Below are 72089 nucleotides of genomic sequence, written 5' to 3' on the forward strand. Positions count from 1 at the left end.
ATACCAAGGTCCACGGTAGGATTACGAGAGGTGACGAACGCGTGGGCAGTTTAAGCAACGCGGGGTGGGGCGAATCTCGGTCATCTCATTAACGTTCCTCGGCCGATGGGATTGCAGTGACAGCCGACGATAACGTCTAAGAACCAATGACGAAGTCAGAAAAATAGGCCACACCCTTTGTTTGTTAAGCTGTCGCCAATTATTTGGGAGGTTGGTCGACCACACATGCTGTTTTTCGATCTGTCTCAGTCAGTTAATAGACGGGCAAAAAAAAAAAGACATAATTCTTAGGATAGGAAAGCGTTTATTCGAGAGAACACATGGCTTCCACAAGGCGACTTCAGCTAAACAAAGACACGAATGGAGTCGATTCGATGCGGTGGTTAACACAGTAGTGACGAGGAAAGGTGAGCATCGTACCACAGGAGATTTATCACTGAGCATGTGTACCAGAGCCACGAACACTCTCTGAGCAAAAAGATGTCCTTTAAAGTTCGTCTATAATCTCGTGTATATACACGGGAATGTATTATAGGGTGCCTACACCTATGAAGTATTTGAGTCACGAAATAGTTAAAAGATAAGCGGTACTGAACACATTGCCGTTTTTATCGGGGTTGGTTCCGTAAGATGCGAGTATAGAAGTAAAAACTAGCGTTGCTTTGGCTGGGTACATAACGCGGCGCAAGACAACGCAAGTCACGTAGAGGCGATCAGAACACGCGGATTGTCGTGTGAAATAAATAAAGCAATGTTTGCAAGCAGAAAAACTCCAACTTGTATGTGCATTGAACTTTAGCGGAATAATTAAACCATTTCGGTTGATTCTATAAGCCGAGTGAATTGCAACATAGTATATATCGAAAGCTCATAGCAACTACCAACCAATTCCTGCCTACATCTTCTGTTGCAAGTGACAAGGCTATTTTAACCGAAGAACCACACTAAGCGTACGACTGAGCTTTATAGACAGCCTTCCTGTTTGCATGGCGTATTGAAACACACCCGGATCGACTTGTCAAATAGGAGAGAGGAGAGTAACTCAGTGAAGAAGACTCCCGGTGGTGAGTAGGCCAGCCATTTTAAGCGCTGGCCTCTCGACGGAGCTTATTGTTATATTGTCTCATTAATGACATAAGATGATGATCCCAAATACAGCCATGTTTCTATTATAAGCGACGTCGGCATGTTTTTAAAGAAGAACTATTCGGAAAACCCACTTTATTCGGAGATCGAGTGCTGAAGAAAGGCTTCGATGCGTACTTAAAGTAGACAATTTGTTTTCTTCGTGTTCGAGCTGCTAGTCACTTGGGAGTGACCACTGATGACGAAGTGTTCGTGACGAATAGATTTCAGATGATGTTTGAGGTCAGTGACGAAAGACGACGCGGAATTACAGATATATAAAAAAAAATCTATTTCAACAGAGGTTCATGCGCCCCATTGATACTTCAAGCTCTTCTAAGTTAGCTCAGATTTGAGGACTCAAACAAACGAAAGGTCGAAACAATAACTACCGCTAACAGTTTTCACACAAGTTAGAAAACAACTCGCTTTCACTAATAATTAACAGCTGAATTTTCGCTTAAACAGGTAAGCAACATCACTATCGTACACCATGCGTGTGATATTTCTAGCGGCACGTTGAGATGGAGTATGAAAGATGATGCTGATCACAAATTACACAAGCGACTCATAAATGCACTAATCCCATTGGTTGCGCCTCGCCGTGACAACGGTGTTTGTGGCTCTAAGGTCACTGATAGGGTAAGAACACGCCGGATTCGAGTTTCCTCGAACGACCACTCGCAGCAAAAGCACGGCGAGAGGTAACCAGCGCTTTCGCCGAGGGCCGGGCGTTCAAACACGCCGTTCTTACCTTGCCACTAACGATCTGTAAAAGAATACCTTCTGCCTAACGCAATACCACGCTCTTTCGTCTAAGCGAACAAGTCTTTACGTGGAGAAAGCGCACGCGTGCATTTAGTACACTGAACCGTGACACAGAGTTTGTATCATGGCAACATTTAGCAGAGCTGGTCAAATGGCTACATTGTGCTTCTTCAAATGTCACCAGCAAAAACACACATATACACGCACACACTGCAACAAGATACACGAACACATTCACCATACCGCTGCCTCTTTGAAGGGATGTGAAGCCTGTGACTTAAGCTGACAGGTTTCCAGAACGTGACACATGAACAAACCCGCTATGGAAACTTTAGAATAACGTTCCCAAGACGCAGGTAGTTTACAAACTGCGTCAAGTTATGTGTACGTCGAACATCCAGGTCGAGTATGCAAGACAAAAACATTTGTTTCTTTCACAGAGTATAAAAACGTGCGTGCTTTGTTCAGCTATATTCATGCTTGGATTATGCGAAGTGTCACGGGAGCTTGCACCCCACGGCCGACGCATTTCTACGAGGTGAGCATTGTACGTACTGGAGCTCCGCGTTGGGAGCGTAGAAGTATCAAAAAGGGTTCTTGCCGCTTAGATAATGGTTCCTCTAACGTTTCATGGTGAAGTTAAGGATTTTCAACGATGCCAACATTCCCCAACATTCGTAACAGACTGCACGAAACCCTCACACGGTTCCCGTGGGACCGCAGTTTAAAGGCAGGTGAGCCGACGTGTCCATGTCTACTTCAATGCTGCTATCGCAAAACGGTGGAGGCGAAACTTTCTTTCGAAACCAAAACCAAAGCATGATTTTTCTTTTATGCGGGCTTTAGTTAGATTTTAAATACAGAAACTGCTGATGACAACTTCGGCAGTGATTGGCGATGTGGTTACAAAAACGCTAATATCTAAAACGCTTCACATCTGAATGACACGATAGAGCACACCAAATTACAATTACAACCTCTCTTGCTTTTTTGCTTTTATACATATGTATATATACACCCACAAATTAATTATGGTTTGTGACCAGACTGACGTTGTTTAGATCAACACCATTATGCGTATTCTAAGTCCGACACGGTACACATTCGTTTTCTTCATTACGCGCTTGCGAGAGCTTGTTCAGCGAATTCTTTTTCGGTTATTGTTGCCTCTCCCGTGGAAGTGGTTTCAGGCACTGTGCCCTGCAAAATAAGAAACAAAGAAGTAAACCAGAGTGAGTTTAATTATATTGTCAGTACCTGTACAATATTTTTCTTTTTTCTTTTTTGACATATGATGTTACACGAGCCTTGCAAGCCCCTCAAACTCAAACAAATATTAAGAAATATTTTAATAAGTGCTTGTGGAAGGCAGTTTAAAGTCAAACTTCTGAACCGATGTCGAATGTTAATGTGATGATCGGGTCAGGCGTTTACGCATCTTTTCGTTTGTCTAAAAGCACTAATGGCTTTTAAACAAGGCCCAATGCAGTGCTTAAAAGAGCGCGTATCTGCATTTTTCGTTTCATGACTGGCGCACAGTCACATTGTCTCAATCTGGCGCATTGTAAAATGATGTGCAAATTTTGGGGGCAAAATTATTACACGGTCTCAGCATTTATATTTTTTGCACCTCATAAGGCGGATTCAACGTGGACATTATGGTACTTAGGATTCGCCATTTCATATTTCTCTGTATTTCGGTTATGCCACTGTATTTATAAGCTCTCTATTAGGTTCCCTGCTTAGTAGATCTATCGATCGATCAATTGCTTGATTGACTGACTTGTTGATTGTTGAATAAATAAACAAAACATGCTGGTCCCTTCAGGCGCCTTTTTGTTATCGCACTTGAACTTTCAAAAAGCACAGATTATAGGCAGCAAATACGAACCTTTGCTGCAGATGAGCGGACACAGCATTTATAGATGAATTCGATGAGGCCAACGAGGATTCCGAGTGCCACTCCGCCGCCCAGGATGAAGAACACACCGATGAAGTTGTCCAGCGGCATGACGGTCTCGTCTTTCTGTCGAATCAATCAAGAGATAACATTTGAACTTCTTTGTACCGGACACCAGGTTTGTTACTTCGTTGCTGTTGTTTTTTAGTGCATACTGGCTCTTCAATATCTACGGCAGCACACACGGCTCGTTTCCTTCTCTTTGTGCCCTAGCCGTAACTCGGTTGTTTAGCATCGCGACTGATGGTGCTACGGTCCATGAAGCGATTCTTCGACTAGTGCGCTGTACAGCGTCTACATTGAGGGAGATCCCAAGCGGGAAACGAGCGATGTTCCAGGAGTCCACGTGTCATGTTGTCGGGTTTTCAAAATTCCGGTGATTGATCGTAAAAACTCCGGAAAAAAAAAAAAGTACTAGGAAATTTGAGTGCCGCTTTCGTCACCCACGTCCCAACTCCTGCCTGGCGAAGATGTGCCATGACCAGTAAAGCCGAAGAGTGAGCTGCAAAGCTGAAGAGCGACCTGGAAAGCTGAAGAGCGACCTGCTGCAGAACAGACGTCTGTCACCTTCTCCTCCGCTCCTGTGCCATGGCCAGGATTGCGGCTGGCAATCACGTGACACTTCCGTGTCGTCATGAGGTGAGGGACCACATTTCAGCACGCTATAAACAGCAGTGGGAAACGCATACCAAGCGCCATAATAATGATGTGCTAAAGCACACTCCGATGTCCGACCTCTCGGCAAGTACTGCTTTATCGCCTAAAATCAAAGGGACGTGACAAGCACCGTCCAAAAAAGGATCTCTTCATTTGTCAAAACACGAACGATTAATGATTTGGCGTTTGTTGCAGTTGATACTGGTTGAAATCTGCTGTCTTCAGTTACAAACCTCTCATTTAACTAACTTTACTACAATATTGACATTAATTTCCGTCTTATATTTTATTCAATGATATGCATATCCTGCAGCCTTTATTAGTAGTCCGTGTCGTACCGCGCTCACTGTAATGCATTTGCTTTCTTATGCTAATATTGGTTCAGATTCCCGCGAAACTCCCATGTGAGCTTTAGAACACTTTTGACTAATCTGATCGTATCAAAATGGTTTAAACGGCATTTACGGCACCGTATTGATAACATCGATAATGTTTTTCAGTGCAATACGCCTCGCAAGTGGGCTCATTTTCGTCTTCTGCGCATGAAAAAGGAAGTAGCGGTGACGTCAGAACGCCGAGCCCTGATTGGCTGATCGCGACCCCATATCTTAGCGTCGTCTGCTCCTTTGCAACGTCGTCTGCTCGCAACATCGTCTACGTCTGTCTTACCTTTCCTGCGACTTTGGGAAGTGCAGGTCTTTACGAGCGAGCTCGACTTCGCCTATCAGAGAGGGCAGACGAAATAACTCGAACGGTACGTTGTTTTTGTCTAACAACTAGCAGACGCGCATCAAGGGGGAAAGTCAAAGGACTCACTGGCGAGGTGTCCCGAGGCGCCGAGGTTTGTTTGCTAACAACCGAGAGTGAGCGTGTTAGTGTCCGCAAGCACCCTCCCAAACCCTTTTTTCCTCCTTTCGTGTGCGGCGAGACTCCTCCCTCTTTAACGGCGTCGGCGGGTTGGCACACCTAACGTCGTCTGCTTTACGTCTGCTAGTCAAAGCGATGGCTGCTTTACCTTTCCTGCGTCTGTCGGAGATTCACCGCTTTTTCACCGGTGAGAGTCACCATCGTTTCGGGAAACAAGGAGATAACAAGAGGAAGAAATTGACCTTTTCATCTAAAATTGAGGTCAGCGATCAAAGTATAATGCGGGAAGGGCTCACAAGGGTCGCGCGGGCGTATTCTATTCAGCACGCCAGCCGGCCGTGGGCAGACGGTCGCCGAGTTGCGGAGTGCCTGCTGGGCCTAACTGCCGTACTCGCTTGGTCATGTTCGGTGTAATCGTGGCCGTTAGAGCTTTTCCCGGGTGTTTGTGGATCCAGCGTTCTTGTTCGTCGTGGTCTGTTTGAAGTACTTTTTACTTTTTTCCTGCTGCTTGATGTCGGGAGGCGTGAGAAGCGCACGTAGAAAAATAAACGTCCGGGGGTCGTCGCGACCGCGACGTTGTCGGCCATGCTGATTTGATCGTAATAAGTGGGTAAGAAAGCTTCGGAGCTGTCGTAGGATTTTGTCGTAAACTGCGCAAAACTTACGAAAATTTCGTTTCGTGATTACGAATTTCTTCTTAAGTTTTGTCTTACGCACATTTTTGGCGTAAGATTGTTTCGTGAATCTGGCCTCTGCACTTTCAAAAGTCGCAGGAAAGGTGCCACAGACGCAGATGACGTTGCGAGCAGATGACGTTGCGAGCAGATGACGTTGCGAGCAGATGACGTTGCAAAGGAGCAGACGACGCTCAGATAGGGTGTCGCGATCAGCCAATCAGGGCTCCGCGTTCTGACGTCACCGCTACCCCCCTCCGCAAGAAGCAGACGAACTTGCCCTCCGCATTACTTGCGCTTTTGAGACACGTTTCGCCATTGTGACAAGTGAGAAGTCGTGCGATAGCGTCAGCGCACATAAAACCAAACGTAGACAGTTAAAAGAAATGACACGACACTGAATAGTTGTTGGCAGTTTAAGAAACGCAGGATGTACAAAGTCCCAAGCATCTCAATATCACTACGCAGCCAATCATAGTGCGGCATTAGCCGATAAAAAATATCAAAGAACCAATCACGAAGCAGGAAGCGTGAACAGGGCACCCTCTGAATTTTTTAAGTTGTCAGTGGCTGTCGCGAGCACGGCCTCTAAGCACCGCCATCTTGCTTCGGGCGTGCGTAGATCATCGGATAGTGAGGCCCACTGATCTCTATGACAATTGCTGGATCGCGTTTGCCCGCTCCGCGATTGCGGTCACTGGCGGCCATCTTTAGGTAGAGTTATATCACCTCTAGCCAATGTAAGCTGCTGCAGCCGCTATCATCCATCCATGGCAGATAGCGTTTTGGCAGGTGGGTTGGCAGGCTGCGGTCAAAATAGTGTGGGTGATATTACGTGCTTGATTAAAATTATTCGACGAAACATGTTTTTGAAACCCGGCGTGAACAGTAGTCCGGTTTCTGAGGACCTGGTAAAAGTTTCACGAAATCGAAGCACCGGGAGAAAAGCAGCACAGCACGTATCGAAAGTCGCATCGAAAGGAGCATCGAAAGCAGACGACGGTAGGGAGTCTGCTTTTGATGCGAGCTGCGCTGCTTTCCGCCGGTGCTGCGCTTTCGTAGAACTTTTTCCGGGTCCTCAAAGATGAGGCTACTGTTCACGCCGGGTTTCAAGAATCTGCTTCGTCGAACAACTTCAATCAAGCACGAAATGTCACCCACGGTACAGTGTACTAGATCTACGGCTATTTTTATGGCAGCCTGCCGCCATTGCGCTGTCCGCCATATTACTATGATGGCTAGAGATGATATAACTCTACCTAAAGATGGCCGCCAGTGACCGCATTCCGGTCCATAGGAGGAGCTGGTCAAACGCGATCCAGCAAATAGACATAGAGATCAGTGGTGAGGCCTTTCAATACTTGCCCACTGTTGCCAGACTGGCCCCTCCCTGCCCCCCGCCCCCCCCCCCCCCCCCCCACAAAAAAAAAAAGAAAGAAAAAGCAACGACAGCAAACATAATAATAATTTCTACTTATGGTGTCTAGACTAGTTTTTCGAAGCGTGGCTGCTTGTATTACATGTATTTACTCTCGAAGCCTGCTTCGCGTGATCGACACTCACTTTTCTCTCGGGATACTGGCAGTAGGACTTCTGCGTCCACCATTTCTTCTTGAGCTTGTCCAGCTCGCCGGTCTCGGACAAATGGGCGATCGCTTCATCCAGGTGTTTTCTGCAATGATGGTGGATTCACGGGTAAACTTCGACGCTTAGACAATGACAATAATCGCCTTCCGCCGGGCTACCATCTTCGCTTACTAGACTGTGAAACGCGTCCTGCGCATGCGCAGGAGTTGTCTTCTGCAAAATATTTACCAGAAGCTGCTCCTTCCACAACAAGCCTGCACAATAGAAACTCCGCCATTCAAGATGGCGGCTACCATCTTTGTCCGCGGTGCTGCGCAACACGTTTTGAGCATGCACAGTGCCTTTCTTTCGTGAAATATCAGACACCAGACCTGCATTCACAAACCAGTGACTCAGCAATTTTCAGCCCGGTATAAACGCTGAGAAATACAGATTTCCAATGCTTATCGCCTAGACAAAAAAAAAAAAAAACACAAAAAACAATCCTGTCATTGGGTTGTGGACTCATGCTTCGAACCTGCTTGAGGCGTGTGCGCAGACAATTTTGTCCCCATGTCCGCGGAGAAACTCTGCGGACATGGCGACATGTCCGCGGAGTTATGATTCTATACAAGTAGAGTGACTCTACAGGTGAACGGAGTAGGCAGCGCCCTCGGCTCACCTGAGTGAAGATCCCTTCGGAACGGCAACGGCAAAGCTCCTGACCCCGAAGGTGTCTCCGAGCTGCATCGTGTCGCAGGGTCGCTGCGTGTTGACGAACGCCACCGCGTTGGCTTCCATGAAGAACACGTAGTTTCCCTTGGAAGAACGGACAGCATCGACGCCCTCGGCGTTCGAGTTCTTGAAGACGTCGGGCTTGCTGTTCATCACTTCCCACATCCGTCTGTGGGCGGTTGAGTTCAGGTTGGGATTCTGAAAGAGTACCACCGATCGTCGTCGTCGTCGTGGTCGAGTGATCACTATCTCATTCTAATTTCAATAGCTTCGTTCGGCACCGTATGTTATAGATAGGATTCCGTGTTTTCGGTGTTTATTTTTTGTGATAGTCGGACGGTGTCTTTCGGAGTTAATTTTTTGGCCGAAAGAAAAAAGTTAATTTTTGTTTGATTCCCAATTTAACAAAACTTAAAGTTAAATTTCGCAATGTTCCCGATTAAAATAAATAAATGAATAAAAACACCCGTCCAGATAAAAAAAAAGTTAAACGCGCTTGTATCCAATAATATTTCTTTAGCTAGATTTGGTGTTGGTTCCATTGCCATTGGCAATACTAATTTGTCCCATGACAAAAGTTTCACACGACTGCTGCTTCGATAGACGTTGATACCCTAAAAAATTAGAAGCAATAAGCTCCTGCCTGTAGTCGCTGGGAAGCTCTATTCATCTTGTGCTATTCCACCAACCTACCCCTCGGCCGCACGAGGTGGAGCGGTAAAGGATGTAATAGAAGTTTCAACTGCCCCTCTTCCCCATTTTATGCAATTTCTACAGTCCATAGCTTTCCCTGCCAAAAAGCCGAACCTTCGCTTCTTCTTAAAGCACAAATGGTATGACCCAAAACGGTGGCTCTTGTCGTGACCCTAAAGTAGAATGACCTCTTCTCCTGAATGAACCTTGACGAGATAAGCGGTCAGATCCCTTTTGTCAATGCTTTGAGATTTGAAAGGCAACTGTGGTGGCATTTTCCCAGTAGCATTGACCCTTACCGGCGAGTGTTTTCCTTAGTGTTTCGTGTTTATCCGAAAGCACGTAACCCTAGTTACAGACAAAGAGACAGACATGACAGGGAGACCCGAGGAGCCCGCTTCGTATGGTCGTTTGGGCATCACTGCAACATTACAAACATAATGTGCACGCTCTCCCGTGCTTCCAGTTATTGGCTCGTCATCCTCATCTTCGTGTCCTTGACGCAATTTCTAAATCTGCAGCTGTCCGTGCTCCAAATTAGTGAATTCTAGTCGCCGCGAGAACGGAGCACTTTATTATCGTTCTGCAGCCAGTTAGGTTGCTCCTAATTCGTCAATTTCCCCGCTAAATCTAGCGGGAAAATGACGTCACATGACTTTGTGTCACGTCACCCACGAACCCATTCAGTTTCTCCGCTAGATTTAGGGGAAAAATTGAAGCCACATGACCTTAACACCAATTCAGTTTCCCCGCCAAATTTAGCGGGGAAAACGATGTCACATGAATTCGTGTCTCGTCACCCATGAATAAACTCCGTTTCTCCGCTAGATTTAGCGGGAAAAGTGACGTCACGTGACCTCAACACCAATCTGAATTGTACAGAGGAGGAGGAGGGGCATACCCTCCCCTCTTCCTTAAGAAAAGTGCTCCGATTCGGCATTACAGAGTATTGCAAACGCCTTTCATTTTTTTTTTGTAAACCAGTGACAATAACTTAGTGTAAATGAAAAAAATAAAAAAAATAAAAGCAATTTCTAGTGCATGGCAGAGGGCACATTTACGAGTCCTTTCGTAAAGTCCTCTACAGCTGAAAAGCGTCAGAATGTGAGAATCAGCAGTTATTGCTTCACCAGCGGTTATTCGTTGTTCCATTCGGTTCGTGTTACAATCTAATTGGGAGCACGCTCCCAGATAACGAGATGATTTGGGGGTTGTGGTCCGCCCTCGGTGAGTGCGATTCAAGTGTCTGACAGCTTAAGAACGACACGGCCGTATTATGGTCACGCTTCTCGCTTCGTGATTTCATGTTCAGAGTACTGATGGGCTGATGCCAGAGTATTTTTGGTTGCGGGTCAGTGATGCCAAGCTCAGGTCTCGCCGCAACCTGGGTTCCTTAAGCTCCCAGGAACTGTATTCAAAGTTGCATCGTCAAAGTTGAACGTAAGTCATCGAGATTAAACTCACCCCGGGTCATATATTGCACCAGCCAAGACCGACCGGGTCCCTTAACCACGTTCAATTAACCTGAGACTGGGGTAGAGAGGAAACATCAAAACGTAGAAGAGACGGAAAATAGACAAGACGACGTCTCAAACTCAACTAACTCGTTTATTTAGTCCACCTCATTACACAGTCTCACTCCCAAGGTCATTCCCACTAACACAGAAGGACGAAATCTATACAGATGACCTTGAGATTAAGACTATATAAGGAGGATGCCTAAACAAACAAGTTAGCTGAGTTTGAGACTTCGTCCTGTCTATTTTCTGTCTCCTCTACGTTTTGTTGTTTCCTCTCTACCACAGTCTCAGGTTAATTCAACATGGTTAATAATCACCAGCTCGCCTGCACCCTTACGGTATTTTTTCGGGTCCCTTCCATTTTTTTTTTCAGACAGATAAGGACATTTTTAACGAACCAACAGCTAAACTGACCTCAAAGTACTTCTTGGCCATCGACTGCCTGCTGAAGCCGTAGTCCACCTGGCTCTGGAGGGGCAGGTCCTCGACACTGCGGATGGGGCGAATCCTCGACTCTTTGGACAGAAACGGAACCATGCTTGCGGTGTACGCAGAAAACACGAAGACGATGAACAGCCACCAGATATTCCCGATGACCCTCCCTGATATTGACCTGGAAAGAGTCGGAAAAATAGGGTACCTCCGTCGGTAAGAGCCAGTCGACCTCAGCACCTCGTATGGTCTATTGCACCTTAGTTTTCGTTTGCTCTTTAAGTATTTGTTTTTTATTCTGCCCACCAATATCACGACAGATGCCAGCAATAAATATCAGAGGAATCTAAATAAACTTGTCAAGCTTAGTTAAAGGCTGGTGGGTTTTTTTTTTATTTTTTGTTTTTATTACTATACGAATGACAATTAACTACCTAAATAAAAATTATCTGTTTTCAATAAAGCGGAACTTGAAGCAAAAGTTGCGATGTGCCAGGCGCCAAGGGTAGCTCAAAAAGGTAAGACTTTCAAAATTCTTACTCTCCTCTTAAAATTAGAACTTGCTTTTCTTTTTGTCGCCTGGCGCTGAACTGAATCGGTAGTTTGTAGTATCTAAATTGTTTGTATTTATAATTATATAATGACGCTAATACCACAGAATGTTGCCTGACTGTAATGACACACGCTGCATTTCAAGTAATAGTAATACTTATATACACAAACTATACTTTGAAGGGCCCTTCAATTCAATAAAGGAAAAATCCAGGCGAGATAGGCAAGAATATACCAATTAAACGTTTTGAAGGGCGCGTAAAGTATACTGAACTCAATCTTGTTGTTCAAAATGATTTCAGCATTGTTTTGATTAACTCAAGAATTTAGATGTCCCGTATTTATTTTGATGATACATTTTTAAGCAGCGAGTCTGCGCGCTACTTGTTTTGTAATACGATGGAGAGCATGAAGTTTCACGACACATTATCCACCTCCCAGTGGCATGGAGGCTTTTCCAAGCCGTCTGAACAACTCGGTTTCCTTAGAAGCATTTGGTATTTGTTTGTTTCTACTTCTTAAAACTAGCGTCTTCGCTAGTGCTTTGCACCTCTGACTGTAGGCCTTACAGAGTGGTATTGCCATCGTGCTATGAATAACACGTATTTCTTTAAGAGCCGAGCCCAACAACGCTTCAAGATATGACGTTACAACATCGCACCTGTTGGAGCACGCTGCCGGTGAGCTCTAGCAGCCAAGAAGTTTCTACTGAACAGGTCACTATAGTTAGATTCTTCCGATATATCTTTCGAAGTTTTACAGTACCTAACCAAAATCACGGCTTAATTTTTTATAATCGTTTTAGTACTTTGTATTGTTCGTTTACAAAATATGTTTCGAGCTAAACATGCAGCGAGTAAACAAATTTCAGAGTGAAGATCATTTCTAGGTAAATTAAGTGTGTGACATTAGAAACCACAATCCACTAAAAGCGGCTCGCCCAGGCCGTGTTTTGAGCAGAAGCTTAGGGAACTTATACAGTTTTTGAAAATCTTAAGAAACACATACCCACGAAATAGTAGGACTTACCTCGCGTAGTACGAGTCAATGTAGTGAGGCGTGAAGGCTTCCAGGGAGTAACAGAGGCTCTTGTAGATGGTACCGCAGGCGCTGTGTTCCATACCCGGTTTCGTAGAAGACACTCGCGTGGTGAAGAAACTCACGAAGAACATGATGACGAAGACCAATCCGAAACTCGAAACGAAAAAAATCCACAGCTCCAGGGAGAACGGCGCCAAGAAGGTGAACATTCCACGTCCTGGCAGATCGCTTGGTTTCAGCATCAGCGCGGCGATCCCGGTCGTCATGAAGGGTTGGCTGAAGTCCACTGCCTCCTTCCGCTCGGCGTTTATTACCGTGGCGGCTACTCCCATGTCCACCTCCTGAGAGACAACGTTATTTAAATTCGTTAGTTCTTAGGGAAGAAGCGAGGGTTGAAGCGTGCTGACGAAGATTAGGCCGGATACTTTACTATAGACCAGGGGTGGACAGGCTTACCCGGCCCAAGAGCCGTAAACAAAACCACGAAACTTCCAAGTGCCGCGAGGGGGAAAGGGGGCAAACTTTTGTCCAAAGCAGTAAACGAAACTCCAACATATTTCAATATCCGAGTCAAAAGCAGTTCAACAGTACGTAAGGTAGCAGTAGCGCAAGCCTACTAAACGGCAATCTGTCTTTCGATTTAAAGCGCGTTCCATTTCTGTTTTTAAGGAACTGCTCGTTTGACCAGGAGGGAGGGGGGGGCGGGGGGGGGGGGGGGGGGGGGGGGAGCCGCGAGCCGCACTTTGACACGCGAAGAGCCGCATGCGGCTCGCGAGTCGCAGCTTGGCCACCCCTGCTACAGACCAAAGCGCGGTACGGACGCCAACGCTGCTGCGGGGGCGATACTGTCGGCAAGGCACATGCAAAGGCGCTTCACTTCACGCGAACCTCGTTTGTGCGCTCGCGCGGCAAAACGAACTTTTGACTGCATAGTTACAGAATGGTGTCCCCTAGCATACGAAAATCGCAAAACAGTCGCCCTGTCTGGGTGGACGGAGATACTAAAAAAAAAAGGGGGGGGGGGGGAGGCCAGCAGGAAAGATTGCGCCTTCTCCAACGACGGAAGTCAGCCGCGTATGAAGCCTTTCTGTTCAGGCGCTGTGTCCAGTATTTATAACCGTTTTGTCACGTTTAGGTCTTTGAACTATAGGGCGCCCTATGGTTTGAAGACCGGTGGCTTCGCTGCGTTTCCATAGGAGTTAAGCCTTTTTCTTTTTTTACTTTTGCCTCAGGTAAGCTCGCTCTTTGCGAATTTCATAGAAAAAATGCACCACCTGTGGCCAACGCTGTACAAACTCGGTACGCGTTAGGTTAAGAAAACGAAATTTTGCGGTCAATTTAAAGAACCTGACCGCTCCTTGAATCACCCAGAAATTCGCATGACCATGTAGATAAAGATGGCGGTGATCAGTAGGTGCTTATGGGAATTGTCTACGCATTGTCCGATAATTGTTAGGCCGCGTTAGCGGGCGTTCCGGTTTCGACACACTCGACGGAGACTGGGCATTTTGACTTGCCTTTCGAAGCACCTCGCCGATCAGACCCGTCCACCCTCCCCGAACCTTGTGGTCCCTGCGGCCGTAGACGGTCTCTTCAGCCGCCCTCAACTCGTACTTGATGCCCAGCTCCCTCGCGAGAGCATCGATGAGGTCCTTGCAGTAGCCGTCGTAACGGTCGTTGCCCGTGCGATCTTGGGCGTCCGGAGACTCTTTTACCATGAGGTACGGTTTCTCCTGCCGCGAGAAAAGAAGATAAAAAAAAACAAAAAAACAAAAAAACAGCACCAGAATTTATCCACAGTCCGCTAGTCTAGAAGCGGAATAAATTTTTAAAAAATCCTGTAGATATTGTAGCCATGGACAACTTAATAGTTGCAGAGCGTGGCAAGTTCCGAGAACCTAACCATCGCCCTCCAACCAATAGGGTTACGGCATCAGCGGATAAGAACGCGGACGAAACAATCACGAAGCAGAAAGAGCGATCTTAGTAAGCGACGCTCTGAGTTTTTTGAGTTGTCAGTTACTATAAGTTTAGTGTTGTTTAGCTCTTTTTTTAGAGATATCAAAACGTCATTTCTTGTCAACATTTTGATTGTCATTAAAGGCAATCAAAATACAGATATATAGTGCGAACCAAAATGAGGCCGTTGCGCCTCTTATATTACTGGATATAGCCGCGAGTCGGGCCTTTTATGTCCTCCAGAGTAAAAAATAAAAAAATAAAAAAAACGCACCGTGTTTACAAATTTACTTAATATCGCCACCCGTAGACAGACGCGGAGATATTATTGAAGCATTCAAAATCGATAGGGTCCATATGTTTTCTTTACAGCGATAACCTAGGCGACGGGCTCACAAACGCCCAAAAATTGCGATTGCTTTTTTTGTGTGTGTGTTTTATTAAGAAAATAGGTGATGCACGCTCGCAATTTTGAGATTTCTAAGGACGTTTAGAGCTCCTAGACTGAATTATCGCCATAAAGGGACAAATTAAAAAAAAAAAAACCTTGTTACGGCCCCTTATTCCTCGTCACTTATTCCTCGTCAACGCTTCACCATATTTTATATTTTTTTCTTTTGTCTAGAAGCAAAAACCTTAAAGCCGACAACGTTCTTGTTCACAATCTCCCGTTGCCCTTTCCTTTCTAAAACGTCCGCGGCAATTGGAAGCTAGGCTAACGTACAACCTCTTTACATTCAAATAGTTTTTTTAACCTGCCTGATAGGCTTGGAACATAGGAATCAAAACGAGCAAGGACCTCACAATTAAAACGAATGGGTTCGCTGCATGAAGTCGTGGGAAATCAGGCCTTTCGAATGAAACCGACGTACCAGGACGCTTTGGATCACGTACGTCTTGTCTTTGTCTAAGACGCCAGTGTCGTTGACTTCAACTCTCGCAGGCTTGATGACGGGTTCGAACCCCTTCGTGTCGGACCACTCAGCTATCTGCAAACAAAAATACGCAAATTACTCGATGCCTACGGAGAATACACAAAGATCGTTCAAATGGCACGAAGGTCCACTAACTCTTACCTTGATAGCTTCATTGTTCACATTCAGTTGGACGACGTGGACGTTGTAGTCTATCCTGCAGCCGTCCGACGTGAACCTTATGGAACCAGTAAGGCCTTGAAAACTTCTCTGCAATAAGATGTAGAAGCGCAGAAGCGTTTGCAGCACGGTCTATTGCACACATTAATTGGTATTGTGTAGGTTGTAGAGAAGGCGACGGGAGCCAGGGAAGCTGATCGCAATTAGTCTCCGTTTCACACTAAGCAGACGCTACGGTCCGATGGAAGAATCAAGCAGCACTAAAAGTGCATTTTTATGATGCTCGTCGTACTTTTGCTTTTGATCTCGCCGGCAAAACAAGTCGCTCACAGTAGATGAGCCATGATTCTACACTTTTCTTTGTGCGCGATCGGTTTAGACTGCGACAGCCAATGCACGAAGGCGACGAGGGCGCCACGATGGTGCACCGGCTGCGGTGGTACTTAGTGAAACAGACCGATCGCTATACATTCATTCGGTTTTAGTAATCGGATAATAAGCAATAGCGTCATTGCCGATGCATACGCACTGAACACCTGCAGCAAAAAGAACCGCAATCGTAAAGTCATAATCGTAATGTGCAATTTTTTTTTTTTTGCTTCTTTGGTTAATGAAACATAATCAAGATCAAACCGAAAAGTCAGTCGTACCATCCGAGCCGTACCGTCCGAAGAGCTTTTCGCATTTGGCTTAGAGACCTCGCGTCTTTAGCAGAAGAAGCGAATTGTGCTGCGTAATCTGATTCTAAACGTTCATCTTTTGAAGCTTTTCCCAGTGGCTGCGGTTTAATAGATTACAATTAATCCCAAACAAAACAAAGTGCGTGTTTTTTATGTGTTTTTTTTAAACAAACATAGTGTTTTGCAGACACGCTTAATATTATTGTCGAAAGCGAAATATTAGAACGAGTACCGGGGCAAACTATTTCTTGCCGTTTGGTTTAATGAAGAGTTGACATGGGGATAGGCATGTCACAATATCAATTGTCACAATTGGAAACTGAATTATCATGAATTCTGTGCTGTATTTCTAAAATATCTAGCCTGGTTCCTAGGTGGCTCGTTGAAGCACTGAACTACTCTTAATTTCTTTTAAAGATGTGTTATGGAATTTTTATTTGGGGTACAACTACAGTATCAAATTACAGCAAATTAACTACACAAAAAAAAATTCGACGATTACTTGAAAAATATAGAGGGCACATATAAGAGGACTGCGCAGTCAGTCACTTTTCATTAAATATAATATTTTACTATCAAATCAACAATAATATATTAAATTACTACAATTATGTTTAACTTATATGTTACTGCAGGCGAAACCAAAACATCGTCATATAATTAAACACGAGGAAGATACATAGAAAGGGGGGCGGACAACGGGCAGCAATGGAAGTAATTGTTGTCCGTTCCCCTTTCTATGTATCGTCCTCATGTTTAATTACTGTTACCAACACGCTCGTTTTGTACTTAAATCGTCATATACGTTGCGTCATCTTGCACGAAAGACGTCCTATACCCGGACTAATTGCGAGAAACAACGTTCAGAATATCAAATAAATTAATTCATAACACACCTCATACAATCTAAACACAATCATTTACAATATTTCTGAGCGCTACTGGTGAGCAGCGATATGAACTTTCAACAAAATGCGATCCACATTGTATTGTAAAAAAAAAAAATAACGTTCGAACATTCTGTTTTTGAAGCAGTTATGAATTTTGCGTTATCTGTTTACCTTCATAGGTTCAATAATTCCTGCATCTTGCGCACCTTGAATTATTTTGTATTCTTGTTTTTTTTTTTTTTTTATGCTATCGGGAAGATACCGATCACTTTGTTCAAGTTCGTAACTTTCAGCTGAATGCATTTTTATTTGTCCATCTGTGTACCTAAGTTTTACTGGCCTCTCTGCCGAGCTCTGTCCAAAATAATCTGAACGAAATTAAAGAAAACGTCAAGGATACGCACCAACACAGGGATTACAAACAAGCCCCCATTCTCCCACGCCGGCTGTGGGCACTACCCGCACGCACAAACTGAAGGTTGAAGGCATTTCCATCGAATGACAATTTCGTGATCGACGAATCGGGTCGCGTTTTTCGCTATAGTGATTCACAGGTTAAAACAATTGAAAAAAAAGCAGGACGATGAAAATCTTAAGCATCTTTTCATTGATCTTCAGCCCATGAACTTGCGGCATCACCCAATAACAACCCCGAGGAACAAATTTCAGGGCAAATCGTGTAAATATAGTAAGCCACGTTCTGGGTCCTTTGACCATTAGTGACAGTTGGAGCGTCGCGCGTTGAACGCGTCGCGTCATCAGTGGCGTGCACTGATTGGTCAATCGCTCCAATGTCATTCGATTGAGATTACATTCGATGGCCCGCCTGACGGAGGTCTTAGTCATCTACACGTCTCCCGAAAGTTAGAACTCGTCCTATGGACCCTTCTGGAAGCCACTCTTCCCGGACTTTGTAATCTTCATCGACCGATAATTGTTTCTTTGCTCACACGAGGGGGAGGGGGTTACGTTAGCCTCACATGGGCGCTGGGTGTCTCCACAGCAGACGAGAACTTTAGCCATAGTAGTACTGCTAAACTGGAGTCTTTGACGTGCTCCACGCTGCGCTGATACGAGACCTCACGCCGGTATGATACTCATCCGCATCGAAACGGGCAAGCGTGGGGATTGAACCTAGGATCTCTGGATTCTGCAGCGCGAGCTTTCGCTCCACGTGCTCTGAACTTGCGGTGCCTTAAACAAATTGGCCCCTTGATCTTTCTCGTCGACTGATGATACAAGCAGAACGAAATTGCATGACCACACGTCCACCTCAGTCTCTTTGGGCCGTACCTCCCGTAAGTTCCTGGTGATGATCTCGCCGAGCTCTTGGGGCACCGAGGGCCGATCGCCGCAGGTCGTCATACTCGGCGAGTCCGCTTGGAGCAGCTGGTCTCCTTCTTCGAGCAGCTCAGCCTCGGCTTCGAGCCTGGGACGTGGCTGGGGACCCGCGCGCCTCTCGTCCTCTTCCTGGTCTTCGAAGATGTACGAGTAGCGGTGGGGCACGAGGCTTCGCAACTTGAGCTCCTTGTAGGTGTTCACAATGAGGGTGGCTGCGTCGTGGATGAGGGCTTCTTCCACCTTTTGGAACAAAAAAAAAGACATGTTTAGAAAAACAGTAAAACAGTATAGACCGACACGCTGTTTGCAAACAAGCCCGCATTTGCCCAACCAGGTGTGGGCACTGCGTATGCGCAGAAACCGAGTTCGCGCAAAATGAAGCGTCTGCGCATCTGCAGTGCCGTCGACAGCGCCACCGCAGCTGCGTGACGTCAGGGCCGCGTTTTGGTCTATAGAAGGTTGCTGTTCACAACCACCAATCCAGATTTTAAACATTGGTTGCTCATACATGGGACACCGAGTTTTGCACAGTGTTATGTGCGCATAAAACTCTACCACAAACTAATATCTCAAGATAGAGAGAGAGAGATTGAGAGAGAAAAAATCTGTTGCACAAGTGCTCTTGCTCATCCTGGCATCCTGGCAGATCTCTTCGAAACTAGGGGTGTTTTATTTGTGTGTCTAGTAGATTGTGCTCTTCGGGATACCGGTCATGGCATTGGAATCACCTAATTTGTTGTAGCTCGGACAGGCCGTCGGCTCCTTGAACGTTTACATTTTCATGAAGGAGTGTTTGATATTCATCAATGTCACCCTCAAGCAACTCCTCACACAACCAGTTTTGGATTCCACGTTTTACAGCTGTAGCTGCTTAATGCCCCTTCCCGGCAAAAGAAAAGAACAAAAAAAAAAAGATTATGTACGAACACAGGATCCCCCTTTAAAGCAGAGCCACTGCTCTCCCTCTCCCCGTCTTTCCTCACACGTACACGCCAACTGCGGCAAGGCTCTCTCGCAACCTCTCTCTTTCCCCCCTGCATGCTGCCGCTGTTCCGAACAACCCACGTGAACACGAGAACGCTCTCCGCCGCCGTCCCCATTGTTCCAGCTACATCCACGTGCCTTCCGGCGACGCGCTCCCTCCCTCTCTCCCTCCTCCTCCTCCCCCCCCTCCGGTAGCCGGCCTCGCGAAATACCCACGTGACCGCGCTGTGCAGACACGCTCCCTCGCCTCCCCACTGCCGCCGCCCAGGTTCCGTTCTCGTGTGCTCTCCGCGCTTCTACAGAACAGCTCGCGTATGTACTTGTGCTTCTTTTATCGCAGGCGCGTTCATAAGCCCCCTTGTTCTAAAAAAGCGTTTAAAAAATCACGTCTTTGTATCTTTTTGTAACAGATACAACATTTCGCACAATCCAACCCCAAAAGCACGCATCTCCTCACACATACCTCCTTCATCAAATCCACTAAAGGCCCATACGCACATTCGCGTTTGAGCGCGGTGCGTTCCGTAGCGGCAAGCGGACGCGTTGCGTTGCGACGACCGCTTGCGCCAAACTTGTACGCACAGTTGCGTTGACGCGCAGTCAACCGCAGTCAAGAGCCAATAAGAACGCGCTATCGTCGCTAGTGGCTCACCAATAGTAAGCGAAATCCAAGGCAACATGGCGGCGCACGGCGACAGCGTCGAAGTGTTCGATCTTGGGACAATCTCGCCGGCTTCCCCGACGTTTTGTTAAGCTTGAACCATCGCAGCCTTGGAAAATACTGTCCCTACCGCACCCCAAAACGAAAAAGCAAGCAGTGCGACCGGCGAACCGGATACGTCTCGCCGAGTCGGCCGGGTGGGGCGAGCGAACACGTCACCCTCTCTCCTCTTTCGGCTTCTCTGATTGGTCGAACGCACCCGAACGCACCGCAACGCTTCGGAAAGTTGAGCGAGTCTCTACTCGCTTGCGTCGCGCTACCGAGCGTTGCGGGAAGGCGCGCGTCGCTCCGCAAGCGACCGCGCCTGGCCGCAAGGACTCCGCAACGCACTCAAACGCGTTCAAACGCCAATGTGCGTATGGACCTTAAAGCAAACAACGGATTGCAAACACTGTACAGCACACTGACTGAAGGCAAATGTACTTCAACGTGCCTTTCCACGACGCAACCGCTACCGTTGTCAATCGCAGCACATTTCGAGTTGTCGTTTGCAACTTTTTTTGCTCCCTCCCTCTCTTTCACTCAACCTCTGTTTTTTTTTTTTTTTTTTTTTTTTCTTTTAGTACGAAGCAGTTTGTTCTTTTCTGTATCTAGCAGCGCTGCTGCTGTAATCTGGTACCGCCATTGAATGCGCGCCTCCATTTTGCCACCCTCGTCAGCGTGCACCGAGCCTTGTTGTCGAGAGTGCGACCGCTACAGGTTTCTGCCAACACTGACATCCCTCTCGGCCCCCGCCGTCCATCTGACTGATGGAGCGGATGATGTAGTCCCGCTGGTTCTTCCGACTGCTGACGTCACGCATATTCCTCCCCGAGGGAGCTCCCCCGTGTGAATACCGCTTTACGGCCAGATATAAATAAACCACCAATCAGTCAATCAGTCCATCGGTGCCTGTTCCGTCATATATATATATATATATATATATATATATATATATATATATATATATATATATATATATATATATATATATATATATATATGTTCTTTTTTTCTATTCTTGAGTTTGAGTTCAATTGAAGTGCTGAGGTACAGAAACATGGAGGATTTCGGGAGAGATGTAAACCTCCGGTAAAAAACGAATCGCTTATGGACTTCTCTTTTTTTTTTTTTTTTTCTTGCCGATTAGAGGTATAATTTCTTTTCGAATTGTTTTGACTCGGCAGTCAATATTTGTATTAAAAATCATTCAATAAGCTCGGCTTTGTGAAGTTCACTTTATTTCAAATAAAACGCTCGAACTTTATATAAAGTTAAAGCAAACAAAATTTTGAACACGTGTTTCATTTCCCCTGGTTTGATCTTATTTGAAGCAGCGAATCAGAATGCGCCGTTGGCCACTTAAAAAGCATACTCACGGTGATTTTTTTCTCCCTGGGTTCTTGCGACGGATCCAGTGACGACTGCTGTGACAAGTCCTCTCCGACAAGACGCAGTCCAGTAATGTTGACGGCGACGAACTCGGGTACCTTCTCGTAGGTTAATTCGTTCACAACCTGAAGAGAAAGGAAACTTGATGTTTGTATATTGTATAATCAAAGAGCACCTAATGTTGTTGATGTTTATGAATATATTTGGAAGATGATGGTTTTATGAATGTTCTGCTGATATTTCCAGTCTGCATTGAATGATACGCAGAAAAAATAATACCCTAACTACATATTTCTCTCTTGAACTTTGAAGGAATGCACAAACTTCGCTTTGTTTCTTTTTGAAACCTGCAAGCAACAGACTGACTCTCATATGTAAAGATCGCTGATTTTGCGAATCAGCAGGATTTTGCGAATCAGCACTCAGATTCTTCTCCTTTTATTTTTGTTTGGGTGTGCCCAGCTCCTATATTTTCAAAAGCATCGCATAAAAGGAAAGTTGTGAAGGTGACAATTTTTTTTCTATTGAATCAAGCAACAGTACTTTACAATTGAAAGTAATGGTAATAATTGTTCTCGCTTGCTTGTTTTGATGCCTGTAGTTATTGTCCAAGTTCTTCATTCAGACAATGCCGTAGCGTTTGTCTATTCCTAGACACACCTAGGCTACAGACACGCAGCATCAATTCACCTAACGCAATTGAAACAAGCATAATGACATTTAAACAACGAAGACATATCCCTTTCACCCTATCGTATAACTGCGCCTAGTACAACGTAACTGAATCACGCTTCACCTCACTCTACAGTATCAAAAGCCTCTGAAGGCATACTCTCTGTCGATGCAGCGGAACACCAACCATTGGTTTTACCTTAATTACTTCGAACAATGAGAATAAATATCAGTACAATTATCTAAGGGAAAATGTTTTTCGGGTGGCGAGTGGTTTGCAGATCACTAAAATGCAAAAGGTTCCGATGAGAGTTTTCGATGAATCAACAAAACAAAGACTGAATGCTTATGATTTACCCTACTATAATAGCCAGCCCCTGAGACCAACTACACCAACCCACTCTTCCCAGATAACAAGACCGTATCGTGCCGAAGTTTCTACGTCATCTCCGAAAGGACGGCGCAGGGCACAAATTGAACACGAGTTCCACACCAGCGTACGGATGGAACTCGAGTGCAATAAGTGAAAACACAAGTCCCCGTCGAACGCTGTCGTAGCTCTCGTGTCCAACCATATAGCCTCCTATATACTGAGAAGGCCCGGCAGATTGCCACGAGAAGCGGCCGCCGAAATGGAAAAGGTGGAGCGGCAGACAACGGATGAAAGGAGAGCCACGTGACTGGCGCCCCGCTGTGGCGAGACACCGAAACACACTTCTCCCGAGCGAACAAGTGTGTTTCGGGTCTTCGCCGCTGCAAAGGCTGTGCACTGACGTCCAGGTTCCCCGAGAAATGGCTCTGATGTCCTGTGCTACCAGATCCTCGCGCTCCAAATCTGCGGCCGGGCGCTCTATGGCTCCGTCGTGGAACTGTCCGACTTACGCCCCGCACGTAAAATATCGAGCACTACCGTCTCCTTATCTGTGATAGCTTAAAGGAGCGATGCAACAATTTTTGCACTTTACGCAAATACCGCTTAAAACGGATCCCCAACGTTAATGACCTATGAAACACGCGTTCGTTTTTTACCCCACGCAATAGAAGTCACAGAAAAAAATTAAAGAAAAACGAACAGCGTTCACCCCCTCAACTTGCAGCCAGAACAAGCGGCCACGTGATCTGGAGCCGATTATATGCCGCCAGTGTTGATCATAGCCACGCGCTGGGGTTGGCAAAGCGCAGGAGACGCGCTGAGTTCCAGACATTGTTATGGCTCGGCTGTTGTCGTCGTTGCAGCGATTGGACACGGGTCACAACCCGAATGCTTCTCGAGCTAGCAATTATCACGAGCCCAAGTCGAGTGCCCAGGCGATGCTCGGGTCCAATCTATGAACCGCATTCAAATATCGTCACTTGGGTGTACTGCGATCCCCACGTTACGTCATCAAATTTTGCAAAGGAGAGATTGAATGAAAATGATCGCGTTTGTCCTTGAAATTACACCGCAACAAAGGCGTTTCTTGGCCAGTGGCGTTGCGTGTGAGTATCCTTGAGTCCGAGGTGTGCCAGTAAGCTCGTGTCGAGTGAAAAACATTCCAATTGAATATCGTTGCACCGCTCCTTTAAGAAAAGCAGGGAGCAGCCCGTCCCGAGCACCTTATCATTGCTCCGCAGTCAAAAGATTACATTGGCTGACGAGAACGTCAAAAATGCGTGGCAAATTTCTGGGCAATTGTATTGCATACGTGAAACTTACGTGAAATCAGGTGACGTGACGTTAATTTTTCCGCTAAATTTAGCGGGGAAACTGAATTGGTGAGTACGTCACGTGAATTTAATTTGCCTGCAAAGTTTAGAGGAGAAACTGAATTGGCCGTATAGGTCACGTGACATCAAATCACGTAACGTCAAGTTCCCCGCTAAATTTAGCGGGGAAACTGAATTTACGTGTACGCCACGGAACGTTAATTTCCCCCCGCTAAATTTAGCGGGGAAACTGACGTCACGTGTCATACACACCAATTGAATTTCCCCGTTAAATTGAGCGGAGAAACTGAATCGGTGTGTAGGTCTGCGACGTCTCATTTTGCAACACTGCAGCGCACGTTGCATGACGGGACGCCGCACTCCTATACACCAATTCAACTTCCCCGCTAAATTTGGCGCAGAAACTGAATCGGTGTGTAAAGGCTCGTTCACACTCTTGCAACCGAGTACGACCGAGAGAAACAAGAGCGGTTTTTAATCCTCTTGCGACTTCTCAGGACCGGGCGCGCTGCTGCGGAGCTGGTCCTAAGAAGTCGCAAGAGGATTAAAAACAGGTCTGGTCTCTCTCGGTCGTACTCGGTTGCAAGAGTGTGAACGAGCCTTAAACCTGCGACGTCCCATAATTTAACCCTGCGCGCGTTGCACTATAGGAGGCCACGAGCCGCGGCTTCACGAAATCCGCAGCAACTTGTCAAAAACGATTAACAAAGCAAGAAGCGTTAAGACAGTAACATCCTCCCGGCGTTTGTTAAGCTTTCCTTGACTGCAGAAGGTGTTGTACCAACTCACCGGATTCACCAGGAGGAAGTGATAGTTCCTCCTTCCCATGTAGATGTCTCGGACGTGGTCGATGATGATCCTCTTGGCCGTCTCGAACCGGCAGTCCAGGAGGACGTACTTCCGGCTCTCCCGGTCGGTCGTCTCAAGCAGACGGAGGAAGTCGTTGGCGTCGCTACTGTTGGAAATCCTCTTGGCGTACCGCATGCTCACGGAGTTCTTGAACTGGTGACTGAGCAGCCTCTGCAACTTGGATGGCCCTGAAGGACGAGGACGGTGCAGCAGGTGGGATGAAGTCGATGGTCGGATAACTCTGTTACGCTTGTCAGTGACGAAACCGAGAATGGGCGAATACTTTGTAAGTTCCGAAGAACCGTGTCTGTTTAAACAACTGCTTGTTTCTCACTATTATCAGAAATATATGCTGAGATTAAGATAAATCTTAACGAGCGACCTGAAACTCTGGTTCATATGGTTGACAAGAACCATCTCTTTTTCTTCCGGTTATTTTGAAACTAATAGCGTATGTAAAAGAAAAAACAAACAAAAAACAAATGCCAGTTTGGTTAAATGTTACGCGGCAGTAACGGCACGGCTCGAACTGACGGGAAGACAAACCAACGGATAAACTGTTCGTTGGGAGAACTTGTGCCCACAAGGGAAACTAACTTGAAAAAGCAAAGTTCACACGCGCAGTCGGTGGTCGGCGAATCGCAAGTCGCTATGTGCGGTCTGGTTCTATCTATGCAGAGTCATTGTACATTCGAGAATTATTAGTGTATGCCCGTAACCTTAGAAAACATTCTACAGTATTCGCGGCGATCGGCTAACGAAAATAAATGATAACAGGCGCGTTAGCTCCGCCTAAAGGTCAAAAATAAGACAGAAGATGAAAGTGCATCCGAAGACCAAACCAAACAATACAGAGCATGTGGCAATACCATTAACTGGAGGCAGCATGCAATATTTATTTATTTATGTGATGAATCAGCGGCATTCAGACCGGGGCGGCACGGAACGCCATGTGTAAAGCTTCAGATACGTTAAACTTTGAAGAAAAAAAAAGAGGTTGGAATGGGGAAGTTAATTTCTTATTGTCTCAACGAGGCAGTTCATTTCTTGAAGCTTCGTATTCCGGCGGCACCCCATGCGACATTGAACCTTTTTCGGCTAGCATTCGACTGGACCAGCTTCTACCGCCTCCGACTGTATGTTGGGCATTCATTCCGAGCAGTTAATTATAACAAGAGCCAGAAAGTGATTTTGTAGTCACACTAACTGTTACTATTAGTCTTTGTATCGTTAGTCCTATTACGCTTAGTCCTACTAAGGTTGCTCGTCAATCCTATCACCGTTGTCCTAAATGTACGAATCTCAAAGGAAAGATGAAACCATGTCCCCGTCTGTCCTGTGCACTTTGTATTGCTTGTACTTTGAAACAACTAGCCCACCTTTTTGGGGAATTTTAGCAAACTGTTACCGTGTTCTGAATACTGATCCCCCCCCCCCCCCCCTCCCCCCGAGCCTTTGAAGCATGCTTTTAAACGCGTGCCCCGCGGTCATGGTATTACCCAGACGCGCGCTTTAAAGCGTGCTGTAAACGTGCCCCAAGGAGGTTTCTGAGGTCACCTAAATATGGCGATAACTCAATCTACCGGCTCTAAGCATCCTTAAAATCTATAAATTTTGACCGATACGCGGCCGATTTTCAAAACCCAATCGCAGCACACCGAGGTCAACTTTGGCGATGCGAGGAGCGTGTTCCGAAACCAGAACCACTGTCAGCCAATAGCAAGCGAAGGATCGTCGCGCGTCCCATCGGTGGAACCGCTGAGGGATATCTCGAAAAAACGCGGCTCGTTGCCCATACAGCCCGGACTACGATTGAACCAGCGATCACGCGCTCGAAGGCAGACGACTAGACACATCGCTCCCGCCGAAAACAACAACAAACAAAAAAATAGTGCGCTGTTTTTGAGAAGATCAGTGCAGTATTATGTTCCCTCTTCGCGGAAATTTATTTTTTGACTACCCTTATTTGCTTTTGTCGTCTACGAGAGCGCACAGATTTTGTAATGTCAGCGTTTGCAATCTCAACGAAATGTCTCGTTTTCATTAGTCACATGGCTGCCGGAACAATGCTTCTTACATCGCCGCAGGTGGCCTCGGTGTGTTCGATCTTTGATTGTTTTTTTAATGGGGAAATTGGCCGCGCATCATTATGAATATCAAATTGCTGAGATGCTTAGAGCCCGCAGAATGAGTTATCGCCATATTTAGGCGATCTCAGAAACCTCCTCAGGTTTGCCAAATGTCCCTAATATTTAAGTACCGTTGTGCGTTTGTCCTATTACCGTTGTCTGAATCGTAAACGTAGACGAAGGTGTCCCAGGCAAGATGATCGACAACCTCGGCCACTGCCGGCAGGTAGTCGGGCAGGAGGGACACCCCGAGTGAGTCGGCCGACGGGAGGTTCAGGTTCCCGCCCACGTTAACGCTGCAGTGCTCCTGGTACGACGTGGCCACGTACGGCACGTTGGTGTTCTTGAAGAGCGACTGCAGGGCCAGCGACGAGTGGAGCGTGCTGGACAGGACCACGGTCGTCACGTTGCCGCGCAGTTGTTCGCACACTGAAAGGCACATGTCCCGCTCTGGTCAATACGTCTTTTTTGTGTGGCTTGAATAACAAACCCACCTGGAAGACTCGGAGGGGCAGCTGACATTTTAATAAAAGGATTGGCTTCTTCAAAATAATAAAGAAGCTAAGCCTCTTAGCGAAACAAATGGATATCATTCTGAGACCTCCGGATGGTTTAATTATATTTTACCAACTTCGTGTATCTTTGTAATTGGTTTGAACTGGGGATGTCATAACCCAATCGATGGTCAATCTACTTATGCTTAATAAATTTACCTAATCTACTTACACTTAACCAATCTACCCAATATAGTTACACTTACAATCTATTTAATCTGGCCCCATAGATGGTCAATCTACTTAGACAAGGCCTTCCTTACTACGAATTAAGGTGTGCGGCACGCAAACACTTCGCACACATGTTCGTCTGGGTATGCGGCGCGATCAGGTTCTTGCAAGCAAACGCCCCAACCCTGTGGTCTAAACCAACTGGAAAGCACAGGTTAGCGAAACTGAAGGAGACTCTTTTTATTTAAAATTTAATATGATATTTTAAAAGTTATAGAGCGACTGTTCGCGTACGTGGAGTCGTTGCAATTGGCCAGGATAGTACTTTCACTATCAATGACTTTTCTGACCGAAGTATGCAATGAAAGTCAGCGAAATGCACAATATTGCAAAGCATTTAAATAGCCACGAAGCAAAACATCGGAAGACATGCGAATGAATTCAGCGCATGCGGAAGTGGAGATGGTACGTCACACGATCTTGATACATGTACTGTAAATCACAGCACATAAAATAAGAATAGTTGTGCATGGCAACTCGCAGACGCCACTTATACAGGAGTACTTGGTGGAGCCACAACGCCGACGCGAGATTATACAACGCATAGTTTCTCACGTGGCATGTCCGAAGATACTGCTACTCGCACACGAAATAGGTAGGGTCCCCAGTCGGCACTGGGAACTGCTAATAATTTGTAAACCAGGCATAGTGGTAGGATAGACAGTCTCGAGCAATGGTCAGGAGACGCTCATTAGGCAATTAATATTCATCTGACGTCACAGACTAAGCGGTTATCTATCATTTTATCTAAACTTCCAGTTAAGTGACGAGTTCCGTAGAACTTGCCGGAAATTCTCAACAATCGTTCAAGATCCTTCGAAGATGGGACATACATTAGTCACAATATTACCGAGACAGAGCCATGAAATGCTTCGAAACTAATAAAAACCGGACGCTGGGTCAGATGGCTTCAAGATCGAATTATTCAAAGCTTTTTGAACCTAAGTGCAATGGCTTACTAAGTGCGGTCGCCTTTTTTGATTTCTACCTAATTAGGGCCCGTGAAGAGTCCTCACGGACCCTAATTTTGGTGGTGTAGTAACACTTCTGAGATGAGTACAGACTACAAGTCTGTGTCTCTTGTCTTCACGTGTGAAACTTTGTAAAGTTCCGTGACGTAGATAGCGTGAAGACGGGCTAAGGGCCCATTTTTGCGATATCATCACGCGGATGATATCGCAAGCACGCGCGTAAGGTTGGGTCACCATTGCTTTGCGCGCAATGCGTCTGAACCAAGCCGACACACCTTTTCGATTGCAAGACCGTAGCGTTAAATTTTTTGTGGTAGCTAAAGAGGTCAAAGCGGGGCACAGATATTTTTATTTTTATCTTTATTTTATTTTATTTCAGGGTTATGAAAAGCATATCACCCCACATTGTTCAAGCTGTGCCGCTTGTGTAGTTGTTTGAGTTGCGTCACTGTATTTCGTGTGTTTTTCAGGTATTTTTATGAGGAGTGTTTCTATTTGTTTTTATGACAATGGCTGTCATGTTATTTATTTTCACTGTGACTTGTTTGTAATGTTATTTCCGCTGCATGAACTGCGGGGGGCCGAGGCGCTGTCAGGCATCATGCCTTTATCGCTGCCCCTCTGCAAATGAACACAATCCGCAAAAAGAAAAAGAAAAAAAAGAAGAAAACGTGTGTTGCATTAGTTTTCGGTTTGGACCCGGGCCCAATCAATGAGAACACGAACCCCTGCTGAACACTGGCTTTATGCGGGAGACGCGGAAAAGTCAGCACCCCTTACTATTTCTAGTCCGTTTCACGCTTATTTATTAGAAGATTATTTCGCAATGCCCAGAGGCGTTACAGCAAGAGAAGTTACAGTTTTGCAAGAAACAAGTCTTCATTGGCAGAACACACTTACTCTTCAGACAGCCTCTTCTACTGTACAAAGGTTTTAACAAAAACAAAAGAAAAACGAATTTATAAATGTTTGTCCTAGCGTGGTATCCTCTTACTTTAAAGACATGATCATTACGATGAGAAACACATTATGGTTCTTTTAGACAAGTTGTGCTGTTGATTCCTGTTCTGTTATTAAATAGTGAAAAGAAGAACTTTGATCGCAATTTTCTTCGTCGAGAGGACGGTGATTTCTAAATTAATTCATTTTTCATTCTAGTGACGCTGTCCTTCCGCCCGTACCACCCCAAGACAAACCGAGCAGCTCTATTTTGTATTTTTATACTTTATCAATCAGCGTTTTTGTGCAGGGTCCCATACGGAGCAAAGCATATTCTATAATCGGCCTGTCACATGCTAGATAAGCAGTATTTTCAAATGCAGTTTCTGAGCACTTTAGAATAAAGTTTAGCGCCTTACCGGTTTTAGCAATCACATCAGCTACGTTAAGCATTCCATGAACAATCAGTGGATAAAATAACACCTAGATACTTGAATGTAGTTTAGTTGCTTACTCGATTGGTATTTATATAATACTAATTTTCAAGTTTTTTTTTTTTTTTTTTTTTTTGTAAGACACAACGGTATATATTTTTGGGGATTCAAAATCATTTTCCACTCGGAACACTATGGTCCAAGTCCTTTCGTAACTCAGCAACATCACTCTCACTCTTAATTTTTCTCCACACAACGCAGTCATTAGCGAACAACCTTATACATTAAGAGATACCTACTGAAACATCATTAATAAAGATTAAGTCCGAGCGAAGCCGAAGCCACGTCCGATAAAGCCATTCGAGAATCGCCAAAAAAAAGTGCATCGTCACGACGCTGGTCGTCTTTGTCCGTCGTCTGCTTTCAACGGCTAAACCAATCACGCATAGTGAATGGACGGATGGATGGCTGGATGTTAATAGAGAGTTTTCGTAGATCGTTTTCGCCGTCCCGCAAGGCCCTCCGCAACCCGCTACGATAGCGGGAACTCCACAGTCAAGGCTATCGGCGCGCAGGCGCAGTAGCGACTTCTTCGTTGCGGAACGCTTAGCGGAAGGGGCAGCGCGGTCTACGAAAACTGTGAAATAGCTATACCCGTCGTAACGGACGGTAACTAGTGCCACCTAGCCTAAGTCTAAAAAGACTTAGGTTCCTACGAGCCTGCGCTTTTTTTTTTTTTCTATACGTGATTGGTTGAGCCGTTAATACCCCACGCATAAAAATCGACGAGCACCGCGACAATGCGCTTTTGGCGCAGCTTGAATGACACCATCGGATCGTAAAGTCGACCGCAGTCACACTTAATGTGAAACTGAGTATAAGAGCTGTTGACCAAACACGTTAACGATCTTCAGGGATGTGCAACACGTCCCTTATTTTCAGAACTCTCTGTTGGAGCTCTAGCCTTGGCCGAAGGAAAGGGGGTCAGCTGCTGCCTCCTCGAAACAACTGTGGCGGGCGGGTCGATTGGTCGCCATGACGATTACGCAGCTGCAAGAGAGGAAAGGCCTACACGGTACAACATGCGCTTATAGAAAAGACAAGCAAAGCTGAGAAGGGACGCCAAGCGGTCGCCCGGCAACCACTAAATCGAACTGTCAACAAAACGTGCGATTTTATTTTTTTAAGGCGGCAAGCAGACACGTAGTTAGGCTCTAAATGGACTGGGTCGCTGTGGACGATTGGCTTCTGGTGTGCACGGCGTGTTATGACAGTGGAGTGGACGGGCACGTGGATCGGTTCGAAATAAGCTTGGCGGTTCGCGTGGGTGCACGGTGGGAAGAGAAGGCGAGAAAACTAATGGAAATTTTCAGGTGTCGGTTGCTCGATTGGTGTTGGTCTACTTTGTGTACGTTTGTTGTCTGTCTGTCGAGTAACGAGTTTGGGAACTTTGGAAGCTGTTAATGGAAAACGAGAGTGGCAGCAAGCTGGCCATTGTTTGGTTTAGGTTGAAGGAAACTCGTGTAACGGGTTTTTTATCAATCGAACGAGGCGGACAGTCGTGCCATTGACCGATGATAAATAAGAACGTTTTAATCGTCGGCTCGGATACAGTGTATCTTTTGGCTTAACGATCCGTCCGCGTTTTAAATGAGAAAAGAAAAATAAACGTGGAAGAAGGCATGGGGGGGGGGGGGGGGGGGTGATACCGATACTTTTACCGAAATCAGCTGGTTAACCAGCAGCGGACGAGCGCAGAAGCTGCTAAAGATTGCGTTTCAATTGTTTGTGTTTTTATTCAGTTTGTCATATATCTTCGAAGAATCACGAGTAGCTTAGCCAAGCTATTGTCTCTATGTTCCATTTCAGGGTGTTGCGAGTAAAAACGCAGCTATAAATTTGATTATCACGTTGCCATCAGTGACAGACCCTCCCAGAATACAAAAGAAAGTTAGCGCACTCGAGAAATACGCAAGTGCTACCTAAAAATATAAAATGCTAAGTGAACGTCACTAAGTTAATAAAAATCACAATCATTTTATTTAGTCAGCCATTGAGATGTTAGCGACGGCTATCATGTCGGTTACTAGTCATAAAGGTTGAGATAATACCATTGAATACTACGTCGATTGACCCTGTTAAGTAACCACCTCTGTACGAGAGTAAACGGTGTAGTAACTAATGGCGATACGAGACTTTAGTACATGATTACTAAAATCATGTACTAAAATCATTGGCCTTCAATAGATTTGGTCACTGCATTCGCGGAAGAACACGCTTTATGTAGAAAGCATCATCAGCGCGTGTGCGCAACTTCACAAAGGGGTGTCAGAACCAGGAGTTGGTCTATAGACAAAACAAAATATATATATCTACTCACGCGTTCTACTGGTCGAGAAGAGGTCCGTGTCCTCCAACGTCGCAAAGCTGGTCTTTACTTTAAACTTAATTTCCTGGGCCACGTTGCTGTTACTGTAGTTGTACATGACTCCCTCGTAGACAGATTGCACAATGTTGAGGTCGGGTTTGAGAATCACACCTAGAAGGCAATGAAAAAGATGAATTTAGGCAGCCCATACCAACACCGATGTTACCAACCTGCCTGTACGCCGGTCAACCAATGTTAAAGCTAGTTACAACAACTCACGAGCGTGGTCAATATTGTAAGACAAAACTAGTCTTGACAGCTTAGGATACACTGGACGTGGTCTCTTGGCTTCGAATTTGTTTTCTGGCAAAACAACAAACAACTGCGATCATAGAGACAAAACCTTAAAATACTTTTGTTTCTTTTTTTTCACGGAACAAGCAGTAGTACCGTAGACGGGTATACACAACTATGGTTAACAATTGAACTCTTTGATCCTGAATGGACATACAAATAACATTCTCGCGTAGATATTTAACTTGTGTTTAATATTGTGGGAGGCGTATGTGCTTGCTTGCTTCGCGCCAAAAAAGGTGGAATAGATTGTCGTAAAATTGAATAATGACTTGATGGTCTTTTACTTCGGAAGCAGAACAAATTTCGCGGGATGTCGCGTACGCGGAGATCTGTCGCTTGTTCAGCCATCAAATACAAAGCGTTTAAGTTTAAAACGCCCTACAATCAGGCGGTAAATAATATCAGTATGTTACGATCAGGATTGGATGTTTAGCATAGATCTGATTTTAACTGCACATAATAGGCGTCACAAGACGGACAGGGATGGTTCACTATACATTTATCCGAATCTAACTGGAAAAGCACACCCTCAGTGTATTAAAGTATTATTTTAAAAAATTCCAACATTTTAATTATATGAAAACGTCGTTTGGACTTGATTTTGTTGCACACTTTTTGAATAACTGGGGAGATCTTTTGGGCTGTTACCATAAGGCCAGCTAAAATATGAGGTCTATTGACTACTGTTTTTGCGCTTTGCAACGTTTAGCGCTACAACGTAAAAGACTTATGTCACAAACTAGTTTTGCCTTGCTCAGACAACTGGATTATATGATTTATGAATACTGCTTTCAACAGTTAGCGCCAAATTACTTCTAACAGTATATTTTTATTCAGTAAAACAAAAAAACAGGCCAATTAAAAAAAAGAAAATATAAATAAATTTTAACCTATAAATTAAAGGTCAACGCGAATTTTCTGTGGCGTGAGAGAAACGTTTTAATCGTTGCATCGGCCTGCCGATATTTCCTTCTTAATGTGTTTCCAAGCGCTGAATATAAAATGTGAAATCATAGGTGATGGCATGTCAACGTATTTTAGCAATATTTTGCCATCAGTCTCCACGATCCGATAAAGTTATTCGGGGACTATTTGACGGAATCGTAAAGATGGATCGATGTATGGTTGGCGTTAAAACTTTCTTCAAGATAAAAGCTGGACAAACTTTATATACTTTTGTTTATGGCCTATTTGAAACAAAAAAGAGATCAATAACAAACCTAAGTTATTTATGTTAAATAAAAGTTCAACCCTAAACAATACGCGTGAAACTTTTATCGTCTAGCTACGATCGAGCGTGAGAAATGTCGCTAGGCTTAGCGCTACCGTAAACAAACCGGAAATAAAAAAAAGGAGCTAGACCGGACCCTGCCTGTAGCTCGGATTCTACAAAAATATGATGGCTGTCCTTCTATTAACAACTAAAATAAACCTTACAAAAGAAAAGACGGGAGCGCTCGTGAATGATAAAACAAGTCGGGCGTGTAAGCGAGGTGTCAAATTAGCGATATTCTTTTAAGGGCGTGGCTCACGTCTGTCGCCAAAATCTAACTAATTTCCGCTTTCTATTTTAAGCTCCCAGGAGCTTAATGAATTGGGAAATGGGAATAGTGTCTTGCTGTTTTTTTTAGACTTTTGCCACAATTCACTCGAGAGCGCCGAATCCCTTATTTTGTGCTAAGTGACGAGAACTATAGATGCATAAAAACATTTTTTTTTTAGAAGCAATATTAGTTTTGGACTAAACTTTTCTTCTTTTTGAATGTTTTTGGCTTATCAACTTTGAATGCACGCATTGGTATTTCGCTTAACCTGCCCTTATATTTTTAGTGCACTGTTCACTAACCTATCGCGAAGACTAACATCTCTCTTCATACTAGTCAAGATTCTTTTTAGATATATAAAATATAAAATAGTGAACTGATAACTTAATTTCTAACTTCCGAACTGCTTTCCGCTCCTCCATAAAACAAAGTAAGCAAAAAAAAAAAAAACTCGGATAAAATCTATAGCGACGTGTACGTACCGATTTTGACAGCCGACACCTCCTCTAACACTCCGGCGGAAAAAAGAGACACCAACATCACCAGGAGCGTCTTCCCCATGCCGCCGGCGCAACAGCTTCCAAACATCAAGACCAACCGACCTTATCAACCTTCAACTCCAGTCCTCTCTACCCAGCACCAAACCGCGTACACAACCACAGCTCCAAAAATGCTATAAGGATGACACCTTCGAAGCCTAAACTTGGCGAACCACTCTTGAAGATACCACCACCGTTATGCGGAGAAGGCAATGTCCTCTCCCAGCATCTAGGAAAGATGCAGTTGGGAAGCCTTCAAATGGATGCGGAGCCAGAACCCCCGCTCATCGATCCGACACCCCCGCGGGGCACGACGGGAAGACCCCGGTGACGTCACCCTGGCGGGAGCGCCGCAGCGCCCTCTCGCGATCGATCCGCGCACTAACGGCGCGCAACTGAAGCGGACCGGTTGTTGCCAGGCTATACTCTGTTCGCTGCCAAGCTGACTCTGCGCTGTACGCCACGGGCTTGTTGGACCAATCAACTGGAGGTATTGTATCACGTGATCACGCGTTGTGCGCATACTCTCGGACAGAGAGCGGGGTTGATTGGTCCGGCGAGCACGTAGCTTCTACCGAACTATCAGGTATACAGTGTGGAGGGAGTATGGCGGAACTTCTGGTCTATTGATGGCTTTTGGGTTTCTAGCGGGATTGCATGCTACGGAGGGGTGGGTTTGGAAGGGGGGGGGGAGGGGGGGGGGGAAGGAGGAAAAGGGGCGAGGATCTGAATTGAAATGGGATTATAGGAAGGCTCGTTTTGGTACTTTGTTTCTTTTTATTTTTGGTCGCCGGTGGTCTGGGGGGTCTGGGGCGTTTCACGATGAGTGCGGCTACGTGTCTCGGTGAAATATGAATCCCTGTTTGGAGAGGGGTTCGATTTGTTGGATGATCCTATCGTTCGCCTTGTTTCCAGCTTGGATGGCTTAGGTTGAGAAGTGAGCCGAAATCACCAAACCGACGTGAACTAATTTTTTTTCTTTCTTTAATTTCAGTTCGCTAGCTTTGAGTTGTCGTTTTGCGAGCATGCTTCAAATGTCCTTACCTGACAAAAGTGCGCCCAGCATCGATATGAATCCGTGAATATTTAAATGGCGTTACAAAGTTTTGTCAAGGTATCCAACATCTCGCTTTTTAGCCTCTTACTGTCACTCCGCAGCCAATAAATTTGCGTCATAAGCCGTAAAGAAAAAAAAAAAAAGTCGGAGGACGAATTACGTGGTAAGAAATAATTAAGCGTCCTAACAGTGTGGCACGTCCCGGATCGCTTGAGTCGACAGGTGCGATGGATGACGTTCCCGTTCGGGTACTACATGGTACCCGAAACGCGTTTCCGACCGACGTGTTTACCGCGTACAAAAAACAGCTGTCCCCCTATTTCCACCTGATGACGTCATAAAACTGTCACGCTGTCACCGGCCGCGATCCTGGCGGCGTTGCAGCAGCAGTGGTGGCTGTAACAGACCCTCCCCTTCTGCTGCACGTTGCTTTCCAACTTGTCAGTCCGCGGAAGCTAGTTTCGGCCAGCCAGGAGTTGGGATACGCCTCGACAACAGCGACACTCGCGTTCGTTCGCGCTTTTTCGCCGACATTTCTACGACCAATTGCTAGGATCGTGACATCCGACAGCACGACGCTCCGGCTTTTGTGACGTCGTCTGTTCCCACTAGGGGACTACTTTTCGACGCGTGGGCGGAGTAGGGCGCTAAGCACACCAGTCGTAGACTCGTTGTTCCAGGCGCTGTAGTTCAGGCGCGTGTGTAAAGTAACTACGCACTGTCACCACCGCAGCTGTAACTGTTGCGAACGCAAAGAATCCACTAACACAGCCAACTCTCTAACAACTTTTTTTTATTTTTTTTTAAATTTGAGGGGAGGTTTGACACAGACCTAACGTATTAATTCATCTCGCTACACGCTTGCGACAAAACTGCTATCTTGTACACGTTAATCGAGAAAAAAATCGATTACTCTTACAATAACTCTTTACTTAATAAGTATTTAATTAGATTACTCGATTACTTAGGAGTAAAAGTAATTGGCCTTTACTTGAAGGACGAATCATTGCTTCTCCAATTAATTCGGACTTTCAAAAAGACAAATCGGCCGGTTTGGAAGTAGGCATTTCGAAATGTCTATTATTGGATTAGAATCACCGAATTTAGTTATCTTCTTATTCCACTAAGTGTAGATTAAGACAGGAAATTTTATTAAAAAAATCCTTAGTAAAAAAATATTTTAGAAAGAAAGGCGCCATTAGGAAGGCGAGGGAAAAATAGTAACTGTTCCAAGTAATTATGGTACTTTCAAAAGTGGTCAGATTACTCTTGTTATTACTTCCTAATAAATATATTCAAATGACAACGAAATCGCTTCAACAAGTAATCGATTACAAGTAATTTACTTGGAACGAGTATACGTACAGATCTGAGACTGTATGTGACTAAAAACTACATACTTTGGCTTTGTGACACTCAACTGGTATTGGGCTGGCACTAAGCGTATACACGCTAGCGCTCCGGTTCTATCCACAGTAACCAACATATGAACTGAAATGAGACGCTCACGAGACATAACCCAGTTATTAAGAAACTTTACTTCAGCAGTCTGCAAAGTACAACAGCGACACCGCATAAAATTCTCATGGATGTGATTTTTTTTTTTTTTTACTAAAAGCAGCAAGCAGTTTGTTAGAAGGAAGGATGTCTGCCAAAGTCCAGAAAATGGAGATATTGCCCTATTGGTCACGTATCCGCCTCCCATTTGTCGGTTCATGTCTCATGTTCAAAGAAAGCCCTTTTATTTTGAAGATCACATTTTACTCTGAAAAAAGGGTGTCTTAAAAGTGCGAAGGCTTCAAAAACATTTTTTATTCCACCTTTCTGGAAAGCAGCCATCCTGGCTTCTAAGATAGCGCTCATTGGAATTAAAACAAGCAACTGCATAATCACCGACTACTTTAGAAACGCAGGGCATGGCGGGGTCCCACTCATCTTATTAGTGCACCGCAGCCAATGAGACTGTGGTATAAACCAATATACATGACGACGATTCTCAGAAATAGGGGGTGTAGTACAAACACCACATTTTGCAACACCTCAAAACTACATTTTGGCGTTCAGTCTATAGACGGCGAACTGACGATACCGACATTTACGAGCGACTTGATAGTCGTGTGATATAACTTACTAAATAGCTGATGTACGTATCAAAGACAACATAAAAAATCAAGTTTTGCAGCGGAACCAACAAAAGCCTTGAGTGTTGTCCCGTAGTCTTTATTGCGTACATCAGCTATTTTAATAAGTTTCATTACTCGACTATCAAGTCGCTCGTGAAAGTTGGTATACTGTCGGTTTGATGTCAGATGGCTGAATGTCGAATTCTAGTGTTATGGGGTGTTACGTTTTGAACAAGGGGTGTAAGTACTGCAACCTCCCCCACTTTCTGAAAGTGAGGGATGAATTACAAAGCGAGAAGCGTGAACATAATCAGCCACGCCCGGCGCTTCTTAAGCCGACAGTGACTGTGCGGAGCGCAACCTCGTCTGCATCATGCGCAGGGGTTTCGGTGACGTCAGGACCCCAAGCCCTGATTGGCTTTGGTTGAAACGATAGTGGGTAGACCTCAAGGCAGCTAGCATTGGGGTCTACCCACTATTCTTTCTGTCAAAACCAGTCAGTGTTCGGCGTTTCCGACGTCCTCGCAACTCCTGTACAAGAAGCAGACGAACTTGTGCTGCGCGTATCAACCTGAATACGCTCACGAGCAACGAAATATTCAAACATTGCAGCAAAGCACAGCCTATGACTAAAGCAACTACGTCGGACACACTAACAACTGTACAGTTAACAGGCTCTAAAACAGACAACAGCGTTGACGGGCGGTAGCGCTGGAATGGCTAGAGCATGAACAGGTTTCAACAAGTTTCTAGGTGTGGTAATGTAGTATACCGGGCAGTACAATCCCAGCATAACTCGGCAAGTTCAGAGCGAAAGTACAGTTGTCATTCGAGCCTGAGTAAACACTATTTTGACTGCTAAAGTGACAGGGTGGTGAAAGCTACGTGCTTGCGGACTAATCACTACACTGCTATTCATCACGTGACCTTTCTCCCTGCGCTTGAATATGCGCAAGGATCATGATCACATGATGCGCGACCGATGCTTCGCTAGTTCGTCGACCTCGTAGCTTTCACCGCCCTGTCAGCATAGCAGTGATGGTGAACGGAGATGAGCAAACGCGTGGCTATGCCCTCCCGCTGCACAAAAAAATACACACCTAATCAATTTCCCTTGATCAGCTTTGTCACTCACATGATCTGACAGCGTTCATGAGCATTGCACACCATCCGCATATTTTTTTAACAATGGTTTTTTTTTGTCCTACCATAGGTTGGCAACCAAAAGGCAAGCGTCGTCAGCGTGTTTTAATATATTGAATTGCAAGAATGCTGCAAGAGCTACAATCTTTCAAACTCGGTTTCAGCTTCGAACGCCAGGAAATGTTAGGAGTGAAGGGGGCAGTTTTAACAGGCAGTTCGAGAACAACCGATTTACAAACGATTGTGTCTGTGAGTGTGCAGATGGTACCATCCCTGAAAACACGCTCCACCATTGGGCGCGTCTAAGGTACAGATTTGCGGATGCAGCGCGGTCGCTACACCCTGCCATGGTTAGCATGCACCATCGAAGCTGAATTCACGGGGCGCTAGAGAGGTTTGCATGTTGTGCGACTTGGGCGGAATACAATTTTCTTGCGGCACCCTTTTTTACGGCTTGAGTGGCTTTTAGGGGACAGAAGAGATAAGTCCGTTTTCGAGCAATTACGACGTTCAGTACAGGCAGCCTCAAAAAAGTCAACGAGCGTGAGCAACACGTTTCACCATCTTCTCAAAACCTTACACATCATTTCTTTTCTTTTTAATTTAGGACCATTTTATTAAACAAACAGTTTTGACCATGTGTAAGAAGGGTGCCTGGAACTGTGTTTGGTGTCAGTATGTTACAGGTTTCTCTAACTTGTTTTGTTTTTGTGGCGTGCATACATTGTCGCTGACAGCCTAAAAAAAGAGGGGTGTGGTGAGCCCCCACAACCATCTCATTATCCATTCTCAGCCAATAAAATTACAGCAATATTGAATAACAACGCAAAAGCACGAATCACAAAGCAAAAAAAAATTAACATAACAGGCAACGCTTTCCCTCTCCGTAACTGCCGGTGACTAACTTAACATTTTATTGACTGAATAAGGCTTATGAGAGAAAAAGTGTCACACGGGGAATAGATTATAGTTATTAAAAACAAAATGTCAGCTGAATGTAAAACGAAAAGGAAGAATCCGCAAAATTCGTTAAAATCCGAACCATATTAAAATAAGTCAGCTTTTGGTTTTCACCAAGGGTAACCAACAAGCAACCTACAATTGGATTGGCGTGGTTTAACTTTAGATGGCCGTCATCAAGTGGCAAAACCTTCGTTAAGACAAGACGATGTACAACATAGTAACAAATATAAAAATTTGAGTTTTAAAGCTGAGCGGTTACTTTCTGAATAACTAGTCCATTTAACCAATACTTGTCACGTTGTCAACAAATGACTCTCTCTTGGTTTAAGTTAACGTAGCATATCATGGCCTTAAGAAGTGAATGAAGGACAAACAGGATGATAACTAAGTTCCAGGTACTGATATTAGGTAAATACTGTTTGTACACACAGAGCTACTCTTAGTTTGTATCTCCTTTTTTACGCTAAACTACAGTAAAAGTTAAGGATAAAACACTGTTTTGTTACTGAGCGTATTGGTTTAAGGTCTAATGGTTCTAACGCGCGCGCGGGTAAAGGTGTTCGTTAGTAAAGGATTTTTAACATCCGAATTTTGACTCAAAGGCAAACACAAGTGCTAATATCTGTTAAATGTCCCCGAATACAGCTATCACACCTGTTATTCAGCAAACAGAAAACCTTTTATCTTTTCTTTTTTTGTTTGCATGCCTCAAACATCCGTTACTTATAACAAGATATGCATTTTTTAGATCGTGAAGAATAGCTTTGGATACGTCATAAAGCACTTCAGTGCCTAAGAAACTTTAGAAATAAATCACTACTTCACACGTCGTCTGTCTACTGTAACAGACACCGCCAATCGGATTTGTTTAAACTCAAACTCGCTAGTTTTAGACGTTTGTAAAGGAAGTCGATCCATTAAATAACTATGCTGAGTTGCCCTATGAAACAAAAATGTAGATAGCCCACTAGCGACACCTTAAAACTTACGCATCGCAACGAGAGGAATCACGTATACCATGTGACGAATAGCAAATAGCATCGCCTTGCCTTGTTTCTATCTACATGGTTCTGCCTCAATTCAGTAACAGTTCATACAATCATAACACTTAGTTGTCTATACAGGACGAAAGGTTGACACAAAGCGGCACTGCTATGTACATAGTGAGCTGTAGGTGTATATATGATTCTTGTGTCACACCATAGAATTGGCCAACGGTCCAGGCAGTGAGAGCTTTTTTCAATCTGAGTGACCCATCAAGAGCCATTCGAGCGAGGTAAATATATATATATAGTACTTTATCTATTGTAACTCGAATGTCAAATTACTCGAGTATACTTGCTCCTTAACTGTCATATACATTATCTCCTGGTGTTACACCAAAGAGAGATAGAGTTTCCGAAGCGTTACAGTGACTTTCAATAGATGTTTGAACACAATGTCGAAACAAATAATACGTTGCTGGTAGATTTTAAAGCTGAAGTAAACACACACGCAAGCACAATAATGATTGATTTTTCCAAAAATTAGTTTCTCATATAAAAAATAAAGATAAATAATGCATTTTTTTCATGCCGCTTATTCAGTTTGAGATAAAAAGATGCATTTGCAGTAAGTTGGTTAATACACTTTATAGTGAAGCCATCTTGTCTTGAAGGTGAACATATCTGTAGCATCAATCAACCCTCGTAAATAAGGTGATTTAATACAAAAATCAACTTGAATACTTTGTCTGTGATATAAGTTACATTGAAATTTGTTTCTTCTTCGTTCACTTTGATATATTTACGTGGAATGCTACTAAACATTCAGGTCATTCAGGGTCCTGACTTCTACTGGATTATTGCTCCGCTCTGATCCACTAGCAAAGAGTGAATTTTTGTTAACTTTTCAATTTAACCAATTTACGACAAGGAATTACGCCGCACTTTAAAATAACAAAATCAAGAAAAATGGGGACACTAAACATTTTGTCAGTACTTGCTCAACCAAGTGTTTTTTTTTTCTTGCCTTTAAAATGAGTAATTACCAGCATGACGCAGTACCAGCACCAAACAAATAGGTTCCAACCTATTTGCTATTATCCCCGGTATTTGTAAACAAACATATGTATGGACTTGCTACGAAAAAAAAATATAAACTGAATCATGATTTTGAATGCACCTTCTACACCAGCAACCTGCGTAACGGATATGCACTTTCATACAGAACGCACTGGATTTCCCGATCAGGTGATGGTCTTCAGGGGCGCGTCCGGCTCTTGCATCATTCTCGACGAGGCGCTCCTCTTAACCTGAAAGATATACACAGCCCATGAGGATCCTTACACTTGAAACAAACGTAAGAAATAGTGCTTCAGATTGGGATAAGTAGTTTCGCCGTGTTATTTCATGATGAAGTTGAATCTCAAACGATTTCGAGGAATGTATTACACGATAGGGGTTAAACTGGTCGATTAAACTTCACTGTTAAGTTACACGTTGTTTATACACAAATTCTCATTGGCCCACTACAAATATGGGCACCGCGATTGGGCAGGAAGCAGACTGGCGTAGAGTGAAGCGTCCGCACATGCGTTGTGCCGACAGCCGCGCCACCACGGCAGCGTGAATTGAGAACCGTGGAACACTCGCTAAGAGAAAGTAGGGCATACACGAACATGTAAGCTTGCACTTGTATGTGCAGCTTTTTCATCGTCTTGGTGTGCATATGTTTTATGTCTAACTTAGCAGTGCAATTAATCAAGAACAGCAAACAAAATTGAGCTAGCTGTATTTTTGGATTTATAATAGCTGACTGTCTCAGCTGGCACGACGCCCTCTAGCGGCAAGCACGTGAAGATAAATTTGTTTTCATCGGAGGATAAAGAAGACTTTTTTTTTTTTTTCGTTCTTATTGGACGAAGCCCATAGGTGTGAGGACACACTGCGGGACCTATAGTATCTGTAGAACCTACCCTGGAAAACCTCCACTTGTTGCAGCCTCTCACTAGAAGCTCGAGGAGGGCCACGGCGATGCCGACGATCAGCAGGCAAGCCAAGTAGAAGATGATGTGGAGGAACAGCTCCAGACGCATCGGTTCGTCCTGGTCACAATAAAGAAAGAAAGAAAGAATCAGGTGTGAATAACTACCATCTCCTAAGGAACAAAGTCGTAGTGCAGGGGCTCGAGTTCGATCAGTTAAAACATGAGACACGGCCGAACGATGACTAGCGCAGCAGTCGTGGTCAAACCACGCCCCGCCTCGACCTTCTTTAGGTGGCAGCGAAAATTCAGCACTGCGGCTTTACTATTTAAAAAAGGTGTTTGAATAAAATGGTGGAAGTATATTATAAATAAGAAAGCAATTTTTATCTATGAAACAGAATTCAGATATGCAAATGAAGTAATCACAAATCGATGAAAAGAAATTAAAAAAAAAATTTCTTAAACAGAATATGTATTCTGGTTTCCCGTGAGGAGTTGTTTCAATCCCCAACCTTTATGGAGTGCTTTTGGGCAGTTTTCATATAGCTTTTTGGTGCGGTTTATAGAGATGCATATCTGGATAATAAATCGTACTAAGACGAAGACAACAAGCTTGTGGCATAGAATTGAAAAGCCAGCCCTAATTCATTCGCACTCTTTTGACACTAGAACAAGATGCATTTACACGCACCTTCTGCTAGAGTTCGCCAGTCTACGCTCAAAATACGAGATCCCAACCTAACAGATCAGCGTGCAGGCTGTCTTAGAAAGAACGCGAGACCTACACCGCATAAGGCGTTGCAGCCCTGTTGGAGACCGGTGTACAGCTGAACCGAATGAGTTTTGAGACGTCGTCCTGTCTATTTTCTCTCCCGTCTACGTTTTGATGTTTCTTCTCTACCCCAGTCTCAGGTTAAGTCAACATGGAGTTTTCTTCGTTACATCAAACAATGCAAACGCTCAATAAAAAGAAATAAAAAAAATGGCATATTTTTTTTTAAGTTGTCGCAGGGATTTCTTTTCTTCTGATTTTGTCTCTGAGACTCTTCGGAATGGTAGGTGCTATTCACTGGACGTCATATTTGAGCGCAATGTTCCCAGCGCGTGTTGAGAACGAGTTCCTTCCTAATGCCTTCCCCAAACTCGACATCGTCTGCCAACGGCTCAGCTGCTCTTCACTGACGATCGCCGCTCGTCAGTGAGGAGCGGAGATCGAATGCAGGATACAATAAATCCTACCACAGCCGACGCACCGATTCGACGGATACAACCCAGCAACGCCAAGAGTGATCGTGAAGGCGCTCGTCGTCATTTAGGCGTTTTCTATCAACTGCTGAACCAACCAGGCACACGTGCGTGGTCGATTTAGCCGGTGTGATTATGCGTGATTATGCGTGACTATGCGCATTTTATGCAGAAAAATCGCACAATCATGCCGCATTCACCGTGTGTGACTTTGTTTACCCAGGAATTGCTAACGCATAAAGCCGACGAGCGCCGTGACGTTGCACTTTTGGAAATGCTCGATTGGCCGGGTAAAATCGTGGCGTCGACTGAAATCGCACTTAATGTGAAACGGAGTATCGAGAGCCTATCTCATTCATGTCGTCACCGTATAGTGGCGTGAGGGTTAAGGTGTGTTCACTGGGAACCCGCAATGGCAGCAAACTCCTTAGCTCGACACTTGACCGTGATGCAGGGGTTCACAAAACACAATTCCTAGAGAGTGTGTCGCGTGAGGTCACCTACCACAAGCATAGATGTGTGCATCTGCGTGTGCGACTACCCGTGACAACAAGGTGCAACGATGTTGGTTCCGCTTTTTTTTAAAGGCTCGCTCCGAACAGGCATTTGTCTTCTTGCATCGTAGATGAACTGGAAAAGTGCACAGCCGCACGTTTTCATGTCGTGAAAAAACAAACAGGATAAAGTGACAAAACTGTTTAAGATAAAAAAATATATAAAAGCCAACTGAAAGTATTGCGAGTGTTGGTGAGTTGTCTGGCTATATTTAAGTCAAAGTGCAAGGTCGTCTTTTTGTGACGTGACATTCTTGCTTTATTCTTTTGACGCAAAGTTTACGGTGTGGTGCAGAAAAACCTTTTTTTTTTCTCCTAAATTTCTACTAGGGATGCCGCAAACTTTTTTCGAATCGAAGTTTCGATGATCGAATCAAGCGGTTCGAAACGTTCGAAAGATTTCGAATCTTCGAACTTTCCATATCGAGAAATACGACGGAAGTCGAATTTTTGAACTTGTTAAACTAAGAAGTTCGACGCTTTTCGAAATTTCGAACTTATTACGCTGCAAAATTTGATACTTGTCGAACTTTCGAACTTGATAGACTAAAAAATCGATGATTTTCGAATTTTCGATTTTCTTGCACAAAAAAGTTCGAAGCTTTTCGAACTTTCGACCTTCCTACGCTAAGAAATTAGATAACTTTCAAACTTTCAAACTTATTAATCTAAAGAATTCGAAAATTGTCGAAATTTCGATTCCTGAAAAGTCAAAAGTTCGACAAACTTCGATTTTTTGGGTAAAAGGTCGAAGTTCGTCGAACTTCGAAAGATGGGCGGGCGGTTTCATTTGGATTTAAGCAGTGAGGTACATTCGTAATTTTTTTTCTCGCATTTTTACATGTGGTGCCGCAATCTTTGCGAAAGACAATGCCGTTTATTTCATTCATCTGGCATGCTTGGTTTTAAAGAAATAGATTCCCGAAGGAGCAAGGAAGGACGACGGGTTTTTGACAGTTGTCGTTTGTGCCATATTTGAAGCGCGCTATAGCCGAAGATATTTATGGTAGAGATGTTAATTTTTTTAAGAATGATCAATGTATAACCTAGGTAAGTGTCGTCTTAAGATATGATTATTGTTGTTCAAGGCGAGTTTCGAAGAAATATCCAAATATGTATCTACGGGCAATGATGCCCTAAACTTGGTAATTTTTTTCGTCGAAATAGTTTGAGGTATCGCATTTAAATTAACACCACAGACAGTACATATCATTACTATCTGGAGAGTACAAATTAATGTATATATTGTTCTTTTCACGTTGAGGAATAAAGTAACTCAGCGAAAAAGATTTATAATATTGCTCAAATTCGGCACGTCGTAAAAAAAGAAAACATTTATTATTATTTTTTTATTTTTTCATTTCACATTTTGGGACGCGTTTCTTTCAGCCTGCACACATGTTGGTAGGAGAAATTTGTTTCATAGTTCTGGGTCTCTGAATATGCAAGAATACCACACTTCCGGCGGATTCCTGATAGTTTTTTTTTTTCTCCAGCTTTTTATTTTTTGCATTTATTGTTATGTTTATTTGTTTTTTATTTTTTTACCAATGGCACAGTTATTTAGGTCAAAAGGACATAGCTTTGAACTTCCGGACCACTAAGCATGTGACGAGTAGTGCCTTCTGACAACGAGTTTCTAACAATGACCATCAAGCGATCTTTTATGCAGTGAAGAGAGACAGTAGCTATACATATGCATAAATAATTTCACATTAAAATAAGCTCGACCATGCCCTCTTTCGCCGTATTGTTTTCTTTAACAGCCCGAAATATCTGGGGGGGGGGGGGGGGGAGACTGGAGCCCCCCCCCCCCCCCCCCCTTCCTTCCCGTTTATCCTCTTCCGACGCTGCTGGTATGGCAGACACAACCTCAAGTTGTGTCGGCTTCTGTGCTTTTTGCTCGGCGTTTCTCCGTCTCCGAAAATAAACCTCCAAAACAGTTACAAACTAAAAAAATTGTCAAGGTGCAGGCGAGCTGGTGTATGTTGATCATGATGCAAAATCCCGAGACTGGGAATGAAATTCGAAAGAAATAGTGTAAGAAGAAAGAAAAAAGGGGTCAGGAGAAAGTCTCAAACTCAGTTGAGTTGAGTTTGAGACGTTATTCCTGAGCTGAGTTTTCAGCTGAGTTGAATTTGAGACGTTGCCCTGAGCTGAGTTTGAGACGTTGTCCTGTCCCCTTTTTTCTGACTTCTTACACTTTTTCTTTCATATTTCATTCCCAGTCTCAGGATTTTGCATCATGTACAAACTAAACTTACTATATGCCAGCGTCACCCGGGCGGCGTTCGAGCGGATTACTACCAGTGTGCAAGGGGGTGGGGAAACAGTTTGCCAGTTCGCTTCAAGGTTTTTCTGAGCCTCAAGTGACCCTCGAGTCAACCACCTGCCTGCCCCTGGCCGTTTCGAACTGGATGAGTATCGTTAAACAGTGCGTTCGTGTGATCACTACTGCGTGATGCACGTTACAGACACCCCCCCCCCCCCCCCCCCCCGGGCTGGCGGCCACAATTACTGATCTGCACACGTCACTCTGCACTGGCAAATAATCCAGCACATCCGGGACACTCGTCGTCTCAATTAATTGCTTGACCAACTTCGCGCAATCTGAATATCACACCCGAACATTTCTAAACCTTATTTCGTGAAAACCAGTGAGGCGTGAAAACGTTACTTGAGATTGAAACTGTGGCAGAGCATGAAAACCGGACTTCGAACTTTGCGCACTTGGACTTTAAAGAAGTTCGAAACCTAAGTTTCTTTTTCGAATTTAGCGCTAAAAGAGAATCACCTTCAAACTTTATGTAGAAATACATTCGAAATCTTTGAATTTTATCGACCTTCATGTCGATAAGAAATCGAAACGTTCGAATTTTCGAATTTCAGATCCAAAGAAATTCTAAACATTCGAATCTCTCGAATTTCAAGTTAGAAAAGCTCGAAATCTTCGAATTTCACGAACCTCAAGTAAAAAATATTCGAAATAATCGAACCCGAACTTTTAGACACCCTGAAAGTTTCGAACTTTTCGAATTCGAAACTCCACGATTTTTGAAAGTTGCGAATTTTTCGAATTCGAATCTCCGTACGGTCGAAAATATCGAAACCTTTCGAGCTCGAACATCAGTTCGGTTCGAAAATATCGACATCATTCGAACTCGAACCTAGGGTGGTTCGCGGCATCCCTAATTTCCACGTTTAGAAAATTATCTTGACTCGCGGATTACACCGGTAAATTACTAAAATGATAATTGTTTGTCACGTCGTAATATATAGTGGTACGACTTCGATTACTCGAGAAAAGAAAAAGATATTCACTTGCCCTTTTAACCTTTGTATGTTGACAAACTAACGAGGCGGTGCAAACGCTAATCGGACTTTTTTTTTTTGTAATTATTAACATGTTATCGAAACACCGCCTACAAAAACCGTTCTTTGCGGGGTTGTTTTTTTTTTTATTAAACTATCTGGCATGTGTAAAAAACAGCTTATTTTTCAGACTTAGTTTGTGCCCGAGATGGTCACGCGCGCAGCAGCCTCGAGGACACAGGTTCATCACGTATTGCTTACTTAACATGCGCGGGACGTGACTTACTACGTATGTTGTGCACACAGAGGATCGGCGGAATTCCAAATGCCTGGTCGGAGCGGACCTTCGGTACGAATACATGCTAACCGTAGATGTAACTGCAGAATCATCTATGTCTGTCAAGCAGTCAAAACGTTCCGTGGTCAATGTGTCATGTCAAAACTCGTTAAAAAGAAACAAAAGTGCACTACATTGTGTTTCAACATTCGAACATCTCATAATATTTGCTATTGCTATTGGTTTCTTTTTTTGCACGGTGTAGCTAGAAACAGACACACCTAGTTTCTAGACTTACCACTTCACGAACAAGAAGAAATGCGCTGAAAGAAATTATGGTCGTCTTGAAAAGAGCAAAATAGGCACTGTTTGGTAAAGCAATTTCGGAGATGATTAAACAGGTTTTTATAAATAAAACAAAAAAAAAATCAAAATGTTCTAGTGATGCATTGATACGCAGTTTGTATCTGTAATGTATCTCAAATAAAAATGGCTAAGCGATGTTCCGGATGTGCGAGGAGGATAATGGTAAAGCAGAACGTACAAATAGCAACTGATCTTGGGGCTTGCTTAGTACCGAGACGAATTACACGGACTGAACACGGAGCTAAGACGGGCATTGCGCTGTCAAATATGCGATGCCTCAGCTGTCCGACCGTGAGATACTCACTTTAATAACTTTTAGTTTACCTATTTCTGTCTCTCCCTTCCCTCGAATTGATTTTAAAATTTCGCTTACCGAATTTATTACCTCGACTGACGCGCTGCCTTTAGTGTAGTAATGAACCAAAAAGACGGGGTGGGGAGGGAGGGAGGAACTGGTTCTGCCGCATGTATGCTCTTTCACTCCTTCGCTTCGCTCAAAAGGTGTCCAATAAGCCGGGGAAGTGACATCATAAATGGGGCGGTTTCACAGAACACGCCAGTTGACCGTACTCTTAACTCCTCTCAATAGCTCTGCCCTCTGCATGCGTTCGCGTTTGCTTTGTTCCACGTAAAAAAAAAAGTCAGTGTCCGCTATGCTGACTGAACGGCACATTGTCCAAAAAGGCCGTCTTTGATATTATTTTTTTAACGAAAGTCGAGGTGTAGTTTTACTGAGCAGACAAGTAACCGATGCTACCTTCCGCCATGTTCGGCTTAGAGCAAAGCGGCGGCAGATATCACAGCTCGATAAGTTTACCGGAGGTGGGGCGTCGCACTCCGATGCCCACCACTTCGCCTTCATCTCGTCGATCTCCCCGGACTCCGTCATGTTGACGATGGCCTCATTCAGTTTCTCCCTGCACCAAGAAAAGTAACATGTAATGTTTCTCCACATTCCACTTTATTGTAAAACTATCTGGGAGTCACTTAATTACATAGCTATTTTTAACAAAAATGATTGCCAAATCAACAAGGAGGTCCGCCATGTTTGGCAGGCCTACTGATCTGTCGCCAAGTTTGGGGAGTGACAGGAAAGTTCTGGAAACTCTGAAGGCTCCTTTCCTTCTTAAGGAACGTTCAAAACTGGAAAAACCGTCATGTTTGTGAAATTACGGGAGGACCGTCAAGGTTCCTTCGTGTTCAGAAGAAACATTTAGAACTGGAAGGCGCCGTCCGGAAGATTTTGTCTCGCCCTGATTGAACATTCACGGCGGGAAGGAGCATTCAGCACCTCTTCGTCGCTTTCCAAACATGAGGTCCATTCAGAAAGCACTTCATGTTTAGCTGCCTATCTGATTGACGGCCAAGTTTCTGGAATAACGTGAAGGTTCTGAATCCTCTTTTCCTTCGAGCGGGAACCTTCAAGACTAAAATACATCCGTACTGAAGGGTGGTTTCCTCTTTGATTGAACCTTAATTACAAGAAGGAACCTTCAGAAATTTCCCGTCCCTTCACAAACATGGTAGCAAATTAAAAGGTTCGTCATATTCAGCTTCCCTTCTAATTGGCCGCCATATTTCTGGGGTGACGTGAGGATTCTGAAGGTTTCTTCGTGCCCCGAGAAAACATTTAGAACTGGAAGGCGCCGTCCCGAACATTATGTCATTCCGTGATTGAACCTTCAGACGAAAAGGAACCTTCAGGACAATTTTTTCGCTCCCAAACATGACTGCCAATCAGATATTTCGTTATGTTCAGCTGTCTTTTTGAATGACTGACATTTCTGTGGAATGACGTGAAGGTTTTGAAGGTTCTTTTGCGTCCCGCGGAAAGCTGTAGGACTTAACAACATTCGTCCGGAAGGTTCCTTCCCACACGAATAAAACCTTCATGACAGAAAGGAAGCTTCAGGAACTTCCCGTCGCTTGACAAACATGGCGGCAAATGAGAAGGTCCGTTCTATCTAACTGCCCTTCTGATTGGCCGCCATGCTTGTCGACTAACCAGAAGGTCCAGAAAGGTTTCTTTGCTTCCAGAAGGAACATTTGGAACCGGAAGATGCCTGTACTGAAGGCTAATTTTTTCCTTGCTTGAACCTTCGAAAGAGTAAGGAACCTTCAGGGCATTCCAGTCGCTCCACAAACATGGTGGCCAATCAGAAAGTATGTCATGCTTAGCTGCCCTTCTGACTGGCTAGAATGTTTGCGGAATGACGCGAAGGTTCAGAAGGGCTCTGTCCCGTCCCGAGGGGGCCGTTAAGACTAAAAGACACCAGTCCTGAAAGTTCCTTCCCACCCTAATTGAACCTTCATGACAGGAAGCAATAGTCAGGAACTTCCCGTCGCTAAGCAAACACGGCGGAAAATTAGAAGGTCGGTCTTATTTAACTACCCTTCTAATTGTCCGCTATGATCGTAGAATCACGAGAAGGTCTTCATGGTTCCTTCTCACTCAGAGAAGTTTCAGAACTGGAAGGCGGTCGTCTTGAGAGTTTATCTGCCCGTTCTATGCTTTATCTACTAGAAAACAACAACAACAACAGCTTACCTCAGGGGCGAGCCCGGCGTCACGGCAAGGCCGAAGTACTGCGTGGCGAAGACCTCTCCGATCACCTTGGTGTCGCAGGGCCGACGTCCGTTGACATAGTCCGCAAACAAGGATTCGGTGAAGAACACGTATTTGCCGTCCGACGATCGCACTCGCCCGACGCCCTCCTGGCGCGTACCAACCAAGACGTGTCTCTCCGTCTTCATCGCCTCCCATATCAGCTTGTTAGTCCGGTACTGGGACTCCTGGTGGGTGACAAGACAAAAGAAAAAAAAAAAAAAAAGGCCGAAGTTTTTTTGAGACAGCTGACGGGAGATCCTCACGGAATAATTTTTGTGTAGCTTTCGCAGTAGTTTGGATGCAAAAGCTATGCATCTGTGGAAAAAGGTTCGTTAAACTTTTAGCAGAAGGCGTACAGAGCTCGTCACAGTATACACTCTACAAAAAGCCCATACGTCTGCTTTCCCGCACAACACTCGGAGAGCCAATCACCGCTACTTACGGAGGCAGCTCAGCGAATGATGATGCCGAAACATATGTTTAGAACAAAAAACGCAGTCTGAGTTGTGACATTAAGCAATGCAAGCGTGACGTTTTGCATTGCTTAATGTCACAACTCAGACTGCGTTTTTTGGTCTAAACATATGTTTCGGCATCGTCATTCGCTGAGCTGCCTCCGTAAGCTGCGGTGATTGGCTCTCCGAGTTTTGTGCGTGAAAGTAGACGCACAAACTTTTTTTAGAGTGTAATAGCCACTGGAAACTTTAAATAACTGCAGGGCGTGGGGAATCGCGAGCCTCACATTACCGCACCGCAGCCATTAAAATTTCGGCATTGATAAGAAGAAACGACGATGAACCAATTACAAAGAAATCAACGTAAACTTAATAAACCTCGACGTACGCCTCTTAAGCTGTCGGTTTCTATAGCAAGAGGTGATCGCCGTTTTCTCCTTTTTTAGTTACAACTCACGTACTGTTATGACAATTACTGATGAGGTGGAATGCGCGAGCCCTGGAAACTAACTTAGGTGACCAACACACCGGGTCATCAATGACCTGTCTTAATAATTTCTTCTTTTTCAAAGCCGGGATATTATGTTTGCTTTAACTGCATCTATGTCGACAGACAGCTTTAGAAACGCAGGGCGGGGCTTATTGCGTTCAGGCATTTAGCCTCCTGATTTGTTCTTTGGCGTCCTCGTCTCGCGATGCCAGAATCTAATTGGCTGCGCAGCGTTTCAGGTGTAGAAGTACTCCAAGACGTGAAACACCGTTTTAAGGACATAAGAGTGGCGGGGTGAGGTTTAGTTCCGAAAAAAATCGATTTTACGAGTTGAGTAGGGCTGCAACATATGACGTTGTCGATGCTGAAATCGCAATGTTTCGCTCTGTAACTAGTCTTTTTTTCTTCTTTTTTTTTCAAGGTGCCCTCCACGTGTGCATACAACACACATTGAGTATGAACGCCCTTATTCTCGTCTCTCTCCTCTTCAAACCTTCTGGACTCAAGCCTCACGATCTATTGGGGAGGCCCAACCGCCTAAACATCCCTAATAAGTTTGAGGGTTAAAAAAAAATAAAAAAATTACGGAGAAACCGGTATTGCTGGTTGTCTATAAATGGCGATAGCATTTGTCATGTTTACCTCCTTCCTTTGTTACGACGCCATGGACGACGTCGAGGACGGTGTCCTAGACGACGTTGAGAACAACCTCTAGGACGACCTCAAGGAAGCTGAATTGGTGCATGCGTCACGCAACATAATTTTTTGGCTAAATTTAGCAGGGAAACTGAATTGGTTCAGAGGTCACGTGACGTTCATTTTTCCGCTAAATTTAGCGGGGAACACGAATTGAAGGAGGTTAGAAGAAGGCCAGGAACCCCACCCCTTCCAACTACATTAAAGGACAGATAGAAATCTGCGATGAGTAGCTTAATTTTGCTATCGGCATTAAAACATAAAATAAGCACCCAAGCCACGCAAATTTCCGCTGTCGAAACGTCGACGGCAGACGCACGTGACTCCTGCTTTTCGGTGTACCCTCGTCCAGCTATAGCGTGCCGCTAGGGGCGCGTCGAGGGCCTGCTAAGGATGACGTCATACGCAGGCTTTGTCTTCCAGGTGGTATTGGCTAGTATTGGCTAAAGTAGGTGGTATTGGCTACTACTGGCTAAAGCAACGCCTTTCCTATCCCCTCTGCGCAATCCGTTTCGCAAAAGTATCCCGCAGACACAGCACGTACCTCAAAGTACTCCTGAACGCCCCCCGTCCTCAGCGTTCCAAACTTGACTTTGTTCTGCATGGACAACTCCTCCAAAGTGCTGATGCTGCTGTATTCGGCGTCTCTCAGCGTCAGCAGAGGCGTCAGCGTGGTCGTGTACGTCGAAAACACGAGCACGACAAACATCCACCAGAAACTGCTCACGATGCGACCCGAGATGGACCTGCAACAATACGAAAGTTGTGGCAGCAGGCTAAAGATTTTCCCCGTACTTATTTATGGTAAAATTTGCGGAGGTTCCGTGGCGATTATTTGTAACTACAATATGCGCGCTTTGTGTTTAGTTGCCTCATGGTTCTCGTCACGACTGCCAGTTGTCTGCGGAACATTTGCACCAAACGACAAATGAGTGAAACCCAACATATGAAGAACCTTCATTTTTAATGTTAGGCACCCACCGCTAATTGCATTTAAAAAAAAGGCTTTCCTTGAAAATGTTTTTTAAACAACCTAATTAAGACATTTGTGTCAAAAAAATAAAAAAATTACGCGAAAAACAATTAGGGCAATATTGAGGACGCAAGACGGGATTGAGTCTGTGGTCACCTCCTTTCCAATTGTTTTCTCTTTCGGCATTTCGGGCGTGTGTAGGAAAGGCGGATCGGCTTCGCCTTCACGCTGAGGTGGAAAGAGCGAATGACCATCTCGTTGAGCGAATGACCATTCCGTGACGTTATGGACTTTGTGTGCAGAAGTTCAAATAAATCTATCGCCGTCAATATTGCTCTAAAATATTTTTGTTCGCGTAAAATTTATTTCTCGACACGCGTGTCCCTACCAAACAAAAAAAAGAAGAAATCATTTTTTGTTTCTTTTTAGGGGCCCTTAAAATACATGTCGGACCCATTTTATTACAATAATGGCAAATCAAACCAGTTTAAAATGTAGTGAAGCCTTATTTTTCCAGCTCCCAAGGTATTCAAAAATCCTCCAGTTTGAGAATAGGCCGAGAAAACTCGTTATCAACTAATATTTATGTAATCTGGAGAATAAATTAGAAAAGACTACGGCCGATTTGTGAGTTTCCTCAAGTCAGTGTAATCTGCATGTCTTCAAAAAATAATCGTGGCGTTAGGTTAGGTTAAATTATTAGACTAGGTTATGCTAGGTTTTGCTAAGTTATGTACCACAGTGGCCATTCTAAAAAGAAGCACGGCTTTAATTTAGGCTTGATTAGATTAGGCAAGGTTATAGGTTAGGTTACTTTAGGTCAAGTTTGGTTAAGATAGGTAGCAAAAAGATCATGCGCTCTGAAAATAATCACGGCGTTAAATTAGGTTATATTAGGCTTGGCTTGGTTAGGGTAGGTAGCTTTATAATCATGCCGTCTAGAAATAATCCTGGCGTTAGATTAGGATATGTTACGTTAGGTTAGGTTGTGATAGATTAAATTAGATTTGATTCGGGCAGGTTAGGTTAGGTTGCACAAAATAAATTTCTTTTTCGAAACTCGCGGCGTTACGTAGCACAATGGTCATTCAGGATACATAAGCTGATATAGCGTTTGGGGACCATTTCTTCCTACCTGGCCATGAAGCTGCCTGTGGGCAGCGGAGCTACCATCTCCAAGGACTCGCAGACAGTTTTGAGCACTGCGTCCTTGGACACGTCTTCGTCGCCGGCCTGGTAACAGCAGTGGTCGTTCTTCATCACTGCAGCTCCGAAGATGAACAAGAAGAGGAGCACTGCCCCCAACGAGGCGCCCAAGCCAATCCAGAGATGCAACTCGAACGGAGCTAGGAAGGTGTTGACGCCAACTCCTTTCTGGAGTTTGGACGGCTTCTTGATCAGGGCAGCGATTCCGGACGTCAGGAAGGGGTGAGTGAAGTCCACGACGTTCTTTCGGGCACTGGTGATGGTCAGGCCAGCCAGGGCAATGTCTGCATCCTGCGTGTTTATGAGCCGACCTTATGACTAGCAAATATCCATTCTTCGTTGCAAAGCGGTCTTTCATCGCTGATGGCTACGCTTCGCTTGGGAAACAAATCATCGAACGTGCTTCTTGGTATTGCGTGAGAGGCGTTTCAGCGACCAGACTCGTCTTCAGAATTATACACCTTTCCTCTAACACTACGCTATCTCGGAGCCTGAACACTGTCCAACGTAAGCAAGCTTGCTATCAAGACATACTTAGTCTGCCCTTCAGCTGTGTTCCTTAACAAATAGTCTAGTTGGGCAAGCAAATGGTAAGATTGTATCTCACTAGGAGACAATCTAAGGGTTGCGAATTGAAGATGACAGCTTCTGTAATAGTAATAAACAAATGCCCACACTGTGAGACTGCTAATGGCACTGCCAGGGCCCACACATGGGCATGCGGCGCTTAGGTTCACCAAAAGATCTTTTTTTGAACCTTCATAAAACTAAACTTAGCGTGTTTTTTGTTTGTTTTTCAGTTGAGGTGGTCATGTTTTTTATTATTCCTCCGATTTTTTAAAAGATTTATATTAATTTTTAGACACAAAATTAAGCCTATTTTTTTCGCTTTGTATAATGAGCTTCCTAACCAAATTATATATTAAAAAGTGTTAATTTTTTATTTTTATTTTTAGGTTACCAAATTAGAGCGTGACCATTTAGTGGTGTGATCATCTGAATATAACTAATTTATATATTTAGATCTGGTGACACAATGCTGAAACTGCCCTATGTGCGCAACCGCCTTTCATTTTAGAGAATTCAATTCATCGTGCCTCAAAACCCGACACCTGAGAAACGGTACACCCACACCTTTCTGTGCTGTATGCGTCGCTTGTATTTCCCATTCCTCGGGTTTCGCTCGCGTAGTGACAGCTCAAAAAACCGCCTGCATCGTTAGAGTTACAATAATCGTGTGTATGGAAATACACAATTATCTTTAGTCTCAGCTTATCATTTTAACAATTGACTCCAACGACCATGTTCCTTCTGAGTTTGAACATAAATCGAGTGCTCACCACTCGTTCACACTCAAACCTAACTGCACATACATCACCAGCTACAAATAAAGTACCTGGATAAAAGCTTCCTACAAGGAGCAACATTCTTTGAAGCACCGACTGCGTGACGGTGCAGGTTTTTGGAAGCGAATGGCGGCACACAGCAGAGGTCTGAACTGAATGACGGCATTATGTTCTAGCGGAATGCACTTCGTCATTTGTATTGGTTGTCGTCACTTGTAAAAGAAGTACCAAGGGACTTTAGCTACAAATCCCCAGTTTTTAAAAATGGCCACCAGAATACAAATTCAACATAAATACCAACTTACATTGCTGACAATTTCGCCAATCATTCCGTTCCAGCCGTCGATAGAAACGCTGCCGTAGTGATCATCTTTGACCAGATGAAGCTGGTACTTGATGCCTGTCAAGCGGCTGATGGCATCAATCAGATCCTTGCAAAACCCTTCGTAGGTCTGGTTAGTGCCGTCGGTCTCGTATTTTTTGTTCTTCACCATGAGGTAGGGATCTTCCTGCAAAAATGAAGAGTAACACACAAATCGCTTAATTAGAATTATTTAGATATTAAGGCTTCACAAGCTGACTATGGTCCCATAAAAACTGAAGAACGAGAGAACGTATTCCGCATATCTTATGATCACCCCGCAACCAATGAGATTGAAGCGTTAGACAATATGAACGCCGGAGGACCAATCTCGAGGTAAGAAGTGTGAACATACCAAGCCGCGCCTCGTGTTTTTTTAAACTGTCAGTTGCTGTAGCCAAAACAGATATTAGTTATAATAATATTACCATCACTAAGTGAACTCAATTTGCTTGTAATTTAACCAAATAAGCGTCGAATTGAGAGTAATTCCAATAATTGTGCTTTCGTTTCGCTACTGCCAGATGCTAATACTGTTGACAACGCAGTAAATTAACGTCCCACTTACCAGGATCGTAGTCACCCTGTAGACGTAATCTTTATGACCCGGAGGAACAGAATCATTTCTTTCTCCCGAACGCACGAAGCCGGAACTTTTCGACCACGTTCCAGTCTACAGAAAAAAGAAAAAAAAAAAAAGTAAAAAAAAAAAAAAAGAAAGCCGAGGTTTAGTTTCATTAGGCAAAAAGGACGAGCGGTTTGACCTTTTTGTCGCTAACGGACAGCTTTCCTGCGACGAGCCTAATGCAAACACGGTGCTGACCTTGCACGCTGAAAGATTCACACGCGTTGAAGAGCGGGACGACCGACGCTTCCGGCTTTTCCATCTAACGAGTTCCGAAAAAGGCCCGCACTCTTACAAACGACCTAGCGTTGGTCGGTGGAACACGCACGCCAAAGCATAGCACATGTCGGCTCGAAAATACGTGAAAATATTGCGAAGCGATAGTTTCGCGAAACTATGGCATGTTCAAAATACACAGGAGTTACATTTTTAACGTGATTGCGAATGTTGAATAAGAATGTCTAGCCTTATGTTTTGGGAAACGTATTGCATGAGTTGGGCTTCGCTGAAACCTATATGAAGTACCAATTTTTTTTTTTTTTTTTTTTTTTTTTTTTTGGGGGGGGGGGGGGGTGTTTCTATTTACCTTGTGTTCCTGTCCCCTCATCACCTCAGTCATGACTAAAAGTAGAAATACACGCGTGTAAAAACGATACTCATATAATCTTCTTTTACAGTTTCACGTTCGTTTTGTTTTTCGTCTTCTTTTCCCCCATCGTTATACTTTTGTTTTCCTCACGAAAGGTGACGCTTTTTTCTCTGTGTTCCGTGTTCTCCGCTGCGCCTCTTTCTCTGTCACACTTCTTACCTTTCCCATTTTAATCTCCTTTTCGTGAAATTTCTTCCTCTTCCTCTTTCAGCCTTTGATTATTTTGAGATGCCTCGATATTAATGTCCTCCCATGAACACCATTTACTAAATCCCCCTAAAAACTATACGACTATTTTTGCTTTTTCTTATTACTTCCCTAATTTTCATTTAATATTTTTATCCCTGCGTTTTCCCACTCCTTCCTGTTTCTTACCTTTTCTTTTGTACTCGCCCATTAAACATTTCTCCTCTTCTTCACTCTAATAACAGAAATTAATAACCCATTTCCGTGACTGTCAACAAACATTAGAGACATACTGATTGGTAAGCATCGAAATACAGACACTGCAGCCCGTATATTACGAATGTTCATATATTATTTTAACGCATATAATTTGTTATACAGCTGGCACGTAATCATTTCCGGTTTCCAGCCAGGGACGTAAGTCAATAAGCCGAATGCAAGCCGAACCGTGACGCAGCGATCGTCTCCTTACCGACTAGGCACCAGTGTTGGCCGAGCATTTTCCTCGAATGCATACGTGTGCCCCCCCCCCCCCCTACCCCCCCCCCCCCCTCCCTCCCCGGGCAGGTGGAAGACACCACGTGTTCAGCCACACAGTGACGTTCTGGTCAGTGAAACGAGCGCGCTCCTGGCTTCTACGAGAAAAGAACGTGAAAAATAGCGACAGAAAAGCGGTAAAGAAAAAGCGGATTCTCCATTAGATGCGCTCACTTTGCCGCGACGGTAGCAACAGTTTCAAGGTATACGCTCTTTTGCCGCGAGCTGGCACCAGAGCCCTGGTTGGCGCTGCCGTGTTTGTTCTGCTCTCCACGCGGTCTGTCTGCTAGATGATGGCACCCAGCTACCCTTCGCGCCATCCAGTCTCCACATGCGAACATAGTCCCTCCACACTGGAGGATCGGGTACTCTGTTATCACTGCTATCGCCACGCTTGTACGGCAAAGGGGCGACGATTTCTTTCCCTTTAAACTTCTCGTGTCCACTTAAATATAAACACTCCTTTCTTATCACACTACTAGAAAAAATATCACAACCCAAATTTCTTCTCTGTAGTTAAATCTATCTGAGAGAGAGAGAGAGAGAGAGAGAGAGCGTTTCTCTCGTAGCCATCATCCAGTAAGCCAGTCAAGGATTATAAACATAACGTAGCGCGTACGATTCAAGGGGCTTCGTGCAAGTGGCGCCGTGTACCTGAATCCACTGGTTCTTTCCGTTGACCTGGATGACGTCGACGGTGAAATTGACCCGGCAACCCTCGGAGTCGAACGCCACCCTCCCCGTCTTGCCGTCGAAGACCACCTTGTGGGACAACGCAGTAATTTCGGTGAAACGATGGCGATTCCACCGCAGTGTCTTAACAACGCGTTTCTACTGCTTCGCTCTTAGATCCCTGGGAATGTTGGGAGCAGTGATCCCGAAAAATTTGTGCAAATTGTTTAAACAAGTGCAGCTCGCGTTGTCCGCAACCAAAGCGACCAGAATAACGGTTCACGCGGTTACGACCAAACGTCATCGACTCTTGGGCTTTCTGAATGTTTTGTAAAAGAAATGTGAGCGTAACCAATGGTAATGATTTGCCACACTTACAACATTGTTTACGCTTACGTAGTTGGTTTAGTTGCTGATGATATACGCACCAAAAAAAAAAAAAGACGACAAACGCAGAAACACTGCGCTTTTGGCACTGATTGCTGGGCACACGTATGGTAAAATGAAATATAATTAAAAAAAAATTCAGCTATTAGTGGGGCATGAAGATGATAGATGCATGTAAGAAGAGTTTAAAAAAAACAGTCTCCTGGGAACCCAGAAAGTGACCATTAAAGTTTGTCTAAAGGATTTTGCTAAGCCTCTTAGCAAGAATGCGGCCCACAGTGAATAGCTGCCAAGACATTTTGTTTTAGATCTACAAACGAAAATGTAGATGCATAAATAAAACACGCGAGAGGTCGGATCAGGTAGGAAAAAAACGCGGAAGAGAAACCCCCTGGAAGCCACACACCGGTAGCCGACTTCTCGTCTGTCAGGAAGCCATGCGCCCGAGAAGGGGAAGGACAGGAGGAGAATCGAACGCCGCGGGGACGTCGGAACTAGAGCTGCGGTTACAATGATTAGCGGTATGGACGTAAAACATGCTGGCCATTGTCTCCGCTGCACTGGTCGAATGCATTAGAACGCGGAACGCAAGCCCCGGGCGTTTGGCGTTCGCATCCGAACGCGTTCGACTAGTGCAGGGGAGACAAATGTATCTAGCTTTAGGTCTACCCTCTAATCAATCGAGAATCAGAGCTCCGCGTTCTGACGTCCTCCGCGCGCTCTGGTCTCCTCCTTTTCCTCAGCATCTCAGCGCATAGGGCGGTTTCACGAAACGCCTTTTCGCTTACGGGCAGCCGCGTTCCACAATGTTGATGAACAGCGTCCCCCAATTTCTGCACTAATTAGCTGGCAAACGATTGCGCTTCGGCGACGTTCTTGGTGTTGGCGAGACGCACGAGCTTGACGTGTGGCTCCGTCGACGACAGAACTCAGCAGCTACGACCGGGGGCGTATTTGGGTCGCATAACCCATGCCTTCTTCCGACAGGCGAGCTTCTCGATTGCCGGCTCGTCTCAAGTCTTTACGAAGACTTGATACGTAAACTTTGAGAACCGGTCGAGGCTTCTTAATATTCGCGCGACTACTTTGACTGACACAGTCGATCGCAACACGAAAGAGATTTAGTAAGTTCGAAAGTACTGTCTCCGCACGCAGGAAAACTGGGCGCACAAGTTCACCAACATGGCGTCCGACAAGATTTCGAGCCGGAAGTGCGTCACGTGAAACCGCCCTACATGTTCTGCGGAATAAAAAGTGGATTACTGCCATGCGAGGCTTCCACGGGATTACATTGTCATTCACCGTTCTTTTCGACTCACGTTTTTGAGGTACGCGTCGACCACTTGGCCCTGGTCCTTGGTGAGGTAGGCCACTCGACCGCAAGACGTGCCCCCGGAGTACCCGGAGCTGACGCGATCTTCGAACAGGTCCGCGTTCTTGGGCGGAGGATCTTCCTTGAGGGTTCGGTAAGCGTTGATGATCAGCTGCGCCGCGTCCACCAACGCCGCCTCTTCTGCCTGCCCAAGACAAAAGAAACAAAGAAGGGGGCAAACGATCAAGTCAGGACCTTGTTCATACACCTCTCAAATGTTTAACCGATCCATAGCCCAGCGTGCGATTTCAACCTGCAGGCGCGTGTTCGAGGCTTTGGCAAAGCGAACAAGTCATACGCGAAACGCACGAACGCTGAAAATGGCAGCGGCCAAAAGCCCGCTCCTGGATCATTGCATACAACGATGAGCATTTTTAGCCATATTTCGAACGTGCGAACGTTTAACAACTTCGGCTGAAAAAATCTTGCAGCCGGGAATTAATACGGTCAATACTGCCATACACATTTAGCCACTTACTCTAAAACAACCCGCAAAGCAATTGGTAGAGCCAGTTGCTGTAATTTAAGGAAAAACCTTTTCGAATGACGAGGCTGAAGGTGTGATTAGCCATTAAAAACACTCTGCGCTGTGTCTGGGGGCATGGGGAAGCGTCATGCCTAGTGCGACAGGGTAGACTGTATCATATTTAAGCCGTCACAAGTGTACGGCCTGTTCATTCACCGCGCCTTCGTTGTAGATTGCACTGATTGGCTCTTCAAGTGCATTGTGGGAAAGTAGAAGCACCAAATTTCTTGATGGTTAAAAAATCCAACAAGGTATTTGTGTTTTTAGGAGAACAAGGCTAGTGACCAATTACCGATATTATATAGAGATGTGTAGCGAATCACAAAATTTCGATTTAAATTAAAAAAAAAAAAACATCGATTTTGCACGTTGGAAGCGCTGAACACCATCAGCGATTGTAACATGAAAAGAAAAAAGAACTGACGGGAACCTCAGAAAAAAAAAATTCAAAATATAAGGCTTCCTTTTTTAACTTCAATATCAAAAATAAAAAACTTTCGGAAATGAAGTTTTTTTTTTTTTTTTTTGTAACACACCATCGGAGGAATCTCCCAGACAACCATTCGAAGAAATAACGAATAATTCAAAAGTTTCGTACCGTCGTCCTGTAGTTGTAGTTGTACGCTTGCGTTATTCCCTCAGTGTTTTGAAACCTAAACGCCGTGATGTTGAGGGCGGCGAACTCCGACACACCTTCCAAGTACCGCTCGCTCACGATCTGCGCAGAAAAGCAACGAAACACCAGGACTAGATTCACTACGTCAAAGGCACCCAATCGGCAGATACCAGAAAAGAGTCGAGAAGAGAAGACTTGAGGATGAGCACTGTTACACTGATAGTGAGGATAGAATGATCAGGTGGCTTATTGCAATAAATAATACTCGAGAATAAAACAGACAAATACTTTAAAAAAAAAACTAAAGATTTAGTGTTTTTTTTTCTTGTACTATGGACTTTGTTGTTATGTGTCTCCGTCCAGTATAATATTTTTTAATATGCTTCATCCTAGACCAAGCTGAAACTTGCAACGTAACTTTAAGATGTGTTAAAAAAATGAATGGAAATGCACTTCTAGGATTTTTGGTATTCATTTATCTCAGTGAAGCGGTACACTGTACGTCCCATGGCGGGGAGTGTGTCGCGTGGTTCATGGCATCCCGTCACAAATCACGTGACCACGTGGCGTGATACAGCCTGGGCCTACAAGTGTCAGTGTCAGTTAGCAACCCTATGGACCTCCAACACTAAAGTTTCCCGGCACTAGCCGCGCCGCATCGCGTCAATTTAGCAACTGCCCCAATAGGATGACAAATGTCGAGAGACGACCTTAATAAGCGTGCAAAGATCAACGGTACGATCCTGATGATTTCCGCATACTGGAACCGCCGTAAGGCGGTGGGTATGCGGAAAGAATCAGGTATGCGGAAAGCAACTATCCCAAGAGTACGAAACCGTGGCGAAACTGTGACGGTGTCATGCAAGGAGTGGTGTCGCACCTGGTTAATACTGGACGTCTTTAACGCCTTCTACGTATCCTAATATTGTCGGAAATAACCAAAACGCAAAACAAGGTTTTCCTCTTTTTTTTTAAGCATAACACACTCTTTAATGAAACCCTCTCAATCCTAAAATTTTATATGTCCGTTGTTCGTGCATTTCCCGCTAAATTTAGCGAGCGTGGACATTTACGTCACATGACCCAAGCACCATTTCAGTTTCCTTGCTAAATTTAGCGATAAAATTCACACCACGTGACCTATTCACCAATTCGGTTTCCCCGCAGAAAACAATGTATGCCACGAGTCGTTCAGTTTCCTCGCTAGCAGTAAAGCGCTGAATTGGTGCATGGGAGAATTTTCTAGCTAAATTTAGTTTCCCCGATAAATTTAGCGGAAAACAAATGATATTGACGTAACGTCACGTGATCTATACCCACCACTTCTTCTTCCCTCTCAATTCAGTGGGAATATTTATGAAAATATATGTTCTCTTTCCAGTTCTCGAAACGACTGTTTCATGTCTTCTAAAGAAGTTTAAACGATCGCTCCTTAAAGAATGCATTTCATGTCTTATTGTGGAGGGAAAGGTCGCTGCAAATATTTATTTTATGTCTTAAATTTTCACAGTTCCTTCGAAGAATAAAGGCTTGTTCATACTCTTGCAACCAAGTACGACCGAGAGAGACCAGACCGGTTTTTAAGTCTCTAGCGATCTCTTAGGACCAGCTCCGCTTCCGGGCATCCAATCCCAAGAAGTCGCAAAAGGCTTAAAAACCGGTCTGGTTTCTCTCGGTCTTACTCGGTCGCAAGAGTGTGAACGGCGCTTAAATTAGCTCGGTGGGTAGATGGATCTCACAGGTTTCACAAGCACGTAGTGGTAGTTCCTCCGCCCCATGTACACGTCACGGACGTGGCGGATGACGATGTCCTTGGCGAGGTCGTAGGCGCAGTCCAGCACCACCAGCTTCCGGCCGTGCTGGTCGCCTTTCTCCAGGCTGCTGAGCATGGAATGCGCCTCGGCACTCCGGCTGACGCGCCTCGCCTGCTGAACGCGGACCCTGCCCGAGTCCATGAACTGCTGAAGCGTGACCAGCGCTGAAGACCGGTGCAGAACGACTGATTAGCCCATGCGCTATTGTCACTCATCCAATATTTGATCTGGCAGTTGTTAACATTTACGAATGAATTAATAAATTAAGTATTTAATTAGCATGCAATGGCTCTCCCTCGCATTCGATTTTCGATAAATCCTAAGAAAAACTAACAGGGAGTTTTCTTGCTTTTTTTGAAGAGCGATTTTTATTTTTTTGTTGCAAGTTAGTGAACTTGGAATAAAAAACGGCATTTTCCTAACCGTGATTTACTGAAACAACATGGTGTTATTTTCGCAGCAAGAACGAAAGTTTATAATTAATGTAATAATTTGTCTATCGTTTTATAAATTGACCGAACGATTAATTTATTGAGTAATCATTTCGTCGCTAAAAAGCTGTTGATTTGTTTTTATCGATCAATCAATTAATTGACTGATCGGTTACATTTCTTGGTATTTATTCTATCGATAATGAATTAAATAATTGTTTTTGGAACGAATTGGTTTTTGAAGCTGTCAGGAAAGGAGATAAACGTTGTCATCGACGGAGACAAAACATATACTGTGTGGCAAAACTTCATGACATCACCAGAAAAATACTTGTGCCTCAAATTAAGTAAGAAACTTTTTGCCCTCACTCGTTTATTTAATATATTTTCCCAATATTTTGTCTTTTTGCACTTGACCGTTGATGATACATAGTTGGAGATCCTCTAAATATTTACGGAGCGCTGCAAGGAATAATATAAAAGCTACCAACAAATATAAGGCGACCACGGTCCCTATGCCTGGAATTTTTTTAGTTTTGTTCCACGTCGTATGTACCGCATTTTATTCGTTTATATTGTTGCTGCGTTTCTAATAGTCTGAAGGCAGACAGGAATGATAACGTGCAGGATACGGACTTTAATAACCCAACAAAATGTTGTTATTGTTTGCTTTTTATTTTCACTTAAAAATGTTAACGCGTTCCTACTAAAAAAATTATAAATAAAAAAAAAATAAGTCTTTCTAACAGGATATCACATCTCCCTTCTTAATTAAAGAACGAAAACAAATAAAGTGTGCCCTTTTTAAATCTTCCGCCATATTATCGCCATGACAGCCCGGTGACCGCTTTCAATCGAATATCGCAATTCGCTGATCCCAGATCCGGAACAACCAATGAGGACGTCGAATCGAGCGCCTCAATGTTAACGCGGAGTCGTTGAATGCGCGCCAAACTTGAACGCGTTTCTGAAGTCGTACGTTAGGTATGGAACTGAACCGACGACGCTTACTGCATGGCATTTGTTCTTTGTTCGATAGCACCTCTAGTCTCTAAGAGGTATTCTCGGTACTGCCCCTCTACTTTATCAAGACAGAAAAGCCTAAACTTAGAGGCGTGCGCGGGAAGGCAGGTTCGAGATTTTTGCACTGCATAAAAAATCCGTAATATAAGGAGTATGCGAAGTTTCAGAACCTAACTTTATTCAATCAAAAAGCAAATGTTAAGCCCATAAAATGGTTGAAGAACGTTTTTTCTGTGAAAAAAGGCGACCCGGGGATTGATATCATATGAAATTCAACTTTGTGTATTTGCGAACTTTTCAGAACCGTCTGCTTTGACTGCACGTTTTTGCAAAAATCATTATTTTTAGTCTTTTTCATTAGGTAAACACCATTTTTCTTTTTTTACATTACGATCACATTCTAACCGCTTCTGCTACATTTTGCAAAGTGCATGTGAGCTAACAGCATAGCGCAGCTCATTTCCGAGGTGTTTAGTTTTCTACCCAGCACCCTGTAGAACCATACCTACCGTGGTCCGAATCGTACACGAAGACGAGGGACTCGAAGCCCCACACGTCCGCGAGTTCTATCACCGCGGGGGCAAGATCAGGCATCATGGTGACTCCGAGCGTCGTCGGGTCCTCTTCGTCGTCGGGCGTTCTTTCCGTCGTGGTGCCGTCGGAAAACCACGGCGGCAGAGTCGAGGTCGACGACGGAGCCCAGGTGGTGGTCTCGTTCCAGACGTCCTCTTGGAGCACCGGCGGATCTTTGGATCCGCATCGCTGCTGAACGGTGGTGGTAATCCGCGGAACGTTGGTGCTTCCAAAGAGTGAGTACAGAGCCGCGTCCGAGAAGCCCTTGCTTGGCAGAAGCACCGTCGTGACGCCGGCGTTCAGTTGCTTGCACACTGCGTGGAAATACCAGATACATGTTACGACTGGGCTCTTGTTCGTTATAAGCGAACATTCATTCGTTATAACCGGGTTCACTTTTCTTTTGCTTCTAAAACAACTTACAGTAAACCAACCCATGTTTCTGACGTCATAAAATGTCGGTGACACTGGCTGCGTAACGTACAATACGTAGGAGCTAGAAAGACGAGACATTGCGCATGCGCGGTATACCTACAGATTTTGCGGGCAAACGCGCTTGCTCGTAAACCCCTGGTTGGCGTATATTTATATTATTCGCGTAGTTTTGCAAACTCACTCCAAATATGTTGCTACTCTCGTCAGGTTAACATGAAACTGCCAGACTCTCTCAGCAGACACCGATGAATGGACGGATGCGGTTGAATACTTTAAATCGACCAAAAATTTGACACACTATACTTAAACATATTAGTATAGCAATCAAAACAAAAAACATTGAATTCCATTTTTTTCACAACTTAATTTTTTTTTCAGTTTATTTCAACCTTTCTCTTTTTTTATAGACTGCATCAAGTAGAGTATCAAGATCAGTGTGCACAAAAAAAAACAACTAGTTTACAGTAACAAAAATATTGTAGAATCGTCCTTCCCTGTCAAACAAACACGACTGTAAAATCCGTTTAATAAAAAGAGCGTCACATTTTAACGAGAGTTTCCGTGTCATAAAAATGAGAAATCGCTGAAAAGAAAAAATTGCTTCCACGAGAGCCCATTTTTAGGAATAAATAAACCTAACAAGTACTTGAGAGGTTTCCTTTTCTAGTTAGCGTAACCTCATTTCCCTTTCTTACCTTTGCCACGCTTCGAGACAATTTATTGTACTGCGATAATATTACAATTATGTTTTCTTTCGCTGCAAATGACTAGCTCCGACTCCGCAGAAAAACTCACATTCTTGGGCCGTGATAAACAGGTTGTCGTCAAACGTGGCTCTGTGAGTTTTGATGTCGATGCCGAGCCGACTGGCCACATCGCTGTTGTTGAAGTTCGTCATGGCATCCTCGTACTCACGCCATACGTCATTGTGGCCTCTCCTCAAAAGCACTCCTGTGATCGGAGAAAAACAGAAAACTCGCAAGTGACGTCATTGGTGATGTCAAATATTCACTACCTTCCGCGTGATTCAAATGAATCGTGGGTGATTCAAGAGGACTGCATAAATTGGTTTCTTCGCGTAACGAGCTAAGATGTCGTGCAGAGACGGCCGAACTTGGTGCATATTGTGTGTCAAAGTTTTAACACAAAAAAACATTTTTAATGAGCAAAGAGCAAAAAATAGAGTTAATTTGGTATTGAGCATCTGTCCCAAAGGCGCAGTTCATCCGCAGACCCGAACTGCGTCACAAACGACATAATAAGTGAAGATACGTGGTCAGCCGATGCTATGTGTCAGCACAAGAATTCCAGCACTCCTAAATAAATGAAAAAACGCAATCTAAATTGAGTCTCTGTATTAAAACAAAGAACGCGGAAATCGCAGTTCAAAGCCATATAAACGCAGTGGGTCACAACAAATCGATACCTGGCACGGCCGAATTTAGAAAAGCGCTATGAACTCCGTGACATAAACATTACTGCTCAAAATAAGCAAGAAAGCGTGTTTTTACGGTCAGTAACGCTAGAGCAAAAGGTGAGTTTATTTTGAGCACCATAGTTTTCTTCTTTTTTTTTTTTATAACGATTGGTCGGACGTTATAGCAACTCGTTATCAAAGATGGTGTACTTTTATTAAGAGCGATCTAGCGTAAATTCTTCAAAGGCAAAGGAAAGAACTCACCCACTCTGACGGCTTGACATCCGTGCCACGATAAGGCAACAAAGCACACGACCAAACCGATCATCCGAGCAGAGAACGACACCATCAGTCCGGAGGATCCCCCGTTCATCTCAACACCCATCTCTGCCAGCCTCCAACAATCCTCTCATCCTAAACAAATCTCAGACAGAACTTAACCTCCGCAAAACACGCGCACAGACGCCGCTTGCAGTCAAGTCCGTAGCACGCCGAACGACTTCCAACTTTTCAAATTCAGCCTTCAGCCCCAACCGTCGCAAGCGACCCAGAATTCACAGGTAGCATCGCAGCAGCACACCATCGCCGCCATGTTCATCAGCCAGTGGGAGAACAGCCGACCTCCATATTCTTTCTCGTTTTCCCTTCTTTCCTCCTTCTATCCTCTTCCATGTTCTTCTCTTCCTCCCGGAGGGATGCGGGATGCTGCGTCCCTGGTGACGTCACGATCCCCGGGATTGCGGCGGTGGCGCCATCTCGGAGCCGCAATAAGAACCTCGGGTCGGAGGAGCGCTGCGGCCAAGCCGACGCCACGGCAGCAGCGATTAGAGAGATCTGTTCGGAGTGTTCGCTTTCCTGTCGGCGACAGGTCGGTTTGGCGCGAAGCGGGTTGTCATGGCTACGGTTGGCCAAACGTTGAGGCGTCGTCACGTGATCTCACGACCGTCTGCTTAATGTGGGTCGCACGTGAGGGAGGGTGGTTCGAGAAACAGCTGGTTGCGAAGCATCGCCCTTTTTTTGTTTTTGTATTTTCTGTTGTTGTCATGCAAGCGACGTGTGGCGGGCTGCATTTTGATTGTGCCGTTCCGAGTGACACCGGTTGATGGGCGCAAAGTGTCACTTTGTGTTCCCTGCCGTAGTCACTTTCGTTTTTTCTTGACTTTGTGCGTGCTTGCGTGGCAGCTTCGCCATTTGGTTAACACATACAAGTACCGATAAATGATACATTGTTTCGCCTGTGGGATTTTAACTTCTGAGGAGGCCGGTCGAAATGAATAATTAAGAGAATTGATAACCCCGTTATTTTGTAGCTCATTATGTGTGCGTGTGTGTGTTTATACTTTGAGCGGAGGAAAGCATATGAAAGCGCAAAAATATATTGTATTTGACCGCATTATTTATGTCTCATTTCCATTTAAAGTGCCACCAGTCCTCGTTTAACAAACTAGCACACTACGTCAAATAGTCCAAGCTTCAGACACCATCAATCTTAGATAAACTGAAATTGAGTCAATATTTAAATAATAAAAAAACTACGAGTTGCAGTACATAAAAAAATACAAAATTGCAAAGTTTTTAAAAAAAAAAAACTTTTATAAGAAAAGAGCGCTATCAACCTGCGCGTTCACAGTGCATTAGTGTAGTACCTTGCGAAATTGGTCTTTATTTTTATTTGATCTATTCAGCACATCTGTGACAACTCAAAATTATCTGAAAGGTGCTGGACTCCCGAAAAGTTTTTCGAACCTCTTTCTTCAGACAGAACATCTAGTTCGGTCAAGCAGCACTGAAGCTCTCTAGAAAACAACGAAAGTGTTCGGAACTACGAACGTTGGCTTCGAACACTCAAGCTATCACTATAGTGACCAGATGTCCATCCGCCATTTGTGCAGCATTTGAATGCAAATCGAATGTCTCTACATAAGCATATACAGTACATATAGCGAAAACAGCATAGCACATAATATAAAATCGGATAGGAGCAAAGCTGACGAACTCAGTATGTAAATAAAAAAAAAAAAAAAAAAAAAAAAAACTCTATAAAAAATTTAAGAAAACGTTGCCTGAAATGTTTTTTGTTTTTTTGTTTTTTTTATTCCAGAGCACGTTCGCAATTTCTGAAAGTGGGTTTTTCCTAACGCATCAAAGCGCCGCAAGATGGGCACCCCTCTTTCGTGTCGGTTTGAAAAAGAAACTTGGCGAATTGGATTTGACTAAAACGCTTTCTGTGTTTAAAAAGACCGTAAAACAAATTGTACGTATTAAAGAACGTCAAAGGAACTCCATCTAAAATGACTTCCAGAGGAAGTAAAGCACGCGTGTGACGTAACTCACCTTAAGAATTGTTTATTGTCTTCGAACTAAAGGAGAGAATCATTTGCGCAGATTCGGCTTCCACAAGGAGGCTTCACCTCTTGCTTCGGAGTGATGCAGGAAAGAAAGCTTTCCGGTAGCCGGTGCCATTTTCATTGTTCGTGCGTCTGGCGAGTGCTTTGCTCGCTTTCCGAAGCCACGAACACGCACGTGTTGGGCTGTGAAGTTCGCACGGTGGACTGTGATTTCGTAAACATTGGAAAGGTCGATACTTGTGAAGTGAATGTAAGGGCGCAAACGAGTTGGTTTAGATTGTTGAACATGACACAAACCCCGAGACTGCAGGCGAAAAAACGACACGAACACTAAAAGGTCTCCCTTTCCTGCTTGCGCGAGATCCTGGCTTCATCTATGGTTTCGTGTGCGGGAGAACGCGTGGAAGTGATCTGCGGGATCAAACCGCATGCTCGCGCCAGCAGCTTTAACAATGTCATACAAAAAAAATTGAGTTGTGTGTATGTTTATACAGCCTAGAGCTTAGTCTGCCTCAACGGGCGCCTTGTCTGCCAGCTATATATGAGCAATTTAGCCAGTGCAGTACATACCGCTAGCCCGGGGTCTTTAAAGTGCACCACGCAGTAGTGATACACGACCGCACGCCGGTACGATGCCCATCCATATCGGAACGGGCAGGAGTGGGGATTGAACAGTGTTGTTTGAAGCAGAGCGTAGTCTTGAGACCTTTTTGGTGTGTGCGTGTCGTTTTTACCCGCAGTTTCGGGAGTTCCGTCATGCTTCATAGTCTTCGTTCGTACGAATCTATGCAGACACGATATTTATCGATTCCAGGGTTTTGTTTCATTTTATCTCACGTCGACTCGCCGTTTCAATAGCTTTGGAAATTTTATATCTTAACTACAACTTTCTTTTGGCAGAGTTAATTCAAACGTAGAAGTTGTTCTATTGGCAGACCATGCGCTAATATAAACAATTTAGATACTGGGCTCATTTGCAAAGTCATTTTATGAAAAAATTCTAGAACTATATTATTTAATCAGTGTAACGTTGCCAATCACTGGTCTTCAAAGCGCTAGAGCAAATAGAGACACGCATCATACCGTTTTCATTTTGTCGGTCATAAACAGCAAATTTGTCAATAAATTTATTTACATCTTAAGTTCTTAACTACTCTACAGGAATATTACTATTTGGCTGCTTCGTCATGTTGATTTTTGGATCTTTTAGTTTAGTACTTGTTGCAGCGCGACCTTTTTATTCGGGGCATCCTAAGCCCCCGCACAGCAAGCTCGAGAAACAAAAAAAAAAGTACCGTCACACTTGTTTAACCTTAGGCATCACGCGCAAAGAAGCAAGGGACAGTTGAAATTTAACTCGACAAGATACTATCCAAAGCTCCGAGATGAATCGCATTTGCATTTGAGGTACG

At 44.4% G+C, this 72089-nt stretch overlaps 2 protein-coding genes across 2 annotated transcripts; both read right to left on the reverse strand.

Annotated features, from left to right (window-relative positions):
- Window positions 1-3009: 3009 nt before the first annotated feature.
- On the reverse strand, window positions 3010-34946 carry LOC121046791 (glutamate receptor 1-like). Its single transcript, XM_042289653.1, has 15 exons — window positions 34868-34946; window positions 32497-32655; window positions 27141-27416; window positions 24799-25046; window positions 21618-21755; window positions 18507-18794; window positions 15626-15733; window positions 15422-15538; window positions 14108-14323; window positions 12579-12931; window positions 10980-11178; window positions 8300-8550; window positions 7609-7723; window positions 3785-3910; window positions 3010-3093 (listed from the first exon to the last, which is right to left on the reverse strand). The coding sequence occupies exons 1-15, from the start codon at window positions 34944-34946 to the stop codon at window positions 3010-3012; spliced, it is 2757 nt and encodes a 918-aa protein (XP_042145587.1).
- A 7491-nt stretch (window positions 34947-42437) lies between these two features.
- On the reverse strand, window positions 42438-68714 carry LOC121835451 (glutamate receptor 1-like). The gene is made up of 13 exons (XM_042289654.1): window positions 68594-68714; window positions 67708-67863; window positions 66414-66791; window positions 64376-64614; window positions 62619-62738; window positions 61442-61639; window positions 57011-57214; window positions 55289-55650; window positions 53725-53926; window positions 51480-51724; window positions 49749-49848; window positions 43167-43295; window positions 42438-42503 (listed from the first exon to the last, which is right to left on the reverse strand). Exons 1-13 carry the CDS (start codon window positions 68712-68714, stop codon window positions 42438-42440), a joined length of 2520 nt encoding a protein of 839 aa, XP_042145588.1.
- Window positions 68715-72089: the final 3375 nt, after the last annotated feature.

Source organism: Ixodes scapularis, unplaced genomic scaffold, assembly GCF_016920785.2.
Source record: "Ixodes scapularis isolate PalLabHiFi unplaced genomic scaffold, ASM1692078v2 PGA_scaffold13__105_contigs__length_92229423, whole genome shotgun sequence".
In the NCBI taxonomy this organism is placed as follows: domain Eukaryota; kingdom Metazoa; phylum Arthropoda; class Arachnida; order Ixodida; family Ixodidae; genus Ixodes; species Ixodes scapularis.

Coding starts and splice junctions, on each gene's coding strand:
- LOC121046791 (XM_042289653.1), bottom strand. CDS start 34,946: ATGGGGAAGACGCTCCTGGTGATGTTGGTGTCTCTTTTTTCCGCCGGA. Junction 27,417..32,496: donor CTTCTCGACCAGTAGAACGC/GTGAGTAGATAT, acceptor TGTGCCTTTCAG/TGTGCGAACAACTGCGCGGC. Junction 11,179..12,578: donor ATTGACTCGTACTACGCGAG/GTAAGTCCTACT, acceptor GACTCTTTCCAG/GTCAATATCAGGGAGGGTCA.
- LOC121835451 (XM_042289654.1), bottom strand. CDS start 68,714: ATGGGTGTTGAGATGAACGGGGGATCCTCCGGACTGATGGTGTCGTTC. Junction 67,864..68,593: donor ATGTCAAGCCGTCAGAGTGG/GTGAGTTCTTTC, acceptor CTCCGATCACAG/GAGTGCTTTTGAGGAGAGGC. Junction 53,927..55,288: donor ACAGGCAGCTTCATGGCCAG/GTAGGAAGAAAT, acceptor GTATTGTTGCAG/GTCCATCTCGGGTCGCATCG.